The 71,535-nt window shown below is 43.9% G+C and overlaps 3 protein-coding genes across 8 annotated transcripts in view; 2 read left to right on the top strand and 1 right to left on the bottom strand.

The window, feature by feature from the left end:
- LOC139546274 (glucose-6-phosphate exchanger SLC37A1-like) overlaps positions 1-16,980 on the bottom strand; it is a 30,801-nt gene extending 13,821 nt beyond the window's left edge. Inside the window, exons 1-12 of the mRNA XM_071354441.1 lie at positions 16,843-16,980; positions 14,865-15,083; positions 8,084-8,165; positions 6,231-6,336; positions 5,892-5,970; positions 5,478-5,613; positions 5,254-5,330; positions 3,278-3,444; positions 3,074-3,129; positions 2,404-2,478; positions 2,210-2,311; positions 1,125-1,215 (exon numbers count right to left, since the gene is read on the bottom strand). Coding sequence (XP_071210542.1) covers positions 1,125-1,215; positions 2,210-2,311; positions 2,404-2,478; positions 3,074-3,129; positions 3,278-3,444; positions 5,254-5,330; positions 5,478-5,613; positions 5,892-5,970; positions 6,231-6,336; positions 8,084-8,165; positions 14,865-14,920 — 1,027 coding nt within the window. The 5' untranslated portion in view covers positions 14,921-15,083; positions 16,843-16,980. The remainder of the gene's footprint in view (positions 1-1,124; positions 1,216-2,209; positions 2,312-2,403; positions 2,479-3,073; positions 3,130-3,277; positions 3,445-5,253; positions 5,331-5,477; positions 5,614-5,891; positions 5,971-6,230; positions 6,337-8,083; positions 8,166-14,864; positions 15,084-16,842) is intronic.
- Positions 16,981-18,467: 1,487 nt separating this feature from the next.
- Positions 18,468-34,449, top strand: rsph1 (radial spoke head component 1). Of its 4 annotated transcripts, none has more exons than XM_071354443.1 (9): positions 18,468-18,622; positions 18,776-18,889; positions 18,980-19,085; positions 19,183-19,273; positions 32,867-33,002; positions 33,191-33,262; positions 33,437-33,544; positions 34,075-34,186; positions 34,316-34,449. In XM_071354443.1, the coding sequence occupies exons 1-9, from the start codon at positions 18,572-18,574 to the stop codon at positions 34,378-34,380; spliced, it is 855 nt and encodes a 284-aa protein (XP_071210544.1). In that variant the 5' UTR covers positions 18,468-18,571; the 3' UTR covers positions 34,381-34,449. The 4 variants fall into 4 exon arrangements, with proteins under 4 accessions (XP_071210544.1, XP_071210543.1, XP_071210546.1 ...); XM_071354442.1 differs by having other exon boundaries at positions 33,176-33,262; XM_071354445.1 differs by lacking the exon at positions 33,437-33,544.
- Positions 34,450-34,647: 198 nt separating this feature from the next.
- On the top strand, positions 34,648-41,592 carry LOC139546273 (ribosomal RNA processing protein 1 homolog B-like). 3 transcript variants are annotated; one of them, XM_071354439.1, is made up of 16 exons: positions 34,648-34,861; positions 35,196-35,278; positions 35,479-35,536; positions 35,679-35,764; positions 35,905-35,966; positions 36,133-36,262; positions 36,527-36,591; positions 36,703-36,929; positions 37,097-37,322; positions 37,440-37,459; positions 37,567-37,710; positions 37,816-39,074; positions 39,336-39,512; positions 39,634-39,704; positions 39,894-40,110; positions 41,455-41,592. In XM_071354439.1, exons 1-15 carry the CDS (start codon positions 34,732-34,734, stop codon positions 40,090-40,092), a joined length of 2,937 nt encoding a protein of 978 aa, XP_071210540.1. In that variant the 5' UTR covers positions 34,648-34,731; the 3' UTR covers positions 40,093-40,110; positions 41,455-41,592. The 3 variants fall into 3 exon arrangements, with proteins under 3 accessions (XP_071210540.1, XP_071210541.1, XP_071210539.1); XM_071354440.1 differs by lacking the exon at positions 41,455-41,592 and having other exon boundaries at positions 39,634-39,703; positions 39,902-40,298; XM_071354438.1 differs by lacking the exon at positions 41,455-41,592 and having other exon boundaries at positions 39,894-40,298.
- The last annotated feature ends 29,943 nt before the right edge of the window (positions 41,593-71,535 follow it).

The raw sequence follows: 71,535 nt of genomic DNA, 5'->3' as shown, positions 1-71,535 counted from the left end.
GAACACTACCTGTCAGAGCATAGGAATACTACCTGGCAGAGCATAGGAACACTACCTGGCAGAGCATAGGAATACTACCTGTCAGAGCATAGGAACACTACCTGGCAGAGCATAGAATACTACCTGGCAGAGCATAGGAACACTACCTGTCAGAGCATAGGAATACTACCTGTCAGAGCATAGGAACACTACCTGGCAGAGCATAGGAATACTACCTGTCAGAGCATAGGAACACTACCTGTCAGAGCATAGGAATACTACCTGTCAGAGCATAGGAATACTACCTGTCAGAGCATAGGAATACTACCTGGCAGAGCATAGGAACACTACCTGGCAGAGCATAGGAATACTACCTGTCAGAGCTGACCACAGAACATCAAGATCTAATGTCAAATAGTCTTCAGACAAAGATTGAATGCCCTGACACATCTAGTATATCTTGCATCTCTTACCACAATGCCAAAACAGAGTTTCTATAAAGATGTATAGAGTGTAGTGTAATGTACATACCAGTGATGTGAAGTACTTAAGTAGTACTTTTAAAGTATTTTTACTTAAGTCGTTTTTTGGGGTATCTGTACTTTACTATTTATATATTTTTGACAACTTTTACTTTTACTCCACTACATTCCTAAAGACAGTAATGTACTTTTTACTCCATACATTTTCCCTGATACACCTAAAAGTACTCCACATTTAGAATGCTCAACCAGGACAGAATTATGGCACCGATCAATATAACACTTTGTCATCCCTACTGCCTCTGATCTGGCGGACTCACGAAACACAAATAGTGTGTTTGTAAATGACGTCTGACTGTTGGAGTGTAGCCCCTGGCTGTCCGTAATTAAAAATAATAAGAAAACCGTGCCGTCTGGTTTCCTTAATATCAGGAATTTGATGTATAGCATTTACTTTTACTTTGTACTTTTACTCAAGTATGACAATTGAGTAATTTTTCTACCACTGACCTTAAGTACATTTGAAACCAGATAGCTTTAGAGACTTTTACTCAAATAGTATTTTACTGGGTAACTTTCACTTTTACTTGAGTCATTTTTTTGTTAAGGTAGCTTTACTTTTACTCAAGTATGACAATTGATTTTTCCATCACTGGCACATACCTGCTTTGGTGATGTAGAGCGGCAACCAGAAGAGGAAGGTGTAGCTGACCAGCTTGGCAAACAGCAAACACAGAGAGAACTCGATCACTCCCTGGATGGCGAAAGAAAGAGAAGCATACTGTCAACAAATAAAAGCTATATAGTTGTCTAGAATAGAAAGGAACTTGGTTTATGTTTAAGCCAGCGTTTTCCCCGGTTGCTTATACAGTACCTATGCAATTATTTTTGATCAAAATCCAGTTCTGTAGGGAAGAGTGTCGGCAGGGTTCCGCTGCCCATTGTACTCGATTTGATCAATTAAGGTCATTGATTAGTTAGGAACTCCCCTCACCTGGTTGTGTAGGTCTTAAATTGGACTTGAATTGAAAGAAAATAACAAAAACCAGCCGATACAAGCCCTCCAGGAAATTAGTTTGACACCCTGGCTTTGGGGAACAGTGGCCTGGGCGTTGGTGTGTGTGTGTGTCACAGGAGGTTGGTGGCACCTTAAATGGGGAGGGCTCGTGGTAATGGCTGGAGTGGAATCAGTGGAATGGTATCAAATACATCAAACACATGGTTTGATGCCACTCCATTGGCTCCGTTCCAGACATTATTATGAGCCGTCCTCCCCTCAGCAGCCTTTTTGTTTAACTATCCTTGTGGGTACCAGAAGTCTTCATAAGGATAGTAAAACAAGGACAATTCTGACATGTTGGGACATTTTGCCGGTCCCTACAAGTAAAAATACTATTTTAGGCTTTAATGTTACAGTTAGGCTTAGGTTTAGTGTAGGGGTTAGGAGTGAGGTGTTAGGGGTAGGTTAGTGTAGGGGTTAGGAGTGAGGGGTTAGGAGTAAGGAGTGAGGGGTAGGTTTAGTGTTAGGAGTTAGGGTTAGTGCTAGGGTTAGGTGTAGTTTTAGGGTTAGGGGTTTAGGGTTAAGGTTAGGTTTAGGATTAGGTGTAGTTTTAGGGTTAGGGGTTTAGGGTTAAGTTTAGGGTGAAGGAAAATAGGATTTTGGATGGGAATCAATTATTTGGTCCCCACAAGGATATCAATACATAACTGTGTGTGATATGGGTGGTGTGAGGGCTCAGGTGACTGACCGGTATGCGTAGCGCTCCCATGAAGCTGATGGCCGAGGGCTCCGATTCGCTCTTCACCACCACCACCTGCTGTACAGGGAGCAGCAGCTCTGTGTCCCAGTTCTGAGAGGGAGACCAAGGGTTAATAACACAGATCTAAGATACAGACACTAACATAAAACACGGACAAACTCAGATAAAAAACAGACACACACCTGAGATTTTCCTCCTTGTTTGTACGAATGATAGAGCTGGTTATGTCCATTCACCCCTTTCCAGCTATTGGTCAGCTTTTACATGAGAAAACAAAACCAAGTACAACACCATTCACCATCATGTTACAGAGTCCATAGGAAGCTACATTCAGTTTTTTCACCATCATGTTACAGAGTCCATATGAAGCTACATTCAGTTTTTTCACCATCAAGATATAGTGTTCCAGCAGCCACCAATGTAAACATCTGTAACGCAGTTCAAAGTAGTGTGGGAGAATGAAAACATCACCTGTCAATCAAGAATAACCCTAAATAAAGCTTTTACAATGAATCCACCCACATTGTAAACAATTATTTTTGTTGTGTGACACTCAGGTATTCTACTGCTACCAGTGGGATAAAGTGGGAGACAGTTGTTATGGAAACGATGCTATTCAGGCAAATTCTGAAGACGTGGGCTACGCACAATAAAATCACTCATGGCTCACAAAACAAACAAACAAACATGTCCACAACACATTTCCAAAATGGCACTTACACTCGGCATAGGACAAAAACAAGGGGGCTTTTGTCTGTCTGAGATTCATACCTCTCAAATGTCGTCCCCATATTATGTCTATACTAAGAAGAGATGCTTTGGGAGACCCAGAGAGACATGATAAGTACTCACAGTGTTGCTGGAAGCAGGGTTCTGTACATCATGGACGCTTTTCAAATCATTTGGATCTGCAGACAAAACCAGGTCAGATTGGATGTGAATGTCAGAATGCAAAAGTTTTACCATTACAAAAATCATGCATGGAAACTTCTCTGAGGTCAACGGGAAGAAAGTCCCTTCCAATCTTCCTACAACCAGTCACAGAGCAGTACTCACGTTCGATGAGGAAGAGGAAGCAGACGACGCCCATGGCAGCGATGACGAGGCCGGGGACGATGAAGGACAGGCCCCAGTTGGAGGAGACCCAGTAACCTGCGATCAAAGAGCCCAGGATGTTGCCCACTGAGGTATGGGAGTTCCATATGCCCATGATCAGACCCCTCCTGTAGGGAACACCAGTTAAAACAGGGTTAGGATAGTATTCTGATCAGACCCCTCCTGTAGGGAACACCAGTTAAAACAGGGTTAGGATAGTATTCTGATCAGACCACTCCTGTAGGGAACACCAGTTAAAACAGGGTTAGGATAGTATTCTGATCAGATCCCTCCTGTAGGGAACACCAGTTAAAACAGGGTTAGGATAGTATTCTGATCAGACCCCTCCTGTAGGGAACACCAGTTAAAACAGGGTTAGGATAGTGTTCTGATCAGATCCCTCCTGTAGGGAACACCAGTTAAAACAGGGTTAGGATAGTGTTCTGATCAGATCCCTCCTATAGGGAACACCAGTTAAAACAGGGTTAGGATAGTATTCTGATCAGATCCCTCCTGTAGGGAACACCAGTTAAAACAGGGTTAGGATAGTATTCTGATCAGATCCCTCCTGTAGGGAACACCAGTTAAAACAGGGTTAGGATAGTATTCTGATCAGACCCCTCCTGTAGGGAACACCAGTTAAAACAGGGTTAGGATAGTGTTCTGATCAGAACCCTCCTGTAGGGAACACCAGTTAAAACAGGGTTAGGATAGTGTTCTGATCAGATCCCTCCTATAGGGAACACCAGTTAAAACAGGGTTAGGATAGTATTCTGATCAGATCCCTCCTGTAGGGAACACCAGTTAAAACAGGGTTAGGATAGTATTCTGATCAGATCCCTCCTGTAGGGAACACCAGTTAAAACAGGGTTAGGATAGTATTCTGATCAGATCCCTCCTGTAGGGAACACCAGTTAAAACAGGGTTAAGATAGTGTTCTGATCAGATCCCTCCTGTAGGGAACACCAGTTAAAACAGGGTTAGGATAGTGTTCTGATCAGACCCCTCCTGTAGGGAACACCAGTTAAAACAGGGTTAGGATAGTATTCTGATCAGATCCCTCCTGTAGGGAACACCAGTTAAAACAGGGTTAGGATAGTATTCTGATCAGATCCCTCCTGTAGGGAACACCAGTTAAAACAGGGTTAGGATAGTATTCTGATCAGATCCCTCCTGTAGGGAACACCAGTTAAAACAGGGTTAGGATAGTGTTCTGATCAGACCCCTCCTGTAGGGAACACCAGTTAAAACAGGGTTAGGATAGTGTTCTGATCAGACCCCTCCTGTAGGGAACACCAGTTAAAACAGGGTTAGGATAGTATTCTGATCAGATCCCTCCTGTAGGGAACACCAGTTAAAACAGGGTTAGGATAGTATTCTGATCAGATCCCTCCTGTAGGGAACACCAGTTAAAACAGGGTTAGGATAGTATTCTGATCAGATCCCTCCTGTAGGGAACACCAGTTAAAACAGGGTTAGGATAGTATTCTGATCAGATCCCTCCTGTAGGGAACACCAGTTAAAACAGGGTTAGGATAGTGTTCTGATCAGATCCCTCCTGTAGGGAACACCAGTTAAAACAGGGTTAGGATAGTGTTCTGATCAGACCCCTCCTGTAGGGAACACCAGTTAAAACAGGGTTAGGATAGTATTCTGATCAGATCCCTCCTGTAGGGAACACCAGTTAAAACAGGGTTAGGATAGTATTCTGATCAGATCCCTCCAGTAGGGAACACCAGTTAAAACAGGGTTAGGATAGTATTCTGATCAGATCCCTCCTGTAGGGAACACCAGTTAAAACAGGGTTAGGATAGTATTCTGATCAGAACCCTCCTGTAGGGAACACCAGTTAACATAGTTAAAATCCTATTGCAACTTCAATGTATCTGAATTATAGAGGAATCATCAGAATAACAACAACACATCTTGTGGCTTACCTTCCCTTCCCAAACCAGTTCCCGATGCACGCGACCACACTGGGCCAGCCAGTAGTCTGAACCAAGCCATTGGCCACCTGAGGATGCGGAGAAACACACAGAGGAGTATGTTATGTTAGACTTGGGAGCAACGAGAGCAGCTAGAAAAACATACAGAACAGTTGTCCTCTGATCTCTCCAACTTTTTGTGTGTGTGTGGCATTCTATATATGCGTTTGATTCACCTGGACAAATATATAGAAGCTGAGGTTGTGGATGTTGTAGATGCGGCCCAGACCAAACAGACAGGTGAAGAGGCCACTCATCAGCATGCCGAACGTCAGGTACAGACGAATAGGCAGGCGCTCGCCGATGATGCCACTGCAGGACGCACAATGATGACACAATCATAAGAATAGACACAATCTCCTCTCAGGTTCATGACTTAACATCACTAGGCCTCTTATAGAATACAAACGGTCACCAACTCAGATCTTCAGCGTTGACACTCTTGCTCAAGTTAAAATAGCAGCAAGATATTGGTGGGTTTTCCTAATCACCCGACCTGTCCAGGATCAACTCCAAGACCATTCTAGCTAATAACACAGCCAGAGATTTTCCCTGGTCAGGTTAAATGGACAGCCTAGTTGAAGCCTTACCTGAGGTACATTCCCACAGCGTAGGCACAGAGGAAGGAGTAGTCCATGGCTCCCAGAAGCTGCTTATAGTTGCTTTTATCTACAAATGGTGAAAAGTTTTTGCATAAGAATAACATCAATTCAACCAAGGGCCACTTATCTGAATACAGACCCCTTGGATTTGGCTATGGGGGATCAACAAAAATGTGTGAATAGTAACAAGTGTAGGGAAGGTAGGTAGGTGGAATAGGTGGGAGGGAATGAGAATTGGTGTTAAAGGGATTGAGAAGAAGAGGGTCGTCAGAGAAAGTGTGTCAGGCAGAGAAAGAGGGGGAGAACAAGGGTTGAGTGGGTTCTCACCAAAGGGTTTCCAGCTGCAGTCGGTCTCTGTGTGGAGGCTCGGCAGCTGCCTACTACCTGCCGTGGAGAGTTCATGGAGCGCTGAGCAGTTCTTATGCAGCTCACTCTGTGGAGCAAGTATGATCTCCATGAGAAAACATATTCATTACTCTCATAATGAAAAACAAACCCCCACCTGCTACAGCATACATGTAGCTTGTCATACATTCATCCCAATGTCAAGCAGCTTGCAGCCATGCTATGGTTCCAAAGTAAACACCGGTAGATGCGTTCTCTGGAAAATAATGAACGATGTGGAAGGTGTGGTTCACAACGCGCTAGCAGAGATGCATTATTTTCCAGAGAACGCATAGAGCCCCGAGTTGATTATCCCTTTTTATACCAAGGCTATAATTTAACACATTTACCACTAGAACTGTGTTCCTTTGCTGGTAGACGAAGTGTGTTCAACATCCACTGAGGTAGCTAGCAAGTTTACTTGATAGTGACAGTAGTTGCCTTGGTAACCTAACAAACTTGCTAGTTTAGCGAACCAAACATCAGTGCTAGCTTGCTATTATGAAAATTGAATTCAACAATGCCAATCATGTTTCACTAAAGCAGCTCAAACAGAACAGCTAAGAATGAACTATAGCTATTGAATTCTACCATGTAAATATACCGTGCCTTATTAGGGAAAGAATGCACACTCTCGAATGCCCTTCAAGTCAATCAGAAAGGAGTATTCAACAATGCCATGGTATAATTAAGCAATACAGCACCTCAGGGGTTTGTGGTATATGGCTAACATACCACGGCTACGGGCTGCTGTAACGCACAATGCATCGCGGAGTGCCTGAAAACAGCCGTGATAAATTTGCCATTTACCACAAAGCCCTGCGGTGCCTTATTACTAGTATAACCTGGTTACTAGCGTATTTTTTCCTATTCATACCAGGTGGTATACGGTCTGATATACCACAGCTTTCATCCAATTAGCATTCAAATCAAATTGTATTTGTCATATGCGCCAAATACAACAGGTGTAGGTAGACCTTAACCTTAAATGCTTACTTACAAGCCCTTAACCAACAATGTAGTTAAGAAAAAGAGTTAAGAAAATATTTACTAAAGAAATGAAGTAATAAATCAAATAAAAAGTAACGCAAGAATAAAATAACGATATAGGGGGTACCTGTACCGAGTCAATGTGCGGGGCTACAGGTTAGTCGAGGTCATTTGTACAGGCTCAAACCACCCAAAAAGGGTTAATGCCCTGCCTCTGCATTGCTTGTCATTCTGGAGCAGCTATAGTAGCAGGCTGAACCACATAGAGGTCATACTGACCAGGTTATAGTAGCAGGCTGAACCACATAGAGGTCATACTGACCAGGTTATAGTAGCAGGCTGACCAGGTTATAGTAGCAGGCTGAACCACAGAGGTCATTCTGACCAGGTTATAGTAGCAGGCTGAACCACAGAGGTCATTCTGACCAGGTTATAGTAGCAGGCTGACCAGGTTATAGTAGCAGGCTGAACCACATAGAGGTCATACTGACCAGGTTATAGTAGCAGGCTGAACCACATAGAGGTCATACTGACCAGGTTATAGTAGCAGGCTGAACCACATAGAGGTCATACTGACCAGGTTATAGTAGCAGGCTGAACCACATAGAGGTCATACTGACCAGGTTATAGTAGCAGGCTGAACCACATAGAGGTCATGCTGACCAGGTTACAATACCACCTGTGCTGATAACATGTATATATAGTGTGTGGAGACGAGTGTATAGTGAGTAAGTCTCTGTTTATGCAACATGCCAGTGCAGTACAGTGAATTCCCTATAGGATACATCAGTGTCTGTGTGTGTTACCTTGACAATGCTGATGGGTTTTCTGGACAGGTGGAAACTGGTGTACAGCAGGAAGGTGAGGCCAAAGGTGAAGGCTCTGTACCTACAGGGAGACAACACAACACAGGGGGCATCAGTAAGGGACTGGAGGCTCTGTACCTACAGGGAGACAACACAACACAGGGGGCATCAGTAAGGGACTGGAGGCTCTGTACCTACAGGGAGACAACACAACACAGGGGGCAACAGTAAGGGACTGGAGGCTCTGTACCTACAGGGGGACAACACAACACAGGGGGCAACAGTAAGGGACTGGAGGCTCTGTACCTACAGGGGGACAACACAACACAGGGGGCATCAGTAAGGGACTGGAGGCTCTGTACCTACAGGGAGACAACACAACACAGGGGGCAACAGTAAGGGACTGGAGGCTCTGTACCTACAGGGAGACAACACAACACAGGGGGCAACAGTAAGGGACTGGAGGCTCTGTACCTACAGGGAGACAACACAACACAGGGGGCATCAGTAAGGGACTGGAGGGGAGGAGGAGGAGGTAGTCAGTGGGTGGTATTCATCCACTGGTACAGGGTCAGATATACAGTGCATTTGGAAAGTATTCAGACCCCTTCCCTTTTTCAACATTTTGTTACGTTAGCCTTTTTATAAAATTCGATCAAACATCTCTGGAGAGACCTGAAAATATATGTGCAGCAACACTCCCAATCCAACCTGACAGAGCTTGAGAGGATCAGAGAAGGATGGGAGAAACTCCCCAAATACAGGTTTGCCAAGGTTGTAGCGTCATACCCAAGAAGACTCAAGGCTGCATTAGCTGCCAAAGGTGTTTCAACAAGTACAGAGTAAAGGGTCTGAATACTTAAGCAAATGTGATATTTAAGTTTATTTTTATTTATTTGCAAAAAAATATTTAAAAAAGTTATTGCTTTGTCATTATGGGGTAATGTGTGTAGGTTGATGAGGGGAAAAAAACGATTGAAATAATTTTTGAATAAGGCTGTAACGTAACAAAATGTGGAAAAAGTCAAGGGGTCTAAATACTTTCCGAATGCACTGTATACCCATTGCCCGTCAGCGTCATGAAAAGTTGTGCACGCAGGTCTTCATCAGAAAGCTCTTTGTTGACCCATCAGTGAATCGCATGCAACTTCAAATGCAGCTCATGCAGGTTAACAAACACAAAGTCAGAGGGTTATCGTCTACAACATCGCAGATGTCATCAGAGGATTGATTACCTAGATGCTAGCAAGCCAGCGAGGTAAGGTCAAATATCTCAAATAGAGCTAGATAAAACCAGAAGAATAATATACATGTTGAACACACAGTAGCTACAGTTGAAGTCAGATGTTTACATACACCTTAGCCAAATACATTTAAACTCAGTTTTTCACAATTCCTGACATTTAATCCTAGTAAAAATTCCCTGTCTTAGGATCACTTTATTTTAAGAATGTGAAATGTCAATAACAGTAGAGAGAATGATTTATTTCAGCTTTTCTTTCATCACATTCCCAGTGGGTGAGAAGTTTACATACTGTACACTCAATTAGTATTTGGTAGCATTACCTTTAAATTGTTTAACTTGGGTCAAACGTTTCGGGTAGCCTTCCACAAGCTTCCGACAATAAGTTGGGCGAATTTTGGCCCATTCCTCCTGACAAAGCTGGTGTATCGGAGTCAGGTTTGTAGGCCTCCTTCCTTTCACACGCTTTTTCAGTTCTGCCAACAAACTTTCTATAGGATTGAGGTCAGGGCTTTGTGATGGCCACTCCAATACCTTGACTTTGCTGTCCTTAAGCCATTTTGGCACAACTTTGGAAGTATGCTTGGGGTCATTGTCCATTTGGAAGACCCCCCAAGCTTTAACTTCCTGACTGATGTCTTGAAATGTTGCTGAAATATATCCACATAATTTTCTTACCTCATGATGCCATCTATTTTGTGAGGTGCACCAGTCCCTCCTGCAGCAAAGCACCCCCACAACATGATGCTGCCACCTCTGTGCTTGATGGTTGGGATGGTGTTCTTCAGCTTGCAAGCCTCCCCCTTTCCCTCCAAACACGATGATGGTCATTATGGCCAAACAGTTCTATTTTTGTTTCATCAGACCAGAGGACATTTATCCAAAAAGTACGATCTTTGTCCCCATGTGCAGTTGCAAACTGTAGTCTGGCTTTTTTATGGCGGTTTTGGAGCAGTGGCTTCTTCCTTGCTGAGTGGCCTTTCAGGTTATGTCGATATAGGACTCGTTTTACTGTGGATATAGATACTTTTGTACCCGTTTCCTCCAGCATCTTCACAAGGTCCTTTGCTGTTGTTCTGGGATTGATTTGCACTTTTCGCACCAAAGTACGTTAATCTCTAGGAGACAGAACGCGTCTCCTTACTGAGCGGTATGATGGCTGCGTGGTCCCATGGTGTTTGTACTTGCGTACTATTGTTTGTACAGATGAACGTGGTACCTTCAGGCGTTGAACCAGACTTATGGAGGTCTACAAAAAAAAATCTGATGTCTTTGCTGATTTCTTCTTTTGATTTTCCCATGATGTCAAGCAAAGAGGCACTGAGTTTGAAGGTAGGCCTTGAAATACATCCACAGGTACACCTCCAATTGACTCAAATTATGTCAATTAGATAATCAGAAGCTTCTAAAGCCATGACATCATTTTCTGGAATTTTCCAAGCTGTTTAAATGCACAGTCAACTTAGTGTATGTAAACTTCTGACCCACTGGAATTGTGATACATTGAATTATAAGTGAAATAATCTGTCTGTAAACAATTGTTGGAAAAAATACTTATGTCATGCACAAAGAAGATGTCCTAACCGACTTGCCAAAACTATAGTTGTTAACAAGAAATTTCTGGAGTGGTTGAAAAACAAGTTTTAATGACTCCAACCTAAGTGTATGTAAACGTCCGACTTCAACTGTATAACCAGTCTGGAATGCTTTCATGGTCATCACTCACTCACTGCTAAGTTTGTCAAGATCCCGACATCAACACGCATCACTGGTGAGTATAATAAACTCAGCGAGAGCCGGTGAGTATGATAAACCCAGTGAGAGCCATTGAGTATAATAAACCCAGTTAGAGCCAGTGAGCATAATTAACCCAGCGAGAGCCGGTGAGTATAATAAAAACCATGAAGTCCTGTTCTTGTACATGTCCCACTCATCATCAGTTATTTCCTGGTGGACTTGTGCAAAGGGCAAACAAGTAGAGTTCGACAGACCCTGACGTGGGTTCACCCCTGACCTAGCCAAACACAGCCACCCCGACGTGGGTCTTCCCCTGACCTAGCCAAACACAGCCACCCCGACGTGGGTCTTTCCCTGACCTAGCCAAACACAGCCACCCCGGCGTGGGTCTTCCCCTGTCCTAGCCAAACACAGCCACCCCGACGTGGGCCTTCCCCTGACCTAGCCAAACACAGCCACCCCGGCGTGGGTCTTCCCCTGTCCTAGCCAAACACAGCCACCCCGGCGTGGGTCTTCCCCTGACCTAGCCAAACACAGCCACCCAGACGTGGGTCTACCCCTGATCAAGCTAAACACAGCCACCCAGACGTGGGTCTCCCCCTGACCTAGCCAAACACAGTCACCCCGACGTGGGTCTTCCCCTGACCTAGCCAAACACAGCCACCCGACGTGGGTCTCCCCCTGACCTAGCCAAACACAGACACTTATGGAAATCTGGACTAGAGGTCGACCGATTATGATTTTTCAACGCCGATACCAATATTGGATGACAAAAAAAGAAGCATTTCAATGTCCTGGAGTGGCCTAGCCAGTCTCCAGATCTCAACCCCATAGAAAATCTTTGCAGTTGAAAGTCTGTGTTGCCCAGCAACAGCCCCAAAACATCACTGCTCTAGAGGAGATCTGCATGGAGGAATGGGCCAAAATACCAGCAACAGTGTGTGAAAACCTTGTGAAGACTTACAGAAAACGTTTGACCTCTGTCATTGCCAACAAAGGGTATATAACAAAGTATTGAGATAAACTTTTGTTATTGACCAAATACTTATTTTCCACCATAATTTGCAAATAAATTCATAAAAAATCCTACAATGTGATTTTCTGGATTTTTTTTTCTCATTTTGTCTGTCATAGTTGAAGTGTACCTATGATGAAAATTACAGGCCTCTCTCATCTTTTTAAGTGGGAGAACTTGCACAATTGGTGGCTGACTAAATACTTTTTTGCCCCACTGTACCCTGACTCTGCGTGCAATGAACGCAAGAGAAATGACACAATTTCACCTGGTTAATATTGCCTGCTAACCTGGATTTTTTTTAGCTAAATATGCAGGTTTAAAAATATATACTTGTGTATTGATTTTAAGAAAGGCATTGATGTTTATGGTTAAGTACACATTGGAGCAATGACAGTCATTGATTGATTGTTTTTTATAAGATAAGTTTAATGCTAGCTAGCAACTTACCTTAGCTCACTGCATTCGCGTAACAGGCAGGCTCCTCGTGGAGTGCAATGTAATCAGGTGTTAGAGCATTGGACTAGTTAACTGTAAGGTTGCAAGATTGGATCCCCCGAGCTGACAAGGTTAAAGATCTAGGCAGAACGTTCCTAGGCCGTCATTGAAAATAAGAATGTGTTCTTAACTGACTTGCCTAGTTAAATAAAGGTGTAAAAAAGAAAATTGTTATGAAAACTTGAAATCGGCCCTAATTAATCGGCCATTCCGATTAATCGGTCGACCTCTAGTCTGGACATCATAAAGTCACACCACCATAAACCAGCCCTAGAGACCAGTTGCTAAGGGGAGGAAAGCAGTCAGAGGGAAGAATCCCTGATTGCCTATGTACACTCACAATAGCTAGGCAGCATGTGTGTGTTTGTATCTCTGTGTGTGTGTGTGTGTGTGTGTGTGTGTGTGTGTGTGTGTGTGTGTGTGTGTGTGTGTGTGTGTGTCTAGTGGAAAGGGGGTTGTGTTCTCTCCCAAGGCAGGACAGAAATTAGACATTTAGGACACTGGCAGAGTCTTCCCTGTCAGCAGTAATTTAGTGTAAAACATGTCAGTGGCTCTGTGACAACACAGAACACCACCACTGTCCCAGCTCCACCGCTCTGAGAACACCACACAGAGACTGGCTACAGCCACACAGACTTCAGCATGCCACTCACACGGAATAACGATCAGTCGGAATGCAACGAAATGTGGTAGAGTTCAAATAAATACTTCAAAGTGTAGTACCCCTATGAAGATTCAGGTTAACAACTTGGTTTTCCACTCTTTTTCAGTTTGACCTTTGACTATAGTTCTACTGATAATAGAAGGCCTGGGGTGGGGGGGGTGTTCCTAACCACGTGACTTGACAAGGAACAATTCCTGGCCCTAATAATGAATGGGATAAGCAAATAAAATCAAATGTTATTTGTGACATGCTTCGTAAACAACAGGTGTAGACTAACAGTGAAATGCTTACTTACAGGTCCTTCCCAACAATGCAGAGAGAAAGAAAATAGAGCAATAATAGAAAAGTAATAAGACGTAATAATAAATACACAATGAGAAACGATATATACACGGGGTACCAGTACTGAGACAATGTGCATATAACTAGGATGAAAGTGACTAGGCAACAGGATAGATAATAAACAGTAGCAGCAGCGTGTGATGAGTCAAGAAAGTTAGTGTAAAAAGGGTCAATACAGATAGTCCGGGTAGCTATTTGGTTAACTATTTAACAGTTTTACGGCTTGGGGGTAGAAGCTGTTCAGTAATCATTAACCTGCCTGCAAGTATCCTGGGCCAATGTCACATAGATGGTGCGTAACTACCATTTACAGCTGTAAGCCCTACACTACATGATCTATGGGACGTCTGTTAGCACAGTGCTCTCTCTCTCTGTGGCACGGCCAATTCCCTGTCTCGCACACATCATTATATTGGACTAAATATAAAATTGATACGGGCAGCACAAACAGGCGCAAGACAAGGCACATACAGTACACCGACACTAGCACAGCCACATGTACACACAGGGTCACACACACACACACACACACACACACAAACAAACACACACACTTGAGCCCTGATATAATAAGTCATCAACCATTTACAACTAAGTCCAAGTGTGAGCAAGATCCCGCAGAGACAAATCCCCATAAACAGAGTAGCACAAACCAATAGAATGATGGGCTAGGTATTCTTCACTCACTTCTCACCCTAAAGAATGTCAAGACAAGCACACAACCCAAGTGGATAGACAGGACTTTGTGGAATTAGAAAACAAACACGCGAAGACAGAAACACGAACATCTGGTTTGATTAGAAGAGTGACATGAATAGTCGGCTTACTTGTCAGAGGAGGACAGCCTGCTTCTTGAACCAAATGCCACCAACCAAAAGCAAGTTGTCAGCCCTGATCCACTCATATTGTTCTGACGACACTGCCATCTATATTAATGAATTAATTAGCTACTTATGACAGAGTGCATTTTGATCTGAAAGACAGAGACAAAAAGACAGACAGGCAGATAGACAAGACAGACACAGGCCGGAAGGTGGACAGACGGGCAGAAGGACAGACACAGGCCAGAAGGTGGACAGACGGGGGCGGGCAGAAGGACAGACACAGGCCGGAAGGTGTACAGACGGGCAGAAGGACAGACACAGGCCAGAAGGTGGACAGACGGGCGGGCAGAAGGACAGACACAGGCCGGAAGGTGTACAGACGGACAGAAGGACAGACACAGGCCAGAAGGTGGACAGACGGGCGGGCAGAAGGACAGACACAGACAAACAAAGCTCACCACTGGTCTCTGTTGAAGGACGCCAGGAAGCGGATGCCAGGTGGCACGGGGGCCATGATTTGGCGATAACAGGCACTGGGCAGTCAACAGACGGGCAGGTCTCACAGCGATGATGATGACCAACATGCAGACCTACAGCTCCATTCTGTGAGCTTAATGCAAGGCCCAGGAGACATGGCCAAGAGGCTGCAGGAATATGCCCTCAGAAGCTGTATTCTCCTTATGGGGCAAAAGAATTAAAGAGATTTAAACACAGCAGGACATCTGAAGATGGCATCTCTCTCCGATCCATTTCTATAGTGTATGTTCTCGAACGTATACTTTGTGCATGTATCTGTCCAGGGTCCTTCCACCTCAAAAATCACAAGAAAGAGGATTGACACCAACCATCTCAGATTGTTTTTGTAGTAAGTAAACAATACAATTATCTTTTGTGAAACATTATTTTGTTGAAATATAATTTGATCTCTGAGAAACAAATTCTGTTTGACAAGTCATATGAACCTGCGGCTTGGAGTATTGCTTCTCCATATTATGTAATCTATTCCCCGTGAATCTGGTGAGGTACATTTTTTCCCTGTTCAGAGAAATTTGTCATTGAAGTCACTTGCATTATTTACCATTAAATAGTGTTAAAGTACCAGGTTTTGACCTGTTGTGTGGTCATCCTCACAATTCAAGCTAGTCCTCTACGAAAGCAATTCAGTTTCTTCTTTATTATTATTTTGTTGAAATTTAAAAAAAAAATTAAATCAGGGAATGTCAATATTACCTGTTTCTAACTACAGAAACAATTTCTGAATGATCTGAGATGGTGGGTGTGATTGGCTTGTTGAAATGACATGGAACAACTCTCCAGAAAGGCATAGTAGAATACAGTAAACTTTCCATAGCCTCTCATCTCATTGGGGTATCAGAGATATTGCTCACATTCATACAACTTCTGCTTAATGCTCTGGGGATCACATGTAGCATGAATACCAGTACCCTTCTATGCCAGAATCTTGGTCTGGGAACATGACGTTGCCAAGCACTGAACCACCAACTGTGTATATCGACAGCTTGGCTTGCTAAACTACGCATACTATTTAACTCTGTCATGAGCCTCTGTCACGACATTAGTCATTTACACTACACATATGGTCACTGTCATCATTTTGTAAGTTGAATTGATTAATTCTACATACTAAAACTTTCAATACTTTCCCATTCCCAAGTAGTAAAATGTATTAACTCACTAAGGTAAGTTGCTCTGTATAAGAGTGTCTGCTAAATGACTAAAATTTAAACATTTCAAAAAAATATTTGGCTTATACAGTACAGCGGCCTAGAGTTGGCTACAGCTGACAGCAAAACCTCATACGTGGAATCTTGGATGGCACATCAACTGGACCAGGTTTTTCATTCAGATTGTGACAGAGCCTCAAACCCAGTTACTGAAGTTGATTACTGAAGTTCATTCGACAATAGGTATCCATCGTTCTTTCTTTCATCTATTTTTCCCCATATTTGAACGTATTACCATCTAACATCCTGTAGATTAAATTGAGATTGTTATACAGAGCCCAATACTGTTATCTTACCATTTTCTTGGCTGTGTGGTAAAAACTATGAAAACACATTTGACTTCCCAGTGTGGCAGACATCAAAGAGAGAGAAAGAAGCGTGCTGTAGGACATTTGCCAGTTTGCTTGAAAGCCACATACATCAATGTTTCCAATCATTATGATCATCAGCAACATTGTAACCAAATCGATACTCCAGTCGAAAGATACAATGTATTTACATGAAGAATCTCCCTTACAATGTATCCGACAGTTCTTTGTTTAAACCATTGTGTTCAAATAACCATGGCTTGCTCGCTTCACTTTCTGCTCATCCTCGTGCCCTCGATGCTAGACAAAAACAGCGGTCTATCAGTGGAAAATCGCCAACCCTATCAATTCACAGACATGGAGGGATAAATTATCAAACTTACAGTGGCTGAAATCGCGGAAAAATTCAAAAGAACCGTCTTGTTTCTCGTCCAACTCGGGCGGTATAGCTATCACTTCCTTGTTCTTTCACCGAGCTTCGTGGAACTGTCATTCACAGTCACACTGGTCGCCCAACCTCCACTTTGGTCTACAAATGACGTCAGAACAGTACATAGAAACTGGGAGCGTTTGATGGCCATACCTAGTTATCAAAAAATGCCTTTGGTGTGGCAACAAAGTAAATCAACAAGGAAATTAAATACAATAGTTATGTGCTACCATCCAACCTTTTTTTATGCGAGTAAAGTACATATCGGATTATAGAAAACATGTAATAACACAAGGAAATCAGATACAATATGTATCTGTTACTAACCAGGTTTCCACCCAACCTTTTTATGCGAGTAAAGTAACGTTACATGTAAATGTAATGACAGGCCTGATGGAAACAGCAACATTTTCCGTAAACTTTCCAAATGTCGACAAAACAAAATATGCTAGACAAGGTGGAATATTTTTGTGTCGGTAAAGGTAATGTCGGTGGAAAGGCTTTTATGCGAAAATATTGATATAATAACCATTATATCGAATAAACTTGGAATCACGCGTTGACATGTTATGTGGTCCTCCAACTAGGACTTGTCGGAAAAGCATGCCGTTTTTAGGCTACAGATGTAAGTTCTGATAGATTTCACAGGGTGGTGAAAATGCACGATGATGAGCTTGATGCTCCTTTCCAATAAATATCGAGGGTTTTATTCTGGTGACATGATAATCGATGCTTGGCTGCCGTTTGACAAATAAAAACAATCTCGCGCTTTTGTCCATAATTTCTTTTTGCTTTCTGTCCATAACAGTTCTGCTTTCAAGACAACTGGGAATTCGGAGAAATACGATGTCAAATCATGACGTCAGTGATCTTCAGGTCGGAAAGTCGGAGCTCTAGAAAATAATCCGAGTTCCCGAGTTGAATTCTGAGTTGGATGACCGTTTAAAACGATATTTCCCAGTCGGGGCTAGTTTTTTAAAAAGAGTTTCCAGTTGTTTTAAACGCACTGAGGTCCGAAGTCGGAGATTTCCGAGTTGCCAGTTTCGAGTTCCTAGTTGCTTTGAACGCGGCATAACTAACAGCGCGCACATAGAGCATTTGGCTAGAGTACACGTGCCAGTTATAGAGTGGGCACACTCGCTATAATATAACGCAGACATTGTTGTGGGAGTTGAAAATGCGATGGAAACCCATTTTATTAACTTATATTGTTTATTCAGTACACGGGAATTTAACAGTAAAAGTTATTTGTATGGGTACTGCGTCATCAAGCAAAGTCAATTTGATAAAAACACATCTTCTGGAAAAATGCGCATATAATCTTTATCCAATTTCGATGGAAACCTAGGTACTGGATGACTAAAAATCGTGTACTTGCTCTATTTGAACAGGAATTTCTGAGATATCCTTATCACCAAATGATAAGGCTGAACAGCTTTTACATGGCACAGAATAAATTAGGATATAAATGTTAATAAATGTACACCTAACAGTTTTCATTGATGCTTGTTTATAACATTTTCCTAGGTTTATTTACGTTTTTCCATTGGTCACGTGTCTGCACTCCAGTCGGTCATTGTCATGTCAACGGTAAACAGAGGAGGAGGTGAGTTGAAGAGGCAGAAGCAGTCCGTTGGTTTACTTTGTAGTTTACAGGAGCCAAGAGAAACGACTAGCTAAACATGTCGGATGTTGGATCAGAGGATTTTGATGAGGATCAGAGTTACCTTGGGGTGAGTAAAAGTTTGCTGTAACTTGGTAGAAAACTCATAAGCCGATTTTGAGCTAGCAATGCCAATTTAACGTTAGCTAGCTAACTTTAATTAACTGCTAACGTTACTTGCGCCTACGCAACATTGACAGAAAGATGTAATTGACTGACACAGGAATATGAAGGGGACCGAAATGAAGCTGGAGAGAGACATGGGGTCGGGAGAGCTGTCCTACCCAATGGAGACACTTACCAAGGAATGTATGAAAACGGGAAAAGGTCTGGCCAGGTAACTGTCACCATAAATAATATTATTTGTTGATTCCTAATATTTGTTGTTTCCTTTGACGATTTCCTTGACTATTTCCGTGTGTGCCAGGGGACATACCGATTTAAGAATGGGGCCAGGTACATTGGAGAATATTACCAGAACTTGAAGCACGGACAGGGTATCTTCTACTACCCAGATGGATCCAAATATGAAGGTCTGTCTGTCTGTCTGTCCGTCCGTCCGTCCGCCCGTCCGTCCGTGTTTGTCATATATGCCCCTACCCTCTCTCTCTCTCTCTCTCTTTCTCTCAGGCAGCTGGGTTAATGACCAGCGCCAGGGCCATGGTCTCTACACATACCCCAACCAAGACACATATGAAGGAGAGTGGTTACACCATCAAAGGTAGTTACTAGAGTTGGGCGCTATCCAGATTCTCATACCTTCATACCGTTTCTTTATTTAGGCAACAGGGTAGAGCTCTGCTACCCAATCGGGTAGGACTTGTTTTTCATCAATAACTAGGGTAGGACCTGTTCTTTCATCAATAACTAGGATATGACCTGTTTTTCATCAATAACTAGGGTAGGGACTGTTTTTCCATCAATAACTAGGGTAGGACCTGTTTTTCATCAATAACTAGGGTAGGACCTGTTTTTCATCAATAACTAGGATAAGACCTGTTTTTCCATCAATAACTAGGGTAGGACCTGTTTTCCATCAATAACTAGGATAGGACCTGTTTTCCATAAATAACTAGGATAAGACCTGTTTTCCATAAATAACTAGGATAAGACCTGTTTTTCATCAATAACTAGGGTAGGGACTGTTTTTCCATCAATAACTAGGATAGGACCTGTTTTTCATCAATAACTAGAGTACGGGCAGGGCTTGGGTATCACTAAATTGATCATTAACATTTTGAAACTGAGTCACTTGTTTTTGCTCTGCTGCACAGTACAGTCATATTGAACTAAGATCATGACAAGGTGTCAGAAGTGCTTCAACCTCGTCAAATAGTCAGGAGAGATTATTTCACAGAAAATAATAATGTTCATTGAGTTTTGTTGGATTTTAGAGTGACGAAAAGTAGCTAACAGCTAACTGCTCTCACGTCTCTTCATTGAGCAGAGCAGCCCAAGCGGAGCTGTTGCTATGGATACTTACAGACTCAGAGCCGTCATGAGCAGAGCGCATGCTGTGCGCAGGGAGCGAGTGACAGACAGAGAGGAGCAGCTAATGGATTTACTAATGGAGGAAGTTATTTCTGGTTTCGGGCAGGGCCGATCCTTAAATTTGGCAGAAGCAATCGGGCCTGGGTAGAGTAATCAAATGCATAGCTGGAGCCCTAAGCTGGATATAATTTATTTGACACATCTTAGATGTACACACTGAACAAAATTATAAACGCAACATGCAACAATTTCAACGAATTTACTGAGTTACAGGAATAAGGAAATCAGTCATTTTAAATAAATTCATCAGGCCCTAATCTATGGATTTCACATGACTGGGAATACAGATATGCATCTGTTGGTCACAGATACCTTAAAAAAAAAAGGTAGGGGTGTGGATCAGAAAACCAGTCAGTATCTGGTGTGACCACCATTTGCTCCATGCAGTGTAACACCTGTTGATTGTGGCCTGTGGAATTTTGTCTCACTCTTCAATGACTGTGCGAAGTTGTTGGATATTGGTGGGAACTGGAACATGCTGTTGTACAGATTGATCCAGAGCATCCCAAACATGCTCAATGGGTGATATGTCTGGTGAGTATGCAGGCCATGGAAGAACTGGGACATTTTCAGCTTCCAGGAATTGCGTACAGATTCTGGGGCCGTGCATTGTCATGCTGAAACATGAGGTGATGCCGGTGGATGAATGGCACGACAATGGGCCTCAGGATCATAACCCCACTGTTTGATCAGCTTCTTGATATGCCACACATGTCAGGGGGATGGATTATCTTGACAAAGGAGAAATGCTCACTAACAGGGATGTAAACAAATTTGTGCAATTTTTTAAAATCGAAATAAGCTTTTTGTGTGTATGGAACATTTCTGGGATCTTTTATTTCAGCTCATGAAACATGAGACCAACACTTTGCATGTTGCGTTGATATTTTTGTTCAGTATAGTCATAATTAATATATAAGTTATAAACAATGGCGTAGCATGCATCCCGGCAGCCCCTGCAAGGCGCGGATGCCCCAATCCCCCCCAAATATATATATATATATATATATATGTTTTTTGTATGCTATTTTAATATATGATAATTAACCAATGATATCAGGCCACTATTGGCCATGATTACAGACACCTGTGTGTGTCTTTTGACACTATATAAATGAGTCATCTCGCAGTGTTTGTCATTATACCCTGATGAAGACAGCTTGTCTTGGACATAAATATTTTTGCATCTGAGCTCCTAGAGTGTGCGACTCTCCTTTATTTTTTAAAGTGTTCTACTCCGCTAGCCAGCACCTCGCCTAAATAGTTGTGCGTTTCTTTCGCCTCTAGATTATTCTGTTACCCAGTAAACGGCACCCTACCGACAAAAAGCTCTAAAACGATGACGAATTATAATTATTTTCCTGACACTGGTCAAAGACCCAAACAAGATTACTTTGAATATAGCCAAAGGGAACGTGATAAGATAATTGTATCGGAGCCCCGTTTTGACATGCCGGGGGGTAATTCTGACCTCTCGAAAGAACTGTTAAACTTATCTAAGCGCCAGACGAGAATGCATCTACATATAGTCACTCTTAGTGATTATGTGCGTCAAGGCATTATTCCACGGGGACTCAGGTGGCAAAAATAACCATTATTGGGACAACGCACAGATGATTTCTGTGAGCGCTGGTGTGCCATCTTGAACAAATTATCTATTGATTTAATGACATTATTGTTGGCCCGTTGAAAAATGATTTTATTGAAATGGATAACACAATTAAAGAGAAATGCACAGCTCCGCAAGGAGCTGTTAATGATGATGGCATATTTAATGAACTGATGAAAACTAACCAAGCGCTCCAGGACAAGTTGTCCACAGAAATATAGGAACTTAAAATCAAGAAATTAAACCAAGACAAAAAAGACAAGGCCGAGGACAAAGTCTACTTCTGGAGAAACCCTGACAAACGAGGTCCTGCTCCTCCTCTACTTGACAGACGCAGGAGGGATGCCGCTTACTTCTATCTACCCCCGTCTGACCAACGCTCTACAACCATCTGCTTCCAGTGCCAGTTTTTTATCCAACGAGAGACTGGGCCGACGGAAGGGCGGAGGTGGCCGCAGGCACGCGCACCGACGAGATGCCGCACCCGACGGGGTAAGAAGAAACGACTACCAGAGGCAGAGGAGACCGTTCACATGGTCCCAGAACCCACGGGATTGAGTGCCTTTAATTTATCAAGCAAGATATTGAGCCCTGCCCATATCTCCTTGCTTATAATAAAGGGTTATCTTTAGTGCCTACAACTCAGTGCAACGATTTTGATGTTAAGGTAGACATGTTAAAAAAAATTTTTTTTTTTGAAACATCCGTTTAAGGGAATATTTTAGCTCCCCTAATCGTGATGTTTCTACTGAACATGTAAGTTGCTCACATGCACATACTCCAACTCCTTTTAGAAGTAAGAGTTATTTTTACCTCCAGCCAATCGCAATCACTCTATCGAGACATATTGCAGACTTGTTGAAAAATATGTTAATCTCCTTAAGAACAAACAGGAGTACATATCTTTCCATATTTTACCTCAGAATGAAAAACAAGCTTTGCTTGATGTACAATCCAATACATCAGTCCTTACCCGCCCTGCTGATAAGGGTGGGTCGGTTGTACAATCCGATACGTCAGTCCTTACAGGGCGGGTCGGTTGTACTCATGGATAGGACAGTTCATGTAAATGAGTGTCATAGACAACTGTTTGACAACACCTTTTACCAGAAACTCAGAAGTGACCCCACTGCTCAATCTCATAACATGATCTTTACTGTCCTAGATGGGTGTTTAAGTTCTGGTCAGATAACCAAAAAAGAACCCGACTTTTTGGCTATTCAACACCCTAAAATTGTCACTTTTTATACTTTGCCGAATTTACACAAGAATGTTACAAAACCTCCAGGGCGCCCTATTGTAGCGGGCATTGATGCAGTAACGGCCCCTCTATCGACCTTTGTTGACTTTTTTATTAGACCACTCGCAGAACAGCTCCCCTCCTTTGTAAAGGACACCAGCAGTATGATCTCAGAACAGCTCCCCTCCTTTGTAAAGGACACCAGCAGTATGATCTCAGAACAGCTCCCCTCCTTTGTAAAGGACACCAGCAGTATGGTCTCAGAACAGCTCCCCTCCTAAAGGACACCAGCAGTATGATCTCAGAACAGCTCCCCTCCTTTGTAAAGGACACCAGCAGTATGGTCTCAGAACAGCTCCCCTCCTAAAGGACACCAGCAGTATGATCTCAGAACAGCGCCCCTCCTTTGTAAAGGACACCAGCAGTATGGTCTCAGAACAGCTCCCCTCCTAAAGGACACCAGCAGTATGGTCTCAGAACAGCTCCCCTCCTAAAGGACACCAGCAGTATGGTCTCAGAACAGCTCCCCTCCTAAAGGACACCAGCAGTATGGTCTCAGAACAGCTCCCCTCCTTTGTAAAGGACACCAGCAGTATGGTCTCAGAACAGCTCCCCTCCTAAAGGACACCAGCAGTATGGTCTCAGAACAGCTCCCCTCCTAAAGGACACCAGCAGTATGGTCTCAGAACAGCTCCCCTCCTAAAGGACACCAGCTGTATGATCTCAGAACAGCTCCCCTCCTAAAGGACACCAGCAGTATGATCTCAGAACAGCTCCCCTCCTAAAGGACACCAGCAGTATGATCTCAGAACAGCTCCCCTCCTAAAGGACACCAGCAGTATGATCTCAGAACAGCTCCCCTCCTAAAGGACACCAGCAGTATGATCTCAGAACAGCTCCCCTCCTAAAGGACACCAGCAGTATGATCTCAGAACAGCTCCCCTCCTTTGTAAAGGACACCAGCAGTATGGTCTCAGAACAGCTCCCCTCCTAAAGGACACCAGCAGTATGATCTCAGAACAGCTCCCCTCCTAAAGGACACCAGCAGTATGATCTCAGAACAGCTCCCCTCCTAAAGGACACCAGCAGTATGGTCTCAGAACAGCTCCCCTCCTTTGTAAAGGACACCAGCAGTATGGTCTCAGAACAGCTCTCCTCCTTTGTAAAGGACACCAGCAGTATGGTCTCAGAACAGCTCCCCTCCTTTGTAAAGGACACCAGCAGTATGGTCTCAGAACAGCTCTCCTCCTTTGTAAAGGACACCAGCAGTATGGTCTCAGAACAGCTCCCCTCCTTTGTAAAGGACACCAGCAGTATGGTCTCAGAACAGCTCCCCTCCTTTGTAAAGGACACCAGCAGTATGGTCTCAGAACAGTTCCCCTCCTTTGTAAAGGACACCAGCAGTATGGTCTCAGAACAGTTCCCCTCCTTTGTAAAGGACACCAGCAGTATGGTCTCAGAACAGTTCCCCTCCTTTGTAAAGGACACCAGCAGTATGGTCTCAGAACAGCTCCCCTCCTAAAGGACACCAGCAGTATGGTCTCAGAACAGCTCCCCTCCTTTGTAAAGGACACCAGCAGTATGGTCTCAGAACAGCTCCCCTCCTAAAGGACACCAGCAGTATGGTCTCAGAACAGCTCCCCTCCTAAAGGACACCAGCAGTATGGTCTCAGAACAGCTCCCCTCCTTTGTAAAGGACACCAGCAGTATGGTCTCAGAACAGTTCCCCTCCTAAAGGACACCAGCAGTATGATCTCAGAACAGCTCCCCTCCTAAAGGACACCAGCAGTATGGTCTCAGAACAGCTCCCCTCCTAAAGGACACCAGCAGTATGGTCTCAGAACAGCTCCCCTCCTAAAGGACACCAGCAGTATGATCTCAGAACAGCTCCCCTCCTTTGTAAAGGACACCAGCAGTATGGTCTCAGAACAGCTCCCCTCCTAAAGGACACCAGCAGTATGGTCTCAGAACAGCTCCCCTCCTTTGTAAAGGACACCAGCAGTATGGTCTCAGAACAGCTCCCCTCCTTTGTAAAGGACACCAGCAGTATGGTCTCAGAACAGCTCCCCTCCTTTGTAAAGGACACCAGCAGTATGATCTCAGAACAGCTCCCCTCCTTTGTAAAGGACACCAGCAGTATGATCTCAGAACAGCTCCCCTCCTAAAGGACACCAGCAGTATGATCTCAGAACAGCTCCCCTCCTAAAGGACACCAGCAGTATGGTCTCAGAACAGCTCCCCTCCTTTGTAAAGGACACCAGCAGTATGATCTCAGAACAGCTCCCCTCCTTTGTAAAGGACACCAGCAGTATGGTCTCAGAACAGCTCCCCTCCTAAAGGACACCAGCAGTATGATCTCAGAACAGCGCCCCTCCTTTGTAAAGGACACCAGCAGTATGGTCTCAGAACAGCTCCCCTCCTAAAGGACACCAGCAGTATGATCTCAGAACAGCTCCCCTCCTTTGTAAAGGACACCAGCAGTATGGTCTCAGAACAGCTCCCCTCCTAAAGGACACCAGCAGTATGATCTCAGAACAGCGCCCCTCCTTTGTAAAGGACACCAGCAGTATGGTCTCAGAACAGCTCCCCTCCTTTGTAAAGGACACCAGCAGTATGGTCTCAGAACAGCTCCCCTCCTAAAGGACACCAGCAGTATGATCTCAGAACAGCGCCCCTCCTTTGTAAAGGACACCAGCAGTATGGTCTCAGAACAGCGCCCCTCCTTTGTAAAGGACACCAGCAGTATGATCTCAGAACAGCTCCCCTCCTTTGTAAAGGACACCAGCAGTATGGTCTCAGAACAGCTCCCCTCCTAAAGGACACCAGCAGTATGGTCTCAGAACAGCTCCCCTCCTAAAGGACACCAGCAGTATGGTCTCAGAACAGCTCCCCTCCTAAAGGACACCAGCAGTATGATCTCAGAACAGCTCCCCTCCTTTGTAAAGGACACCAGCAGTATGGTCTCAGAACAGCTCCCCTCCTAAAGGACACCAGCAGTATGGTCTCAGAACAGCTCCCCTCCTTTGTAAAGGACACCAGCAGTATGGTCTCAGAACAGCTCTCCTCCTTTGTAAAGGACACCAGCAGTATGGTCTCAGAACAGCTCTCCTCCTAAAGGACACCAGCAGTATGGTCTCAGAACAGCTCTCCTCCTAAAGGACACCAGCAGTATGGTCTCAGAACAGCTCTCCTCCTAAAGGACACCAGCAGTATGGTCTCAGAACAGCTCTCCTCCTAAAGGACACCAGCAGTATGGTCTCAGAACAGCTCCCCTCCTAAAGGACACCAGCAGTATGGTCTCAGAACAGCTCCCCTCCTAAAGGACACCAGCAGTATGGTCTCAGAACAGCTCCCCTCCTTAGTAAAGGACACTAGCAGTATGGTCTCAGAACAGTTCCCCTCCTTAGTAAAGGACACTAGCAGTATGATCTCTATTATTGAATCCCTTCATCCTCTCCCTGAGAATACTTTGTTAGTTACTTTTGATGTTGAGTCGTTATACACAAATATTCCACACGAGGGCGGTATTGAAGCTATGGAACATTTTCTTCTGCAACGTGACCCTAATGAACTAACTTCTAGTGCATGCATATTAACCATTGGCTGAAATAGTACTCACACACAACTACTTCATGTTTCTAAATGATTTCTTTATTCAGACGAAGGGTACTGCTATGGGATCCCCTATGGCTCCTAACTATGCTAATGTGTGTGTGGGTTACATGGAGAAACAGTCTATTTTCAATCCTCTCAAAAAGGTTTTCTTGCCTAACATCATTGTTTGGAAACGGTATATTGATGATATTTTTGTTGAATGGAGGGGTGATGCAAAACAGCTCCAGGCGTTCCATGCTTTTCTTAACTCCTGTTGTGAGCATCTGAGATTTACTATGCAATCTGATACACGTCAAATCAGTTTTCTTGATCTTCTGATCTTGTGTGAAGATAATGTTCTATACACTGATCTATACAGGAAACCTACTGATCCTAACAGTTTGTTGAGGGCTGATAGTTGTCACCCGCTTCCCTTGAAAAACAGTTTGCCCAACAGCCAATTCTGTCGAATCAAAATAATTGGTAAAAAACAATCCGATTTCGACACAAATATGGCTGAAACTCAAAGAATATTTAAGGAGAGGGGGTGTAGCAATATTGATGTTACACAGGAAACGGAAACCAGTTGTTACTTACGTTATTAATGTGCTGGTTGACAACATGCCTAGTAAAGTTTGCTTAACTATATATCTTTGTCTGTCGTGACTACAACACAAGGCATATTGAAACAGAGGGTACAAAAATTGTCAGATTAATACTGCCATTGAGAAAATTCAAAACAAAACGAGCCATGACCTTTTTCAAGGTCAGTCTCGCAAAAATAAGCATTCTTGCGTTCTAACTACCCGCTATTCAAAGTGCTCTGAACAAATTAAGGGAATCGTTCACAAATATTGGCACATTCTAAGATCCGATGATAGTATCGGTAATGTGTTATCGGACCGTCCCTTGGTCGTATTCTCGCGGGGCAGAAACCTCAGAGATCAATTGGTACACTCTGATTTACCACCCCAAGATATCCCTGCACAACGTCTATTTGCGCCCCTACTGGATGGAAACTACAAGTGTAACGGCTTATAAATATAGATCCTTCAAACACCCCCAAACAGGGAAACAATCAAAGGTGTTATCACGTGCTCCACTAAGGCAGTTATTTATCTTATAACTTGTCCTTGTGGTAAAAATTATGTGGGTAAAACAAAGCGCAAATTAAAAGTACGTTGCTCGGAGCATCGTAAAAACTCGACTTACTCAGTTGCGGCCCACAATTTATTATTAAAACGAGAGGCTGCCTGGGTCTTAAATTTAAAGATCCCCCTAAATCAGGGAGGGTTTAGGAAAAATACACTGCTCCAAAAAAATAAAGAGAACACTAAAATAACACATCCTAGATCTGAATGAATGAAATATTCTTATTAAATACTTTTTTCTTTACATAGTTGAATGTGCTGACAACAAAATCACACACAAATTATCAATGGAAATCAAATTTATCAACCCATGGAGGTCTGGATTTGGAGTCACACTAAAAATTTAAGTGGAAAACCACACTACAGGCTGATCCAACTTTGATGTAGTGTCCTTAAAACAAGTCAAAATGAGGCTCAGTAGTGTGTGTGGCCTCCACGTGCCTGTATGACCTCCCTACAACGCCTGGGCATGCTCCTGATGAGGTGGCGGATGGTCTCCTGAGGGATCTCCTCCCAGACCTGGACTAAAGCATCCGCCAACTCCTGGACAGTCTGTGGTGCAATGTGGCGTTGGTGGATGGAGCGAGACATGATGTCCCAGATGTGCTCAATTGGATTCAGGTCTGGGGAACGGGCGGGCCAGTCCATAGCATCAATGCCTTCCTCTTGCAGGAACTGCTGACACACTCCAGCCACATGAGGTCTAGCATTGTCTTGCATTAGGAGGAACCCAGGGCCAACCGCACCAGCATATGGTCTCACAAGGGGTCTGAGGATCTCATCTCGGTACCTAATGGCAGTCAGGCTACCTCTGGCGAGCACATGGAGGGCTGTGTGGCCCCCCAAAGAAATGCCACCCCACACCATGACTGACCCACCGCCAAACCGGTCATGCTGGAGGATGTTGCAGGCAGCAGAACATTCTCCACGGCGTCTCCAGACTCTGTCACGTCTGTCACATGTGCTCAGTGTGAACCTGCTTTCATCTGTGAAGAGCACAGGGCGCCAGTGGCGAATTTGCCAATCTTGTTGTTCTCTGGCAAATGCCAAACATCCTGCACGGTGTTGGGCTGTAAGCACAACCCCCACCTGTGGACGTCGGGCCCTCATACCACCCTCATGGAGTCTGTTTCTGACCGTTTGAGCAGACACATGCACATTTGTGGCCTACTGGAGGTCATTTTGCAGGGTTCTGGCAGTGCTCCTCCTGCTACTCCTTGCACAAAGGCGGAGGTAGCGGTCCTGCTGCTGGGTTGTTGCCCTCCTACGGCCTCCTTCACGTCTCCTGGTGTACTGGCCTGTCTCCTAGTAGCGCCTCCATGCTCTGGACACTACGCTGACAGACACAGCAAACCTTCTTGCCACAGCTCGCATTGATGTGCCATCCTGGATGAGCTGCACTACCTGAGCCACTTGTGTGGGTTGTAGACTCCGTCTCATGCTACCACTAGAGTGAAAGCACCGCCAGCATTCAAAAGTGACCAAAACATCAGCCAGGAAGCATAGGAACTGAGAAGTGGTCTGTGGTCACCACCTGCAGAACCAGTCCTTTATTGGGGGTGTCTTGCTAATTGCCTATAATTTCCACCTGTTGTCTATTCCATTTGCACAACAGCATGTGAAATTTATTGTCAATCAGTGTTGCTTCCTAAGTGGACAGTTTGATTTCACAGAAGTGTGATTGACTTGGAATTACATTGTGTTGTTTAAGTGTTCCCTTTATTTTTTTGAGCAGTGTATATTTTTCTGAAGGGAGGGACATCCATTTTCATTTCAGAGAGCTTCGATTTTCTCCATGTAACCCATTATTATGAATATAGTTCACTCCCTTACATCATCAAAGGTAGTTACTGCCGTGACAATAAAGTTAATTGTGTAAGAAATAGGCCAACTGTACATGACAGAGTCAAACCTTTTTCTGTGTTCCTGTAATAGGAATTTACAGGTGAACTAAAAGTAGAGCAGTCGTTGATAATGTCAATCTAAATCATCCCGGTTTAATTATAAGTTGCAACAGGGAGACACCATCCAGCACAGAAGCAGAGGAAATGTCTAACTGGCCTCTTGGTGACAGGCCTGTCACAGTATATACTAATCAAATATACTGTTATTTGTCAAATGCTTCATAAACAACAGTGACATGCTTACTTACAGGTCATTTTACAACAAGTTAAATAAATTGAAATAGTTACAAGAGGAATAAATACACAGTGAATTACAAGTAAAAATAACATGGCTTTATTTTATTAGGCAAGTCAGTTAAGAACAAATTCTTATTTTCAATGACGGTCTAGGAACAATGGGTTAACTGCCTGTTCAGAGGCAGAATGACAGATTTGTACCTTGTCAGCAGGGGGATTTGAACTTGCAACCTTTCGGTTACTAGTCCAACGCTCTAACCACTAGGCTACCCTGCCACCCCATATAGAGGGAGTACCAGTATGGAGTTGATGTGCAGGGGTAATTTAGGTAGCTATATACATATAGGTAGGGGTAAAGTGACTAGGCAACAGGATAGATAATAGACAGTAGCAGTAACATGAGCGTGTGTGTGAGTGGCGTCAGTATGCATGTGTGTGTGTGTAGAGTCCAGTGTGTGCGCATAGAGTCAGTGCAAAAGGGTCAATGCAGGTAGTACGCGTAGCCATTTGATTAACTAAGTTGCAGTCTTAACACCCCTGAGGGGCCCCCGTGTTGATGGTCAGCGTGGTGGATGGGTTGTCACCTTGGCATTCTTGGGCATGGGGTCTATGGTAGTCTGGTGTCAATCACTATCAACCGATATGAGTTTAATCCAAAACTTATCGTCTAGTGTAGTGGCTATCAGCCAGTGTTTACAAACAACACTGAAAATCATGTGTATTACATAAAGGGAAAATATATAAATATGCAAAACATTGTGTTAATCATTCTTAAATTAATATTGAAGCGTTTATTTCCAAAACGCATTTGTGTTTTTTCATCAGAAATGAATGCTTATGTGTATCTTTATGTGTGTGTAAGATTTTGTATTCGTAGATTTTAGATGTGTATTAAAATGGGTTTATATATCCATTGTTCAGCTGGAATGGAATGTTTGTATCCTGTATCTTTTACATACAAATGGAAACCATCATAAATCTAGCCTCATGCTATAGTGTTTGGTTAGAGTTAGGCCTCTGGATTACTTTTGAACAGAGTCCAGATCTCATATTATTGTATTGATAAAATAAAATGTATATAGATCTTATTTTTTTAAATGTTGATGTCACAAATGTACCATTTGTACAGTTTTTTACTAAAAACAATGTGTCACGTTTGACTGTCTAAAGTAGTGGCCCCTTTTTATGCCAGTGAAGTACATGTTGGATAAAAAATATCACGACAGGCCTGATGGAAAACAGAAAATGTGTCGGTAAACTTTCCAAATGTCAATAAAAACAAACTACGCTAGAGAAAGTGGGATGTTTTTGTGTCTGTAAAATGAATTATGCGAGAAATGTCGGTGGAAACGCTTTTATGCCAAAATATTGATATAATGACCATTATATCGAAGTAAACTTGGGAGTCACACGATGACATGTTGTATGGTCCTCCCGGTATGACTCATCGGGAAAGCATGCAGTTTATTAGGCTACAGACCTTCACAGGGTGGTGAACATGCACGGTGATGACCTTCACAGGGTGGTGAACGTGCACGGTGATGACCTTCACAGGGTGGTGAACGTGCACGGTGATGACCTTCACAGGGTGGTGAACGTGCACGGTGATGACCTTCACAGGGTGGTGAACGTGCACGGTGATGACCTTCACAGGGTGGTGAACGTGCACGGTGATGACCTTCACAGGGTGGTGAACGTGCACGGTGATGACCTTCACAGGGTGGTGAACGTGCACGGTGATGACCTTCACAGGGTGGTGAACGTGCACGATGATGACCTTCACAGGGTGGTGAACGTGCACGGTGATGACCTTCACAGGGTGGTGAACGTGCACGGTGATGACCTTCACAGGGTGGTGAACGTGCACGATGATGACCTTCACAGGGTGGTGAACGTGCACGGTGATGACCTTCACAGGGTGGTGAACGTGCACGGTGATGACCTTCACAGGGTGGTGAACGTGCACGGTGATGACCTTCACAGGGTGGTGAACGTGCACGGTGATGACCTTCACAGGGTGGTGAACGTGCACGGTGATGACCTTCACAGGGTGGTGAACGTGCACGGTGATGACCTTCACAGGGTGGTGAACGTGCACGGTGATGACCTTCACAGGGTGGTGAACGTGCACGGTGATGACCTTCACAGGGTGGTGAACGTGCACGGTGATGACCTTCACAGGGTGGTGAACGTGCACGGTGATGACCTTCACAGGGTGGTGAACGTGCACGGTGATGACCTTCACAGGGTGGTGAACGTGCACGGTGATGACCTTCACAGGGTGGTGAAAGTGCACGGTGATGAGCTTGATGCTCCTTTACAATAAATATTGAGGGTCTTATTCTGGTGACATGATGATCGATGCTTGACTGCTGTTTGACAAATAAAAATATTCTCGCTCTTATCCATAATAATCTCATCATGTAGACTAGCCTACCTGCACAGTATCTACGAGCTGTAGTTCGCACGTGTCGATACTAGAGTGGGCACATTCGCTATTTAACGCAATATGCTTAGTGACAAAACCATCAGTAGAAGTGAAAATGGGATGGAAGCACACTTAACTTGTATTTTAACTGCAAAATACATTTTTCACGCACAATCTTTTATCTGCAACAAGTCAATTTAATGGAAACACATCTCTGGTGGAAAGATTTTCACATTGTTTTTATGCGGATTTTTGAATTTTCGCATTAAAATACATCACCAATTGGATGGAAACCTAGCTACTGAGGCAAATATATATCATTTTGCAACAACATGTGATTGTTTGTCTCTGAAATGATACCATCAAGTGATAGACATGTATTTGTTTGACATCTATCATTGAACAACCCCATTCCATGATTAGGTGGTGAAAAAAACACATCTCTTTCACAAGTTCTTTAAACAAAAAAGCTAATTTACCAACATTTCTGATAATGGTTATACATACAGTATAGCGTTTTGGAATGAAACGTATTCATATTAAATATTCCTATTACAGTCCTCCACCTGATCTTACCACTCTTTGTCTTTATAATACCAGAAATGGACAAGGTATATACCACTACAACGACACAGGTTCCAGGTACATGGGCACGTGGGTGATGGGCAAGATAGAGTCAGCAGGAGAATTCATCCACCTGAACCACAGATACCAGGGCAACTTCCTCAACAACAATGTAAGTCAGCCCAGAAGGAATCTGACATTATTAAAGTAAAAACACTGCCTTAATAATGAAAACAATAACCACAAACACAGCATGATCAAATCAAATATGACATGTTTAGTTACAAGTTTATCAGCATACAACAAGATCATTGTGTACTAGCATATATAAACTGTTACTATCAGCCATTTGTGTTTCAGCCCTCAGGCCCAGGGAAGTATGTGTTTGAGATTGGCTGTGAGCAGCATGGAGAATACCTACAGGTGGATCAGGTATGACCACTACCACATATTTGCATATGCAGAAATTGCAATGATATGATAAAACAACCTGTACAAGAGCAGAAAGTCTCTCGAGCAAATGTTTGTTGTTTGAAGTATCTGGAAGAGATCATGACAAAAGACACTTAACAGAGAGCCGCTTCTCTCTCTTGACTAAAACTCCAGCCTGCATCAGATGAGGAGAATGGTAAACATGGGAAAGCCCAGAAGTCCAGGTCTCCCTACCCTGGCCATGGGGAGGGCTATTTCTCCATAGGGGCTTCAGGAGAGGAGGTACCACAGCAACTACAGAGTGCTGCTGTGCTGTGCCTTTGTTGTAGAATAGTAGTTCCACTTCATGTGTCCATTTGTTGCATGACACCCCTTAGTGGTTGATTGATACAAAGATAACCTTTTTCCCCCCAAAATGCTATTGGGCTTAGTCTCTTAATAAAGTGTATACACCTAGATCCTTGCATGATTATCATCCTTCATTACATTGTAATAGTAGTCATGGATCCACTGTTCGTCTTCTAGTCTCTCTGTGTGTTTTTGGCTGAGTTGTGCACTGGAGTTTTAGATGTTTTGGGGCTTGCCGTGCTTTAGAAGAAGCTGTTTCTGAACAATTTAACCATCTAATAGGAAGCACTACACAGATCTAACACAATGACAGCAAAACACTTACAGCACGGCATTGCACTTAAAACATCCCAACTGTATACATAGAAGAGAAAATAAAAATAGATGCATAAAGGTGCTTTAGGCAGAAATGGCCAAAGGGAATCTTTTCTTGACCTCTGTTACTGCTTCTCCATGGACAACAGGACAGAGGGGATGCCGAGGAGGATGAGATAGTATCCACCATGGCCCTGAAGTGGAAGCCCAAGGCTGTCACGGGCCTGTCCCTCTGGACCCCAGCCAAAGATCCATCCTCGGGTGAGCAGGACCCTTACGTAGCCTGTAGTAGTGTGTATCACGTGTGACTGTGAAGAGAGTACCTTGTCTGAGGAATATATATATATTTTTTTTTACATGTATCAATTAAAATAGTTTTTCTATCAACAGACGGAGAAGGACTGGCCTCCGCAGACGAGAAAGGGGGATCCAAACCTCCCACTCCAGAGACCTGAGACCTTGCCAGATTCACAGCTTACGCACAGCAAACACACATTTCAATAATAAAGACGTCTCTCTCATAATTACTGGTCTGATTAATAAGAGTCGCTGAGGAATTATTTGAGTATGAAAAGGTTTGATGTGATTATAAAAAATCCCCAATTGACTGTGTGGTTTAGCCAGGGTAGAAAAGATGGGTCAAAGTTGAATTAATATTGCCGCCCTGTGGGGAAATCCAGAGTAACGAATACTTAGTTTAGGTGTTACGTCATCATCATGCGACGAGGGGAAACGCATGCGGAAAGCGCAGAGAGAAATGTGTCACTGCTAGGCAAAAAGTGTTTCTACGTTAATTTGTTGGAAACATGGCGCCGGTACAACAAGAACCAGCGATCCAGTTCGCTCAAAGATTGGCTTCTAATGAGAAGCCCATGCGAACAAAAGCCATCAAGAAGCTACGAAAATATATTAGTGTTAGGTCACAAAAAATCCAAGGTAAGGCTAACGAGGTTACAAGAAAAACGTACCACGCGCTTGGCTTCCACACACGCAGCTTGTCTGCCTCATCTCTTCGTGATCCTAGCTTAGCTAACCTTCGATTCGTTTGTGCACGTTAAACCAATTTGATTTATATAGTTTTAACAATACAACAGTAGACTCGTTAGAGCACGAAAAATGATATAAACGAGTTTAGAATGTAATGCATCAAAGAAAATGATCACATTTGGTCGGGAATGCAAATTGTGACGATGCGAGCAACAATGTTGCCAACTCCTTTCATAGTTGTGATTTTTGTATCTAGTTTGACCGGCACTTGCCTTCTCTCCAGGTGGGTTTGAATGCGACGAGTTACTCAAACTATGGAAAGGACTCTTTTATTGCCTGTGGATGCAGGACAAGCCACTTCTTCAGGTAAGGCTAGCCACTGACCCAACTTATTTGCATTCATGTTTTAAAAAAAGGTTAATCTAGAAGAACTGATACACACAATACTCGGACTACACACACAATACTCGGACTACACACACGATACTCGGACTACACACACGATACTCGGACTACACACACGATACTCGGACTATAAGTTGCTTGATCATGATTTTTGCCAACAGGAGGAGCTGTCGAATCAGATCTCTGGCCTGATGCACAACTTCCAGACCACCCAGAGCCGTAAGGCCTCATTTTTACGCACTACTATGTATTCAATATTGTCTTTAAAAAAAATGTTCTGAGAGTGTTGACAGACCCTATACAGAACGTGTACTCCAATTTTAAGATCTGTTCCTGGTTTTCATCGATTTTTTTTTTGTAGAGTTTATGTTTCTGGAGACCTTCCTGCAGACCATCAAAAGAGAATGGACTGGCATTGACAGGCTTCGCATGGATAAGTTCTTCCAGGTCAGCATATTCAACCATCAAAATGTTATCAGTATTTCCTTACGCAATAAATCATCATGTATAGTTTAGAGGATAAACTGAAAATATTTTGTACATGAAGAAATGACAAATCCTTTTTTGTCATTCTCTCTGACGGACAGCTGGTTCGTTTCGTGTTCAGGAACACTTTTGAGATGATGAAGAGGAAAGAATGGGAGACCAGGTGGGTGACGCTTTGACCCTTGACCAAACCCCCCCCTCCCTCCCTCCCTCTTTCTTTACTTGAAAACATCTGACAAACTTACATTTTTGGGGTGTACTGTCCCTTTAGGTCTTTGTGCATGCATGCTTCCTGTGATGTTAGAATGTGGTGTTTTGTCTTTCTACAGTGTGGTGACCAGGTTTCTGGAGCTCCTGACTGCCCAGGTCCTCCACAGCGCCAGCGGAGCTCCCTGTGGATTACAGTTCCACATACTGGACATCTATATGACCGAGCTGGCTGCAGTCGGCTCCGCTGAGGTATCAACGGGTTATTTTAATGCCCCAAGAGATGTACTAGGTTCACTTTGTTGTTTACAATTAGAGTTGTAATTGAGAGGTAATAAATCAATCAATAAATCCACCTTTTAAGGGTAGGGAAGTAATGAGACTTAAGTTTGATAAAGATCTGTCAGTTTGATTGGGTGTTAGGTGGTCCTATTGGGTGAGTGAGCTGGTTGTGTGCTGATTGGTTCCATTTCCACCACAGTTGAATGACTGGTTGTGGTTTGCTTGTGATTACAGCTCACAGCGGCTCAGAACATGACATTCATTGACCCTTTCTGCAAAACAGCATCTAAAACGAAAGAGTAAGTTTTACAGGGACCTTTTGGGGGGAGGGTTCAAGATAATCACCTCTACCTTTTATATTGAGTTTCAATCCTTCCTGCACATTCCCCCTCTCTCGTTCCCTCTCTCAGTCGGGTCCTGCTCAAGGCTATCTGCAGCAGCATTTTCAGCGCCATCGTGGACCAGGCTCCCTTCGCCATCGAAGACCTGTTGAAGGAAGTGAAGGCTACAGGTGGAGGGGCTGAGGAGTCTGACTCAGGACAGGCTTCTGAAGAGGAGGTGGTAGAGAAGGAGCCCCCCAAGGGCAAAAAAACTGCAAAGGGACCCCTCAAGAAAACCACTGGAGGGCAGACCAACGGTAGGCATTGAAAACTAAGAGCCATAATTTATATATCAGCTTTAGCTTGAATACCACAAGTATGTTGCATTATATGGAATTATCTTATTAATGACACAAAGCCTAATGTTTGTAAATGTCCAGATATAATCCATAAGTCTTGTTCTCACCTTCCTTTGTGGTTTTAGGTACTGTATCAACTGAGGAGGAAGATGATGATGGTCTGGAGGATGAAGACGATGACGAAATGCTTCATTTGGAGAGTGACTCTGAGTCTGAGATGCCAGATGACGCGGGGATCGGACCTGTTCTCCAGTTTGACTACCTTAGCCTGGCGGACAGGCTGTTTGGGCTAGCCAGACGCAGCAACACCCCTAGCCACAACAGACAGAGACTGTACAAAGTCGTCAAGACGTAAGTAAACACACACACTCGTAAATTAGAAATCCTTGATATGGACACTGATGAAGAGGAGTTGGTTCAGTTTGTGTATTGACTGACACCTCTTCCTCTCCCTCTGTTCTGCTGCAGTCTCCGGGATCTCAGTGAAGGTAGGAATCCTGATGGTCATAACTTTCATCAGCGTATCCCCATGATAGATGTGCAAGGAAAGCTGACGTCTCTCTCTCTCCCTTTGTCTCCTCTCGTTCTCTCTCAGGAGTCTTTCCACAGGATGAGTACCCAGAGGAGGTGTCGACAGATGAGGATGATGATGAAATGTTTGGCAGCAGAAAGAGGATGAAACGGGGACGAGGCTTCGGGGAGGAGGAGGAAGAGAGCTCACCAGCCAAGAAATGGAAAGGTACCTAAAACCCCTCTATTTAAATGATCGACTTTGATCTTCAGCTTATTCTTTTACTTCATCATTTATTTGTTGTTCTTACATCATTGATATCTTGTACTTAAGGCAAGAAAAAAGACTCCAAAGCAAGAACTTCTGACCAGACTGCCGCAACAGATGCCAGTAAACCAGCAGAGACTCCTGGAGACTCCAATAACAAGAAAAAGAAGAAGAAGAAGAAGAAGAAGAAGACTGGCGAGGTGAAGACTGAAGAGCAGAACGGGGTGACGGTGAAGTCAGAGGTGAAGGCTGAGAAGGACACAACTCCTGCTTCTGCACCGCAGACGACAGACTCTAAAGAAGCAGCGACTGAGCCCTCTATCCCAGCCAGGGGCACCGATACAGGAGCAGCTCTCCTGAAGGAGAAGGCAAAGGTGACAGCCATGGAGACAGGGGTCCAATCAGGAACTCCACAGGATGTAGTGGTAGGTAACCTATCATCTGTCTCAGTCATGGAGGAAGACCAGAAGAAACAATCAGAGACTCCGGTACCAGACGCCACATCTTCCAAGAAGAAAAATATCAAGAAGTCCAAAACGCCTGCACCGAAGGAGGAGAAGGAAGAGGTAGCAGAACCAGAAAGGTCTGCCCCTGAGACTGCTACTACCACCCTGAGCAGGAGGAAAAGCACCAAGCAGGAGCCTGCGGAGCAGACAACCGTAGAGGAAGTTGAAATGACGTTAGAAACAGTAGACGAGGCCACCCCACCGAAGAAGAGGACGAGGAGGAGAAAGAGGGTTAAACGGACCGCTGAGACAGACACAACACAGGTGGACCTTGAACCAGACTCTACACCAGCCGAGCAGCCTCCAGCTGACCTCCGCATCGCCGCCACGCCCCTGAAAAAGAAGAAACTAAAGGTGGCCAAAGCTGTAGAGGAGAGCGCTGAGGGTGAAATGCAGCCAGAAACTGAAGCAGGCGTCCTTCCTGTAGACGCCAAGGTGGAGCCAGCAAATGTCGCTGCATCAACCCCGCTCAAGAAGAAGAAGAAACATGCCAAGACTGAAGAACAGAGCGTGGAGGCCGAGGGTGAAACCCCGCCGAAAGCAGACGCGAACCTCACACTGATCCACGCTGAGGTACAGACGCTGGAGGCCGCCACACCTACCCCGCTCAAGAAGAAGAAGAAGAGCTCTGGACGGGTAGCGCAGGAGCCAGAGACCACGACGGTGGAGGAGAGCGTTTCAGCGGAGCAGCCTACAGATGCTGACCTGGACACGCCCCTGAAGAAAGGGAAGAAGAAGAAGAGGAAGGTCCCGGTAGTGATAGAGGTCGAGGCTGAGGTCAACGGGATGGCTGGAGGCAAGAAAGCCAAACTGAGCAACGTGAGTTTTAAGTTAACATTAACTTCACTTCCTAGGCCTAGGTTGAGTCAGCCTGACACATTTGATAGCTGTCCCCATCTGTAAAATATGCAAATAGTTAGAAAGTTAGTAGCTACAGTAAATGGGTACCATTTTAGTTAGCGTAAGTCAAGCAGATGAGCGCTAGTTAGCTGTGTTCGCTAGCAGCCATTGAACAGGTTTCCAGTTAATGAGCTTGTTTTAACTTTTGGTAAATTCCTTTTTGTTTCCTCATCTCTTCAGGACAGCAAAGAGCTGTCCACGCCGGTGAGCGCCAAGAAAACACAAAAAATGACGCCCAAGAAGGCAGGGGCGGAGTCTGACTTCATCACGTTCCAGAACCATGCCACCATCCCTACTCCCCTTTTCTTCAAGACCACCAAGGGAAGCCCCAGCACACCGCTATCCAGCAAGAAGAAGGTAGTGAACTGGTTCAATATCTACAGTCTATTATTTCATCAAGTTACTCCCTCAACATCTGTCCTTAACTTCCGTTCACAAATGTGAAATCCTCATGATATTTTATCGTTTTCTTTCACAGAAGATGTGTCGGACTCCTAAGTCCGAATCCAAGAAGGTTACCTTCGGACTCAATAAAAACAAAACTGCAGGTATTAGAGGGCAGGATAGCACCTTATTTAGACTCGTACGAGAGACAAGCCCTTTTATAATTACCTTCTAATGACCTATATATCTTCTGTTATCAGTGATAATCTAGTTTCCAGGTCCTCATTTCTTAACGGTTCAATGTCGTTCCATAGTTTTGATGAGACTTTCCTATTTGTTTTTTGCCAATTCATGATCCCCAGAGTTCAGGAAGACTGACCGCAGCCTGCTGGTGAGTCCAGAGGGGTCGTCCCGAGTGCCCTTTGACCCCCAGCAGAAGCCCCTGTTTGGAGTCCTGAAGTCCACAGAGGCCTCTCTTACCAAAAGCAGTAAGAAGACCAAGAGCACCCTGAAACCCACCCCCAAACGCCCCACTGCGGCTGACTTCTTCTAGTCTTCTGTGAGGAGACTGGTAAGACAGATGACCGTCCCACCCCCACTGTTTGTCCACCAGGAAAATACAATTATAAACTGAATATTCACAGATTCCCCTGTTGGGAAGAGAATGATCTTGATATACAAATGTTTTTTTCAAATTTTCCATGTTTTGCTGTTCTGTGGGTGAGCAAGTGTTCAAATAAAAACTCCCTCATTTTAGTGCACCTGTCTAACTGTGGGTTTTTCTTCTTCAGTCAGTCTTTTAGTGTTGAGCCAGACTGCATTTTTGTGTTAAACAGCACTATGTTCTTGCTTTGCCGAAGAATATAGGATTTGGGTGTTGGTGTGAGGGATTATAGGATTTTTATATTTTAGAAGGAAAGACCACGAGTCATACATATCCCCAATCAACATTTGTATTTCATTTTTTTCTCCCAAGGGAAAGGTTTGAAAACAAATTAAAAAGCACACACACAGCAACAGCATGGTCAAACACTTTGACTTATTCTACATTTTTGTTACAGCCTGAATGAAAATTGATTTAATGATTAAAAAATTTAAAAAAACATTTACACACAATACTGCATAAGGACAAAGTGAAAAACATGTTTGAAATGATTTAAATATGTATTCACACCCATTTGCTATTGAACTCCACATTGAGCTTGGGTGCATCCAAATTCCTTTGATCATCCGTGATGTCACTACACCTGTGGCCAGATCAATTGTTTGGACATGATTTTAGAAAGAAACACCTGGTCTAAATAAGGTCCCACAGTTGACAGTGCATGTCCAGAGAGAAGCAGAATAATCCAGAAGATGTTAAACATGGCGTTCCTTGATGGGGCAAGAACGAGATGTATGTTAAGTACACTATCATCATTAGGAGACAAGCAGTTGAAAGTCGGAAGTTTACATACTCCTTAGCCAAATACATTTAAACTCAGTTTATCACAATTCCTGACATTTAATCCTAGTAGAAATTCCCTGTTTTAGGTCAGTTAGGATCACCACTTTATTTTAAGAATGTGAAATGTCTGAATAATAGTTATTTATTTCAGTGTTTATTTCTTTCATCACAATCCCAGTGGGTCAGAAGTTTACATGCACTCAATTAGTATTTGGTAGCGTTGCCTTTAAATTGTTTAACTTGGGTCAAACGTTTCTGGTAGCCTTCCACAAGCTTCCCACAATAAGTTGGGTGAATTTTGACCCATTCCTCCTGACAGCTGGTGTAACTGAATCAAGTTTGTTGGCCTCCTTGCTCACACGCACTTTTTCAGTTCTGCCAACAAATTTTCCATGGGATTGAGGTCAGGGCTTTGTGATGTCCACTCCAATACCTTGACTGTTGTCCATTTTCTCTGTCTCTGTCCAGAGCCCAAGCTGGAGGAAGTGGCCCCCAAGTAAACATCAACAGTTTTTATTTTTTTATTATACAGCTTTTTCCTGTCCATCTGTTCTATGAATATTGGAAGTCTAAAGATAACTGTATGAAGTTGATACTAAAATCCTTTTAATTTTCTATGTGGGGGGGATAGAGCTGATTCCGTATAAATAAAAGTTCTCTGACTTAAAGTCTGTATTAGATGCACATGTTTGGAGGTCAAGCGTAGGCTGAGCTTTGAGCTGTGAAATAGATATGCATTTACATAGGATGATCCAGGAATGTTGGATGGGGGGAATAAACTCTGATCCATATTCTACTTTTGTTGCGGTCTTTCTTTCCAAGTTGATCAATGTCATCATTGTAAGTCACATGCAATGCTAAAGTAAGACTACCCATGTTTGTATTGTATAACTGCACATGATTTACTGAATGCAGATTTGCCTTTTTACCGCAGTTACAGAAAAGTTGTGTTCACATACAGTTGAAGTCAGAAGTTTACATACACCTTAGCCAAATAACACTTCATTTTAAGAATGTGAAATCTCAGAATAATAGACTTATTTCGGCTTTTATTTCTTTCATCACATTCCCAGTGGGTCAGAAGTTCACATACACTCAATTAGTATTTGGTAGCATTGCCTTTAAATTGTTTAACTTGTGTCAAACGTGTGGCTCAGTTGGTAGAGCATGGCGCTTGCAACGCCAGGGTTGTGGGTTCATTCCCCAAGGGGGGACCAGGATGAATATGTATGAGCTTTCCAATTTGTAAGTCGCTCTGGATAAGAGCGTCTGCTAAATGACTTAAATGTAAATGTTAAGCCATTTTGCCACAACTTTGGAAGTATGCTTGGGTTCATTGTCCATTTGGAAGACCCATTTGCGACCAAGCTTTACCTTCCTGACTGATGTCTTGAGATGTTGCTTCAATATATCTACATAATTTTCCTACCTCATGATGCCATCTATTTTGTGAGGTGTACCAGTCCCTCCTGCAGCAAAGCACCCCCACAACATGATGCTGCCACCACCGTGCTTCATGGTTGGGATGGTGTTCTTCTGCTTGCAAGCCTCCCTCTTTGTCCTCCAAACATATCGATGGTCATTATGGCCAAACAGTTCTATTTTTGTTTCATCAGACCAGAGGACATTTCTCCAAAAAGTACGATCTTTGTCCCCATGTGCAGTTGCAAACCGTATTTTGACTTTTTTTATGGCAGTTTTGGAGCAGTGGCTTCTTCCTTGCTGAGCGGCCTTTCAGGTTATGTCGATATAGGACTCGTTCTACTGTGGATATAGATACTTTTGTACCCGTTTCCTCCAGCATCTTCACAAGGTCCTTTGCTGTTGTTCTGGGATTGATTTGCACTTTTCGCACCAAAGTACGTTCATCTCTAGGAGACGGAACGCGTCTCCTTACTGAGTGGTATGACGGCTGCGTGGTCCCATGGTGTTTATACTTATGTACTATTGTTTGTACAGATGAACGTGGTACCTTCAGGCGTTTGGAAATTTCTCTCAAGGATGAACCAGACGTGTGGAGGTCTACAATTTTTTTTCTGGGGTCTTGGCTGATATCTTTTGATTTTTCCATGATGTCAAGCAGAGGTACTGTGTTTGAAGGTAGGCCTTCAAATACATCCACAGGGACACCTCCAATTGATTCAAATTATGTCAATTAGCCTATCAGAAGCTTCTAAAGTCATGACATCATTTTATGTAAACTTCTGACCCACTGGAATTGTGATACAGTGAATGATAAGTGAAATAATCTGTAAACAATTGTTGGCAAAATGACTTGTGTCATGCACAAAGGAGATGTGCTAACCGACTTGCCAAAACTACAGTTTGTTAACAAGAAATTTGTGGAGTGGTTGAAAAAATAAGTTTCAATGACTCCAACCTAAGTGTATGTAAACATCTGACTTCAACTGTATACTTGGAATACAGAGGAGGAATGGAGGGAAAAAATGGTGGTAGAGGAGGTCAACGAGGAAGTGGTTGAGCTTGAGTCGGGTAAAAATGGTGGAAAAAAGGAGATGGTTATTCGAAGAAAGTGTAAGCAGAGTGAGATGTACGCCTGATCGAGGTCTGGAGGAGAAACGGAAGTGAATTAGGGCAAATCTTTTGGAGGTGGCAGGTGTGGTGAAGTCCTCAGAGCCCAAGGCTTACACAGAGGGTCAGGATAAAGATGAGTCTGACATGTTTGGAGAAAGTGGATCTCTGCCGTTTGGCTGCTTTCGGGGAGGGTGAAAACAGAGTTTGGTGCTGTGGAATCGTTGAGGGTAACCAGAACTGGTATTGTGATAACTGTTTGTGTTTCTGCTGGTCAGAGGGAGCTTGCTCTTCACGCCAAACGAATTGGGTCAAGAGATGTGAATTGTTTTGCTCTCTAGAAATGGCGCCATTGAAAGGAGTGATTACTGGGGTAGCGGTAAATGTGAAAGTGGACCAACTGAAGAGAAAGATTCCCGGTGTTTGTGATGCTCGTCATTTGGTGCGATGCAGACAGGTTGGTGTGAGTGGTGAGACAAGTTCTTTTGAGTTGTGGTGTTGATTCTTTGCACGACAAAGTGATGTTAGAATATTTCACTTATCTCTTATGAGCTTTTGTGCCAGTTACATTACGTTGTTACAGGCGTCAAGTTTATGGGCATGTTGGTAGCAGTGTGTAGGAGGGAGATTCCTAGGTGTGAGAAGTGTGCAGAAGGGCATGAGACAAAGGAATGTGTAGTATTGGGGAAAGAAGCGGTATGTGTTAATAATAGTGGTGCCCATGGGGCTGGGGATTTGAAGTGTCCGGGGCGAGAGAGGCAGTTTGAGGTTTCCAGAGTCTTGAGTAGTGCAGAAGGTTTCGTATGTTGAGGCAGAGAAGAAAGTAGAGGAGGATGGATCAAATGGGGAAGGATCCTGAGAGGATCCCAGTGAGTAGTAGATCTGTATCAGTACAGAGGGAGGGGACAACAAGTGATACATGCTTCAGTAAGATTGTCTTCTTAGCGTTGATATCAATGGTTATCAACTGTACTGCAGGGATGGAACGTAAATTGCAGAAAATAGAGGTTGTGGTGGCAGCTGCAGAGAAGTATTTGGGTATACGAGATTTGACTTCAGAAGAGTTACAAGGTGTGTTGAGTGATGGTGTTCCGTCCTCCCAGGTTGTTGGCCTGAGGTAGATAGGTTTATATAATGAGGTGTGGTGGTAGAGTTAATGGTAGGTAGGACTAGATAGGTTTATATAGTGTTGGGAGTAGAGTTAATGGTAGGTAGGACTAGATAGGTATATATATCATAAGATATATCATAAGGTGAATGCACCAATTTGTAAGTCGCTCTGGATAAGAGCGTCTGCTAAATGACTTAAATGTAAATGTAAATATAGTGGTGGGGTAGAGTTCATGGTAGGTAGGACTAGATAGGTTTATATAGTGTTGGGAGTAGAGTTAATGGTAGGTAGGACTAGATGGGTTTATATATTGGTGGGGGTAGAGTTAATGGTAGGTAGGACTAGATAGGTTTATATAGTGGTGGGGGTAGAGTTAATGGTAGGTAGGACTAGATAGGTTTATATAGTGGTGGGGGTAGAGTTAATGGTAGGTAGGACTAGATAGGTATATATAGTGGTGGGGTAGAGTTAATGGTAGGTTGGACTAGATAGGTTTATATAGTGGTGGGGGTAGAGTTAATGGTAGGATATTTGTTGATTTATTTCCCTTTTTTTCAAAGGAAGTATAAGGGATTTATACTCCAGTCTAGTAGGTGCAACATTTATTGTATGCTAACCGCCGTTAAACCTCATCGGAGAAGAAGTGCATGTCAGAGCAGAAACTATACCATCAAGTCCAAGGATCTGTCCGTAGGTCTCCCGAGATTTGTGACGAGGCATATACAGTGGGGAGAACAAGTATTTGATACACTGCCGATTTTGCAGGTTTTCCTACTTACAAAGCATGTAGAGGTCTGTAATTTTTATCATAGGTACACTTCAACTGTGAGAGACGGAATCTAAAACAAAAATCCAGAAAATCACATTGTATGATTTTTAAGTAATTCATTTGCATTTTATTGCATGACATAAGTATTTGATCACCTACCAACCAGTAAGAATTCCGGCTCTCACAGACCTGTTAGTTTTTCTTTAAGAAGCCCTCCTGTTCTCCACTCATTACCTGTATTAACTGCACCTGTTTGAACTTGTTACCTGTATAAAAGACACCTGTCCACACACTCAATCAAACAGACTCCAACCTCTCCACAATGGCCAAGACCAGAGAGCTGTGTAAGGACATCAGGGATAAAATTGTAGACCTGCACAAGGCTGGGATGGGCTACAGGACAATAGGCAAGCAGCTTTGTGAGAAGGCAACAACTGTTGGCGCAATTATTAGAAAATAGAAGAAAATAGAAGAAGTTCAAGATGATGGTCAATCACCCTCGGTCTGGGGCTCCATGCAAGATCTCACCTCGTGGGGCATCAATGATCATGAGGAAGGTGAGGGATCAGCCCAGAACTACACGGCAGGACCTGGTCAATGACCTGAAGAGAGCTGGGACCACAGTCTCAAAGAAAACCATTAGTAACACACTACGCCGTCATGGATTAAAATCCTGCAACGCACACAAGGTCCCCCTGCTCAAGCAGGCGCATGTCCAGGCCCGTCTGAAGTTTGCCAATGACCATCTGGATGATCCAGAGGAGGAATGGGAGAAGGTCATGTGGTCTGATGATTCAAAAATATAGCTTTTTGGTCTAAACTCCACTCGCCGTGTTTGGAGGAAGAAGAAGGATGAGTACAACCCCAAGAACACCATCCCAACCGTGAAGCATGGAGGTGGAAACATCATTCTTTGGGGATGCTTTTCTGCAAAGGGGACAGGACGACTGCACCGTATTGAGGGGAGGATGGATGGGGCCATGTATTGCGAGATCTTAGCCAACAACCTCCTTCCCTCAGTAAGAGCATTGATGATGGGTCGTGGCTGGGTCTTCCAGCATGACAACGACCCGAAACACACAGCCAGGGCAACTAAGGAGTGGCTCCGTAAGAAGTATCTCAAGGTCCTGGAGTGGCCTAGCCAGTCTCCAGACCTGAACCCAATAGAAAATCTTTGGAGGGAGCTGAAAGTCCGTATTGCCCAGCGACAGCCCCGAAACCTGAAGGATCTGGAGAAGGTCTGTATGGAGGAGTGGGCCAAAATCCCTGCTGCAGTGTGTGCAAACCTGGTCAAGAACTACAGGAAACGTATGATCTCTGTAATTGCAAACAAAGGATTCTGTACCAAATATTAAGTTCTGCTTTTCTGATGTATCAAATACTTATGTCATGCAATAAAATGCTAATTAATTACTTAAAAATCATACAATGTGATTTTCGGGATTTTTGTTTTAGATTCCGTCTCTCACAGTTGAAGTGTACCTATGATAAAAATTACAGACCACTACATGCTTTGTAAGTAGGAAAATCTGCAAAATCGGCAGTGTATCAAATACTTGTTCTCCCCACTGTATCTGGGGAAGGGTATAAAACTATTTCTAGAGTGTTGAAAATTTCCAAGAGCACAGCGGTCACCATCATTAGCGCCATCGTGCGCTATCGTGCATACATTTATTTTGCCCTCCCACACCAAACGCGATCATGACACGCAGGTTAAAATATCAAAACAAACTCTGAACCAATGACATTAATTTGGGGACAGGTCGAAAAGCATTAAACATGTATGGTAATTTAGCTAGTTAGCTTGCCCTTGCTAGCTAACGTTAATTTGTCCTATTTAGCTAGCTTGCTGTTGCTAGCTAATTTGTCCTGGGATATAAACATTGAGTTGTTATTTTACCTGAAATGCACAAGGATCTCTACTCCGACAATTAATCCACACATAAAACGGCCAACAGAATCGTTTCTAGTCATCTCTCCTCCTTCCAGGCTTTTTCATTGTTTAACTTATATGGTGATCGCATCTAAACTTTCATTGTATTACCACGACTACCGGCAAAACAGTTCGTCTTTCTATCACCCACGTGGGTATAAACCAATGAGGAGATGGCACGTGGGTACCTGCTTCTATAAACCAATGAGGAGATGGGAGAGGCAGGACTTGCAGCGCGATCTGCGTCAGAAATAGGAATGAGTTCTATTTTAGCCCTTGGCGTCGCAGACGCTCGTTGGAGCGCGCGAGCAGTGTGGGTACAATAATTGAATAACATGGATTTCTAAATTTATTTTGCGACGCTCGCGCACGCGACGTGTTCGGTCTGGTCAGCATGTTATTAGATTACGAGCGTATTCAAGTGCAACGTTAGCAATGGTTTTGGGAAATAGCTTGGAGATTTAACAATCCTCCTACAGAGGTTCTAACAATGAACTTAGCCCTGGGCTTATGGGAGAGTGGCCAGATGGAAGAAGCCACGCCTGAGAAAAAGGCCTTTTTCACGAGAAAGACTGAGAGCATAAGGCAAAATATTCTGTGGTTTTATGAGTCAAAAAATTTACTATTTGGCCTGAATGCAAAGAGATATGTCTGGAGAAAACCAGGCACAGCTCATTACCTGTCTAACACCATCCCTACCGTGAAGCATGGTGGTAGCAGCATCATTCTATGGGGATACTTTTCAGCGGCAGGGACTGGGAGACTGGTAAGGATAGAGGGAACAATGAATAGAGTCAAATACAGACAAATCCTTGATGAGAACCTGCGTCAGAGTGCAAACAACCTTAGACTGGGTGGGGCGAAGATTTACGTTCCAACAGGACAATGACCCCAAGCACACAGCCAAAGAAATGCTGAAATGGCTTTGGAACAAAAATGTGAAGTCCTTCAGTGACCCAGCCAAAGCCCAAAATCTGTAATGAAGAATGGTAGAAAAGCTGATACACACATACCCGAGACGACTCAAAGCTGTAATCGCCTCCAAACGTGCTTCTACAAAGTATCGACTCTTATGTGAATACTTATGTAAATTAGATATTTCTGTATTTCATTTTCAATACATTTGCAAAAAAAAATCTAAAAATGTTTTCACTTTGTCAATATGGGATATTGTGTGTAGATGGGTGAGATAAAAAAAAAAAAATGTATTTTCAATTCAGGCTGTAACACAACAGCTCTGGCAGTCATCCCCAATACACAAGACATGAAGGGAAAGTACTTGTCTTTAGGAGGAAAGGACAACATAGGAGAGGCATGTTGTGCTTGAACGCCGTGCCAATGGAACAGAGGAGTTGACATCTAAAAATAACACACTTACGTTCCCAACACGCCAATGCCCTTTGCCATGAAAGACCTGAAACATTGAGCGCCATTTACACAAAATGACTATATTTTTCATATTTTTCATAATTTTCCTCATTTGATTTGATTTGAAGTATTTACCTAATATTTCTGTCCAATCCTCCTTCTTTCCTGTTGTGTGTCACACTGCCTCTCTCCCACCTCCTACCTCCTACCTCCTACCTCCTACCTCCCACCTCCTACCTCCTACCTCCCACCTCCTACCTCCCACCTCCTACCTCATTCCTCCCACCTCCTACCTCCCACCTCCCACCTCCTACCTCCTAGTACCCACCTCCCACCTCCTACCTCCTACCTCCTACCTCCCACCTCCCACCTCCCACCTCCTACCTCCCACCTCCTACCTCCCACCTCCCACCTCCTACCTCCTACCTCCTACCTCCCACCTCCCACCTCCTACCTCCTACCTCCCACCTCCTACCTCCCACCCCCTACCTCCCACCTCCCACCTCCTACCTCCTACCTCCTACCTCCTACCTCCTACCTCCTACCTCCCACCTCCTACCTCCTACCTCCCACCTCCTACCTCCTACCTCCTACCTCCCACCTCATACCTCCCACCTCCTACCTCCCACCTCCCACCTCCTACCTCCTACCTCCTAATCCCCACCTCCTACCTCCCACCTCCCACCTCCTACCTCCCACCTCCCACCTCCTACCTCCCACCTCCCACCTCCTACCTCCCACCTCCTACCTCCCACCTCCCACCTCCTACCTCCTACCTCCCACCTCCCACCTCCTACCTCCTACCTCCCACTGTTTGTCTGTCTCTCTCTCTCTCTCTCTCTCTCTCTCTCTCTCTCTCTCTCTCTCTCAATTAAGTTATATTTAAGGCCTTTATTGGCATGGGAAACATATGTTTACATTGCCAAAGCAAGTGAAATAGATAATAAACAAACAAAAAGTACAGTAAACATTACACTCACATAAGTTCCTAAAGAATGAAGTCATGAGTGAACAGGGAGTACAGGAGGGGACTGAGCATGCACCCCTGAGGGGCCCACATGTTGAGGATCAGCGTTGCAGATGTGTTGTTACCTACCCTTACCACCTGGGGGCGGCCCGTCAGGAAGTCCAGGATCCAGTTGCAGAGGGAGGTGTTTAGTCCCAGGGTCCTTAGCTTAGTGATGAGCTTTGAGGGTACTATGGTGTTGAATGCTGAGCTGTAGTCAATGAATAACATTCTCACTTAGGTGTTCCTTTTGTCCAGGTGGGAAAGGGCAGTGTGGAGTGAAATAGAGATTGCATCATCTGTGGACTTAAGAAGATACTTTATACAAGAGGAGAGCACACAAGGTGTTCTTCCTCCCCTGTGGATGATCTCCTGTCTGTCTGCCTGACGTTCCCTCTCAGCAGTTGCAGCGGGAGGTGTAATTCTCTTTTTCTTTTCTCATGATTTGGTTGGATCTAATTGTGTTGCTGTCCTGGGGCTCTGTGGAGTCTGTGTTTGTGAACAGAGCCCCAGGAGCAGCTTGCTTAGGGACTCTTCTCCAGGTTCATCTCTCTGTAGGGGATGGCTTTGTTATGGAAAGTTTGGGAATTGCTTCCTTTTAGGTGGTTGTAGAATTTAACGTCTCTTTTCTGGATTTTGATAATTAGCGGGTATCGGCCTAATTCTGTACTGCATGCATTATTTGGTGTTTTCTGTTTGTACACAGAGGTTATTTTAGTAGAATTCTACATGCAGAGTCTAATTTGGTGTTTGTCCCATTTTGTGAATTCTTGGTTGGTGAGTGGACCCCAGACCTCACAACCATAAAGTGCAATGGGTTCTATAACTGATTCAAGTATTTTTAGACAGATCCTAATCAGCCCTTCATGGTAGAGTGGCCAGATGGAAGCCACTCCTCAGTAAAAGGCACATGACAGCCCACTTGGAGTTTGCCAAAAGGTACCTAATGGAACTCTCATACCATGAGAAACAAGATTCTCTGGTCTGATGAAACCATGATTGAACTCTTTGGCCTTAATGCCAAGCATCACATCTGGATGAAACCTGGCACCATCCCTACGGTGAAGCATGGGGGTGGCAGCATCATGTTGTAAGGATGTTTTTCAGCTGCAGGTCCTGGGAGACTAGTCAGGATCGAGGGAAAGATGAACGGAGCAAAGTACAGAGAGATCCTTGATGAAATCCTGCTCCAGAGCGCTTAGGACCTCAGACTAGGGTGAAGGGGCACCTTCCATCAGGACATCGACCCAAAGCACACAGCCAAGAAAACGCAGGAGTGTCTTTGAGTGGCCCAGCCTGAGCCTGTACTTGAACCTGTCTCTGGAGAGACCTGAAAATAGCTGTGCGGCAACATTCCCCATCCAACCTGACAGAGCTTGAAAGGAACTGCAGAGAAGAATTGGAGAAATTCCCCAAATATAGGTGTGCCAAGCTTGTAGCTTCATACCCAAGAAGACTCGAGGCTGTAATCGCTGTCAAAGGTGCTTCAACAAAGTACTGAGTAAAGGGTCTGAATACTTATGTAAATGTCATATTCACGTTTTTTTTTAATTATATAATTTGCAACAATTTCATTACGGGGTATTTTGTGTAGATTAATGAGGAAAAAATGCAATTTAATAAATTTTTAGAATATGGCTGTAACGTAACAAAATGTGGAAAAAGTCAAGGGGTCTGAATACTTTCCAAAGGCTCTGTATGTATTGAAGAGGTTGGGACTTAAGCTGTATCTCTGTCTCACCCAATGGCCCTGTGGAAAGAAATGTGTGTTTTTTGCCAATTTTAACTGCACACTTGTTGTTTGTGTACAGTACATAGATTTCATAATGTCGTATGTTTTTCCCCCAACCCCATTTTCCATAAATTTGTATAGCAGAGTCAAAAGCTTTTTTGAAATCAACAAAGCATGAGAAGACTGTGCCTTTGTTTTGGTTTGTTTCTTTTGTCAATTAGGGTGTGCTGGGTGAATACGTGTTCTGTCATACGGTAATTTGGTAAAAAGCCAAATTGACATTTGCTCAGTACATTGTTTTCACTGAGGAAATGTACGAGTCTGCCGTTAATGATAATGCAGAGGATTCTCCCAAGGTTGCTGTTGACGCATATCCCACGGTAGTTATTGGGGTCAAATTTGTTTCACTTTTGTGGATTGAGGTGATCAGTCCTTGATTCCTAATATTGGGGAAGATGCCAGAGCCGAGGATGATGTTACAGAGTTTAAGTATAGCCAATTAGAATTTGTGGTCTGTATATTTTAGCATTTCATTGAGGATACCATCAACTCCACAGGCCTTTTTGGGGGTTGGAGGGTTTGTATTTTGTCCTGCAGTTCATTCAATGTAATTGGAGATTCCAGTGGGTTCTGGTAGTCTTTAATAGTTGATTCTAAGATTTGTATTGGATCTCTATCACTCTGTCTGTCTGTCTGTCCGTCCGTCCGTCCGTCCGTTTCGCTGTCTCACTCTCTCTCTCTCTCTGTCTATCTGTCTCTCTCTCTCTCTGTCTGTCCGTCCATCTGTCTCGCTCGCTGTCTGTCTGTCTGTCTGTCTGTCTGTCTGTCTGTCTGTCTGTCTGTCTGTCTGTCTGTCTGTCTGTCTGTCTGTCTCTCGCTCTCTCTCTCTGTCTATCTGTCTCTCTCGCTCTTTTCTCTCTCTCGCTCTGTCTGTCTGTCTGTCTGTCTGTCTGTCTGTCTGTCTGTCTGTCTGTCTGTCTGTCTGTCTGTCTGTCTGTCTGTCTGTCTGTCTGTCTGTCTGTCTGTCTGTCTGTCTGTCTGTCTGTCTGTCTGTCTGTCTGTCTGTCTGTCTGTCTGTCTCTCTCTCTCTCTCTCTGTCTCTGTCTCTGTCTCTGTCTCTGTCTCTGTCTCTGTCTCTGTCTCTCTCTCTGTCTGTCAATTCAATTCAATTCAATTCAATTCAAGGGGCTTTATTGGCATGGGAAACATGTGTTAACATTGCCAAAGCAAGTGAGGTAGGTAATATACAAAAGTCAAATAAACAATAAAAATGAACAGTAAACATTACACATACAGAAGTTTCAAAACAATAAAGACATTACAAATGTCATATTATATATATGCAGTGTTGTAACAATGTACAAATGGTTAAAGCACACAAGTTAAAATAAATAAACATAAATATGGGTTGTATTTACAGTGGTGTTTGTTCTTCACTGGTTGCCCTTTTCTTGTGGCAACAGGTCACAAATCTTGCTGCTGTGATGGCACACTGTGGAATTTCACCCAGTAGATATGGGAGTTTATCAAAATTGGATTTGTTTTCGAATTCTTTGTGGATCTGTGTAATCTGAGGGAAATATGTCTCTCTAATATGGTCATACATTGGGCAGGAGGTTAGGAAGTGCAGCTCAGTTTCCACCTCATTTTGTGGGCAGTGTGCACATAGCCTGTCTTCTCTTGAGAGCCATGTCTGCCTACGGCGGCCTTTCTCAATAGCAAGGCTATGCTCACTGAGTCTGTACATAGTCAAAGCTTTCCTTAAGTTTGGGTCAGTCACAGTGGTCAGGTATTCTGCCACTGTGTACTCTCTGTTTAGGGCCAAATAGCATTCTAGTTTGCTCTGTTTTTTTGTTAATTCTTTCCAATGTGTCAAGTAATTATCTCTCTCTCTGTCTGTCTCTCTCACTCTCTGTCTGTCTCTCTCTCTCTCTCTCCTTTCTTCTATATTTGACCACCAACATCTCACTGATGTTTCATTCATTCTTCCATCTCTTTGTCATTTTTACTCCGTTTTGCTGCGTGTTCATTCAGTTTGTTTTGTTATGCACACAGAAGAAAATAGTAAATGGTATGGCTACATGATTTTCATTTTGATGTAGTATTTTCTTTTCTGTTTATTCCCACCACTTGGCGTTATTGCTTTCAGTAGTCTAGACGCTGCAGTATTTCAGTCGCCAACAGCAGAGGCAAAGATGCCCACTTTGAGGATAAGTCCACTAAACTCATCAGTTAAATTTGTGCAGGCACACTGCGCTCAGCGAAGGAGGATGTGACTTATTTCTCGCATTGAGTTAATCCACCTCGACATTTGGAGATGCTTTATCCAACGACTGCTTTTCCTGTTCTGAAAGGATGACAGAAAACACAAGTTTGCTATTTGTTCTCCCTCACTTCAAAGAAATGTGGGATCCACCTGCGGTTGTGCAGTGTTTCGTATCGGATGAGTACAAGGTGTGTCACCTGTGAAAAAAATAAAAACTGAGGTAAGTTATTTTGTATATATTTTAACAGTTCTCAGCGCATGTATACGCTATATGTCTTGTTGTCTTGTGTTGCTATTTATTTATACATTTTAGGTTATGTAGACTAGACACCGCTGAATGACAATATTGGCAGTGTTATTGTTTTCAACCTGGACTCAGAGGTAGACATAACATAGTAAATGTAAATCTGTATCCCTTCATTTAGTGTGAGATGTTACATTTCATATGGTATGTATTCATTTGTGGATGCCCATCATCCATTTCATATGATATGTTACGAATTGCAATTCGTACAATATGTAATATGTTATGAATTCCAATTTATTGTGGCTAACAATAGCTAGGTGGCTAATGCTAATGTTAGATAAGTGGCTAACTATGTCTAGGCTAGTGGTTAGGGTTAAGGTTAGAGTTAGGAGTTAGGAGTTAGGTTAAAGGGTTGTAGACTAGAGGAACGGTTAGCTAACTTATGTAACCATGCCAAACGTAACATATCATACTAATTTGAGTGTCCTGGATTTACATTTACTATGCTACGTCTAGTGTATGAGACCAGGCTGTTGTTTTTGCTTGTATGCTATAGTCATGTCCGTCACAGAGACTTAGCTATATCCTTAATCCTCATTTATTATTAAGGTTCTTCATGCAACTACTGATTTGTTTCATTAAATCTACTACACAGGATTTCCTTTATGAAGATGCCCACAGAACGTTTATGTGTGTCCATTGGAACGTTGCTGTTTGCCTTTTTGTCTTTCTCCACTGTTCGAGGTAAGAGATGATACGCTGCGATGGTTTGCTGATAAAGAGTTAAATTGATGGCTGTTTATTAAACCAAAGGACACTCTCTAAATCTCTCAGGGGCCGGTTAGTGGATAACTGCTGTATCCATACTGCATATTGAATGTTGAAGAAGTACACCATTGTTTTTGTTATTCGTAGCTGCTATGCCCCAGGGCACTGTACATCAAATCAAAATGTATTGATCACATACACATATTTAGCAGATGTTATTGTGGGTGTAGTGAAATGCTTGTGTTCCTAGCTCCAACAGTGCAGGAGTATCTAACAATTCACAACAATACACACAAATCTCAAAGTAAAAGAATGGAATTAAGAAATGTATAAATATGAGGATGAGCAATGTCAGAGTGGCATTGACTATAATATAGTAGAATACAGTATATGCAAATGAAATAAGTAACTGTAACTGATTGAAGAATCTGGAGAGAAAATACCCAAACCACTCTCAGGGATTTGAATTACTAGCCTGTGTTATTATTCAGGATTTTTCAATCAAATGAACCTATTTCGTCTGGTCTATTACAAAGCTGAGTAGGTGTTGTGCCCCACTTTAAAATCCAATCAGTCTACCTTTGTGTCTTAAAATACCATTACAGCTTTGGCGAGGAGAAAAGTGTTCATAAGGTGTGCCCGTTGACCCGTGTCACAGTGTGTGACAGAGTGTTTGTGTGTCAAATTGTTTGAGAGACCGAGGGTGACAAAGAGAGAGAGAGAGAGAATATGTGTGTGTGTATGTGTGTGTGTGTGCAGAGAGAGAGAGCAGAAAGAAAACTGCAAAAATGGTGTTCGAGAGGTGTTGTTCCAGTGAGTGAAGGGTGTAATAACATGTTATTATTATCCCAGAACAGACCTGGTAGGGATCCAGGAGAGAGTCAGAACAGACCTGGTAGGGATCCAGGAGAGAGTCAGAACAGACCTGGTAGGGATCCAGGAGAGAGTCAGAGCAGAACAGATAGGGATCTAGGACAGTGGGTGAATGGAGAGAGTCAGGGGCAGAACAGATTTCAGAATACACAGAATACTTGTGTCCTTCATGGAGCTTATTGTTTATTGATCGACTCCAGATGAACTGTGTTCCATCATCCATTCTGTCTCTTTCAAGGATGTGTATGCTGTATTTTATTTTGCAGGCAGCCCTCCCTCCCCCTGGCATTGAACCAAACATGGCGGAGGTACTTTATGTTCCCAAGAGACCACATGGTCGCCTGCTCCCCCTCAGATTGTAATACAGGGATACCCACTGGGCTCTCAGCTACAGACTCTATTCAGCAGGAAAATAAGGAAAGATGAAAAGAGTGATCCTGGAGGAGGAGAGAACAGGAACACAGAGACCACAGAAAAAGCAAGAAAAGAAGCTCAGATTTTTTTATCCGTTGGGTCTCGTTGGTGCAAAATGTGTCCCTCTATGACCATCTAATACTTTTATCCAGAAACACTGGCTGCTACTTAAGGAGTTCAAAGGTGAATGGATAATTGAGGTTGAAACTTTGACTCGCTCAGACTTAATGCCACACGTCTAATGTACAATCATTGTACAGTATAGGCATCACCCAAAACATGTCTTCATGTCTAGTAGGCAACACCATGTAGTTGATGAATGTAAATGCTTAGAATTGGCTCATTATAGTACGTTACATCACTTTACCCATGGGTAATCCTGACTGCTTTTATGTGATGAGTTCAGTTTGTGTGTATGCGTTTCCTGTTTACTTTGATGACTTAGATACAGTTCGATGAGTGAAGTCAGTGCTGAGAATAATTATGTTGTGATGGTAATAACATTCCTTCTGTGTGGCATCAGGGTCTATTGGAATCCTGAGGCTTTCCCAGACTCAATTACCAGCCCCCTTTACCAGTCTCAATTACCAGCCTCCTTTACCAGCCTCAATTACCAGCCTCCTTTACCAGCCTCCTTTCCCAGACTCAATTACCAGCCTCCTTTACCAGTCTCCTTTACCAGCCTCCTTTACTAGCCTCAATTACCAGCCTCCTTTACCAGCCTCCTTTATTAACCTCAATTACCAGCCTCCTTTACTAGCCTCCTTTACCAGCCTCAATTACCAGCCTCCTTTACCAGCCTCAATTACCAGCCTCCTTTACTAGCCTCCTTTACCAGCCTCAATTACCAGCCTCCTTTACCCAGCCTCCATTACCAGCCTCCTTTAGCAGGCTCAATTACCAGCCTCCTTTACCAGTGTCAATTACCAGCCTCCTTTACCAGTCTCCATTACCAGCCTCTTTTACCAGCCTCCATTACCCGTCTCCTTTACCAGTCTCAATTACCAGCCTCCTTTACCAGTCTCCATTACCAGCCTCTTTTACCAGCCTCCATTAAAAGTCTCCTTTACCAGTCTCCATTACCAGTTTCCATTACCAGTCTCCTTTACCAGTCTCCATTACCAGTCTCCTTTACCAGTCTCATTTACCAGTTTCCATTACCAGTCTCCATTACCAGTCTCAATTACCAGCCTCCTTTACCAGTCTCCATTACCAGTCTCAATTACCAGTTTTCATTACCAGTCTCCATTACCAGTCTCAATTACCAGCCTCCTTTACCAGTCTCCATTACCAGTCTCAATTACCAGCCTCCTTTACCAGTCTCAATTACCAGCCTCCTTTACCAGTCTCCATTACCAGCCTCTTTTACCAGCCTCTTTTACCAGCCTCCATTACCAGTCTCCATTACCAGTCTCCATTACCAGTCTCCTTTACCAGCCTCCATTACCAGTCTCCTTTACCAGTCTCCATTACCAGCCTCCTTTACCAGTCTCATTTACCAGTCTCAATTACCAGCCTCCTTTACCAGCCTCCTTTACCAGTCTCCATTACCAGCCTCTTTTACCAGCCTCCAATACCAGTCTCCATTACCAGTCTCCATTACCAGCCTCTTTTACCAGCCTCCATTACCAGCCTCCATTACCAGCCTCCATTACCAGTCTCCTTTACCAGCCTTCTTTACCAGTCTCAATTACCAGTCTCCTTTACCAGTCTCAATTACCAGCCTCCTTTACCAGTCTCAATTACCAGCCTCCTTTACCAGTCTCAATTACCAGCCTCCTTTACCAGTCTCCTTTACCAGTCTCCTTTACCAGTCTCCTTTACCAGTCTCCATTACCAGTCTCCTTTACCAGTCTCCATTACCAGTCTCCATTACCAGTCTCCATTACCAGTCTCCATTACCAGTCTCCATTACCAGTCTCCATTACCAGTCTCCTTTACCAGCCTCCTTTACCAGCCTCCTTTACCAGTCTCCATTACCAGCCTCCTTTACCAGTCTCCATTACCAGTCTCCATTACCAGTCTCAATTACCCGCCTCCTTTACCAGTCTCCATTATCAGTCTCCATTACCAGTCTCAATTACCAGCCTCCTTTACCAGTCTCCTTTACCAGTCTCCTTTACCAGTCTCCATTACCAGTCTCCTTTACCAGTTTCCATTACCAGTCTCCATTACCAGTCTCCATTACCAGTCTCCATTACCTGTCTCCATTACCAGTCTCCATTACCAGTCTCCATTACCAGTCTCCTTTACCAGCCTCCTTTACCAGCCTCCTTTACCAGTCTCCATTACCAGCCTCCTTTACCAGTCTCCATTACCAGTCTCCATTACCAGTCTAAATTACCCGCCTCCTTTACCAGTCTCCATTACCAGTCTCCATTACCAGTCTCAATTACCAGCCTCCTTTACCAGTCTCAATTACCAGCCTCCTTTACCAGTCTCCTTTACCAGTCTCCTTTACCAGTCTCCATTACCAGTCTCCTTTACCAGTTTCCATTACCAGTCTCCATTACCAGTCTCAATTACCAGTCTCAATTACCAGTCTCCTTTACCAGTCTCAATTACCAGCCTCCATTACCCGTCTCCTTTACCAGTCTCAATTACCAGCCTCCTTTACCAGTCTCCATTACCAGCCTCTTTTACCAGCCTCCATTACCAGTCTCCTTTACCAGTCTCCATTACCAGTTTCCATTACCAGTCTCCTTTACCAGTCTCCATTACCAGTCTCCTTTACCAGTCTCATTTACCAGTTTCCATTACCAGTCTCCATTACCAGTCTCAATTACCAGCCTCCTTTACCAGTCTCCATTACCAGTCTCAATTACCAGTTTTCATTACCAGTCTCCATTACCAGTCTCAATTACCAGCCTCCTTTACCAGTCTCCATTACCAGTCTCAATTACCAGCCTCCTTTACCAGTCTCAATTACCAGCCTCCTTTACCAGTCTCCATTACCAGCCTCTTTTACCAGCCTCTTTTACCAGCCTCCATTACCAGTCTCCATTACCAGTCTCCATTACCAGTCTCCTTTACCAGCCTCCATTACCAGTCTCCTTTACCAGTCTCCATTACCAGCCTCTTTACCAGCCTCCATTACCAGTCTCCTTTACCAGTCTCCATTACCAGTCTCAATTACCAGCCTCCTTTACCAGTCTCCTTTACCAGTCTCAATTACCAGCCTCCTTTACCAGCCTCCTTTACCAGTCTCCATTACCAGCCTCTTTTACCAGCCTCCATTACCAGTCTCCATTACCAGTCTCCATTACCAGCCTCTTTTACCAGCCTCCATTACCAGCCTCCATTACCAGCCTCCATTACCAGTCTCCTTTACCAGCCTTCTTTACCAGTCTCAATTACCAGTCTCCTTTACCAGTCTCAATTACCAGCCTCCTTTACCAGTCTCAATTACCAGCCTCCTTTACCAGTCTCAATTACCAGCCTCCTTTACCAGTCTCCTTTACCAGTCTCCTTTACCAGTCTCCATTACCAGTCTCCTTTACCAGTTTCCATTACCAGTCTCCATTACCAGTCTCCATTACCAGTCTCCATTACCAGTCTCCTTTACCAGTCTCCATTACCAGTCTCCATTACCAGTCTCCTTTACCAGCCTCCTTTACCAGCCTCCTTTACCAGCCTCCTTTACCAGTCTCCATTACCAGTCTCCATTACCAGTCTCAATTACCCGCCTCCTTTACCAGTCTCCATTATCAGTCTCCATTACCAGTCTCAATTACCAGCCTCCTTTACCAGTCTCCTTTACCAGTCTCCATTACCAGTCTCCATTACCAGTCTCAATTACCAGTCTCCTTTACCAGTCTCTATTACCAGTCTCCATTACCAGTCTCCATTACCAGCCTCCTTTACCAGCCTCCTTTACCAGCCTCCATTACCAGTCTCCATTACCAGTCTCAATTACCAGTCTCAATTACCAGCCTCCTTTACCAGTCTCCATTACCAGCCTCCTTTACCAGCCTCCTTTACCAGTCTCCATTACCAGTCTCCATTACCAGTCTCCCTTACCAGTCTCCTTTACCAGTCTCCTTTACCAGCCTCCTGTACCAGTCTCCATTACCAGTCTCATTTACCAATCTCAATTACCAGCCTCCTTTACCAGTCTCCTTTACCAGTCTCCATTACCAGGTCCATAGTCTCTCACACATAGTTGGTAAGTAATGTCCATGTTGTACAGCCATATCCAGTCAGTAGTATGCACTTACGTGTAGTATGCACTTACGTGTAGTATGCACTTACGTGTAGCCGCGGCCCTTGCAGAGCAAGGGGAAACACTACTTCTAGGTTTCAGAGCAAGTGACGTAACTGATTGAAACGCTATTAGCGCGTACCCGCTAACTAGCTTGCCATTTCACATCCGTTACATATGCACTTACGTGTAGTATGCACTTACGTGCCTCCTTAAATTGAACTACAGTAGACTCCAAACATAGCACGGATGTGTCATTATTTAAAGAGTCACCCAGCTGAGTGTTATTATCAGAAACACCAGAGGCGTCCAGACAGGGCAATGGGAGCATAATGTGATTGGGAAGGTTGCATCCTTCAGCCTGGCCTTCAAGCTCCTCCTGTGATGATTGTAGGGCTGTCAGAGGGGCTGTCAGAGGGGCTCTCTTACCTCTCTAGGATCAGCAAGTGATCGAATCACACACTTCCTCAGTCAGCACATTACACGGGATATGCTTACACTGGACATTTTAGTGCTTGGTTTGAACTCTAGCAAACTAAATACTTTGGGATTGTTGACAACATTTACCTAGATTTCGGCACTTTTCGCAGCAGTTCATGAGAAGTTTTCTGTAACATTTCAAGAAAGGTCCACTGGTTAGATGACCGTTATGTCATCCATATCGTAATTAAATCGATCTGCTCTCAGGACAGAGTTCGCTTTCGTTGTCGACAACATCTCTATCACTATCACATTTCTCTCTGCCTGAAAAATAACTATTCTCACTGCATTGACAGTACATTTGTGACCAAATGAATTGGATGATATCTGCTCTGTACTGCACAACAATCTGTGTCCTCACATATTACGAGGGGGCACAGATGTTTCCCTGTCGTTGGCACTCTCACCCTACCATCTGTGGGCTTGATTGACAGGCCAAAGACAATGCAGAGAAGACCGCTGATATCTTCTGCTTTGTATGAGAGAGAGAGAGAGAACTGTCTCCCGCAGAAAGACATCACGTCTATTCAATACCAATCGAATGCTGCACTCAGAGTAGAGTCAGTGGTTACCGATCTTTTTCGGTTTCTCTACCACCAACTGAATTTTGCTATTCCCGGAGTACCCTTGAAGTACCCCCTCATGTGCATTTCACCAGTACCCCCTATGGATAGACCAGGTACCCCCTATGGACAGGTCCTAGTACCCCTGGTTGGGAACCACTGCTCTACTCCACCCCAGCACAACATGGGACAGGACTGTAGCCTATACATTCACTTGGGTGACAATTAGTGTTGTTACTGTCACTGTAATGGAGATGAAGTGAGTCCTGGAGTACCTCGACACTGTAGACTGGGGAACATGTGCTCCGTGTTCACCTGGCTGCAACAGGGAATTCCCACTGTCTCAGTGTCAAGAGCTAGCAAGCAGCAATGGATAATGGAAACGATCAGCCAGCCAAGTTTATTTTTTAATTTAACCTTTATTTAACCAGGTAGGCCAGTTGAGAACAAGTTGTCATTTACAACTGCGACCTGGCCAAGATAAAGCAAAGCAGTGCAACAAAAAACAACAACACAGAGTTACACATGGGATAAACAAAACTACAGTCAATAACAATAGAAAAATATATATACAGTGTGTGCAAATGGAGTAAGGCGGTAAGTTAATAAATAGACCATAGTAGCGAAGTAATTACAATTTAGCAAATTAACACTGGAGTGATAGATGTACAGATGATGATGTGCATGTAGAAATACTGGTGTGCAAAAGAGCAAAAAAAAGTGAATAAAAACAATATGGGGATGAGGTAGGTAGTTGGATGGGCTAATTACAGATGGGCTATGTACAGCTGCAGCGATCGGTTAGCTGCTCAGAAGCTGATGCTTAAAGTTAGTGAGGGAGACATAAGTACCCAATTTCAGCGATTTTTGCAAATCGTTCCAGTCATTGGCAGCAGAGAATTGGAAGGAGAGGCAGCCAATGTAGGTGTTGGGGGCTTTGTGGATGACCAGTGAGATATACCTGCTGGAGCGCATGCTATGGGTGGGTGTTGTTCTGGTGACCAGTGAGCTGAGATAAGGCGGAGCTTTACCTACCAAAGACTTATAGACCAGTGGGTCTGGCGATGAATATGTAGCGAGGGCCAGCCGACGAGAGCATACAGGTCGCAGTGGTGTGTGGTATATGGGTGTTGGTGACAAAATGGATGGCACTGTGATAGACTGCATCCAGTTTGTTGAGTAGAGTGTTGGAGGCTATTTTGTAAATGACATCCCCGAAGTCGAGTATCGGTAGGATAGTCAGTTTTACGAGGGTATGTTTGGCAGCGTGAGTGAAGGAGGCTTTGTTGCCAAGTAGGAAGCTGATTCTAGATTTAATTTTGGATTGGAGATGCTTGATATGAGTCTGGAAGGAGAGTTTACAGTCTAGCCAGACACCTAGGTATTTGTAGTTGTCCACATATTCTAAGTCAGAACCATCCAGAGTAGTAATGCTAGTTGGGCGGGCGGGTGTGGGCAGCGATTGGTAGAAGAGCATGCATTGAGTTTTACTAGCGTTTAAGAGCAGTTGGAGGCCACAGAAGGAGTGTTGTGAAGCTCGTTTGGAGGTTTGTTAATTAACACAGTGTCCAAAGAAGGGCCAGATGTATACAGACTGGTGTCGTCTGCGTAGAGGTGGATCAAGGAATCACCCGCAGCAAGAGCGACATCATTGATATATACAGAGAAAAGGGTCGGTGCGAGAATTGAACCCTGTGGTATCCGCATAGAGACTGCCAGAGGTCTGGACAACAGGCCCTCCGATTTGACACACTCAACTCTGTCTGAGAAGTAGTTGGTGAACCAGGCGAGACAGTTATTTGAGAAACCAAGGCTGTTGAGTCTGCCGATAAGATTACGGTGATTGACAATGTCGAAAGCCTTGGCCAGGTCGATGAAGACGGCTGCACAGTACTGTCTTTTATCGATGGCGGTTATGATATCGTTTTGTACCTTGAGCGTGGCTGAGGTTCCCCCATGACCAGCTCGGAAACTGGATTGCACAGCGCAGAAGGAAGGGTGGGATTCGAAATGGTCAGTGATCTGTTTGTTAACTTTGCTTTCAAAGACTTTGGAAAGCCAGGGCAGGATGGATATAGGTCTGTAACATTTTGGGTCTAGAATGTCACCCCCTTTGAAGAGGGGGATGACATCGGCAGCTTTCCAATCTTTAGGAATCTCGGACAATACGAAAGAGAGGTTGAACAGACTAGTAATAGGGGTTGCAACAATGGCGGCGGATAATTTTAGAAAGAGAGGGTCCAGATTGTCTAGCCCAGCTGATTTGTTTGGGTCCAGGTTTTACAGCTCTTTCAGAACATCTGCTATCTGGATTTGGGTGAAGGAGAAGCTGGGGAGGCTTGGGCAAGTAGCTGCGGGGGGTGCGGAGCTGTTGGCCGGGGTTGGGGTAGCCAGGAGGAAAGCATGGCCAGCCGAAGAGAAATGCTTATTGAAGTTCTCGATTATCAGGGATTTATCGGTGGTGACAGTGTTTCCTAGCCTCAGTGCAGTGGGCAGCTGGGAGGAGGTGCTCTTGTTCTCCATGGACTTTACAGTATCCCAGAACATTTTGGAGTTAGAGCTGCAGGATGCAAATTTCTGTTTGAAAAAGCTAGCCTTTGCTTTCCTAACTGACTGTGTGTATTGGTTCCTGACTTCCCTGAAAAGTTGCATATCGCAGGGACTGTTCAATGCTAGTGCAGTACGCCACAGGATGTTTTTGTGCTGGTCGAGGGCAGTCAGGTCTGGAGTGAACCAAGGGCTATATCTGTTCTTAGTTCTACATTTTTTGAAAGGGGCATGCTTATTTAAGGTGGTGAAGAAATTACTTTTAAAGAACAACCAGGCATCCTCTACTGACGGGATAAGGTCAATATCCTTCCAGGATACCCCGGCCAGGTCGATTAGAAAGGCCTGTTTGCAGAAGTGTTTTAGGGAGCGTTTGACAGTTATGAGGGGTGGTCGTTTGACCGTGGATCAATAACCGATGCAGGCAATGGGGCAGTGATCGCTGAGATCCTGATTGAAAACAGCAGAGGTGTATTTGGAGGGAAAGTTGGTCAGGATAATATCTATGAGGTTGCCCATGTTTACGGATTTAGGGTTGTAACTGATGTGTTCCTTGATAATTTGTGTGAGATTGAGGGCATCTAGCTTAGATTGTAGGACGGCCGTGGAGTGAAGCATATCCCAATTTAGGTCACCTAGCAGAATGAACTCTGGGGATAGATGGGGGGGCAATCAATTCACCATATGGTGTCCAGGGCACAGCTGGGAGCTGAGAGGGGTCTATAACAGGTGGCAATAGTGAGAGACTTATTTCTGGAGAGAATATTTTTTAAAATAGAAGCTCGAACTGTTTGTGCATAGACCTGTAAAGTATGACATGACTTTGCAGGCTATCTCTGCAGTAGATTGCAACTCCTCCCCCTTTGGCAGTTCTCTCTTGATGGAAAATGTTATAGTTGGGGATGGAAATCTCAGAATTTTTGGTGGCCTTCCTAAGCCAGAATTCAGAGACGGCAAGGACATCAGGGTTGGCGGAGTGTGCTAAAGCAGTGAGTAAATCATGTTAACATTCATGAAACAAGACTTTTACAGTTACAGAAGTCAAATAATGAGAGCGCCTGGGGACACAGGGCCTAGGTTAACCTCCACGTCACCCGAGGAACAGAGGAGGAGTAGGATGAGGGTACGGCTAAAGGCTATCAAAACTGGTCGTCTAGTGCGTTGGGGACAGAGAATAAATGTCTGTCTGTCTGTCTGTCTATCTGTCTGTCTGTCTGTCTGTCTGTCTGTCTGTCTGTCTGTCTGTCTGTCTCTGTCTGTCTGTCTGTCTGTCTGTCTGTCTGTCTGTCTGTCTGTCTGTCTGTCTGTCTGTCTGTCTGTGTATGAGACTCCATCTGTAGTGTATTTGTATGTGTACAAGGATCCCAATTTAGTTGCTGAACAGAGCCCAATGTGTCCCAAATGGCACCCTCTTCCCTATATAGTGCACTACTTCTGATCAGAGCCCTATATAGTGCACTAATTCTGATCAGAGCCCTATGGGGTCCGAACAAGATTAAGTCAGTTACATCACAAATTAAACAGTACATCAACACATTATTACACCACTACTCTACCACTACATATCTACAATACAACACATTATTACACCACTACTCTACCACTATATATCTACAATACAACTCATTATTACACCACTATATATCTACAATACAACACATTATTACACCACTATATATCTACAATACAACACAGTATTACACCACTACTCTACCACTATATATCTACAAGACAACACATTATTACATGTGGAATAGATGTGGAATAGATAATAGATAATTATATAGAATAGATAATATATATAAAATAGCAATAGAATAGTATTTTCAGACAGATAAAAGGATAATGCTTCCATCCAAAGCTTAATTGAAAACTATATTTTCTTTTTTACAGCAGACCGATTGAGCTGTTATAAGACACTGTTTTTAAATGATCAGTGCCTGTGTGACCCCATTCCTCATTATCTTCTCAACTGGAATGGAAATGCTGGTGGCTTTATTTTTATTTTTCCTTTTAACATAGTTTCTGTCTATAATCTCCCCAGAACATCAAAAGCCTAATTTCTTCTCTTCTTCCTTCCCTTCCTCCCTTCTTCACAGACAGCGTGCAATGCAGCACGGTGTGGGAATACATTAGCAGTATGTCATTAGCAGCATGAAAGCCCCGCTGTAAAACAACACTAGCATTTTAGCTAATTAGCTACTTTGCAGCTACTTACTCCTTTTTTTTTAGCTACTTTGCTACTAGTTAATATGTTAGCTAACCCTTCCCCTATAATCCTAACCTTAACTCTTTAACCTAACTCCTAACCTTAACCCCTGACCTTATGCCTTTAACCTAAATCCTAACTGTAACCTTAACCCCTAATCTTAACCCTTTAACCTAACTCCTAACCTTAACCCCTGACCTTATGCCTTTAACCTAAATCCTAACCGTAACCTTAACCCCTGACCTTAACCCTTTAACCTAACTCCCAACCTTAACCCCTGACCTTATGCCTTTAACCTAAATCCTAACCGTAACCTTAACCCCTGACCTTAACCCTTTAACCTAACTCCTAACCTTAACCCCTGACCTTATGCCTTTAACCTAAATCCTAACCTTAACCCCTGACCTTATGCCTTTAACCTAACTCCTAACCTTAACCCCTGACCTTAACCCTTTAACCTAACTCCTAACCTTAACCCCTGACCTTATGCCTTTAACCTAAATCCTAACCTTAACCCCTGACCTTAACCCTTTAACCTAACTCCTAACCTTAACCCCTGACCTTAACCCTTTAACCTAACTCCTAACCTTAACCCCTGACCTTAACCCTTTAACCGAACTCCCAACCTTAACCCCTGACCTTATGCCTTTAACCTAAATCCTAACCGTAACCTTAACCCCTGACCTTAACCCTTTAACCTAACTCCTAACCTTAACCCCTGACCTTATGCCTTTAACCTAAATCCTAACCTTAACCCCTGACCTTAACCCTTTAACCTAACTCCTAACCTTAACCCCTGACCTTAACCCTTTAACCTAACTCCTAACCTTAACCCCTGACCTTATGCCTTTAACCTAAATCCTAACCGTAACCTTAACCCCTGACCTTAACCCTTTAACCTAACTCCTAACCTTAACCTTAACCCCTAACCTTAACCCTATCCCCTAGCCTAGATAACGTTAGCCAGACATTTCTGTTTTATGTTTGATAGGCTTACAATACATTTTAATTTAGCCAACCATTGTTACTCTGGTCTGAGTGGGTGCGATGTGTACAGTGCATATGAACGTTCGCAGGGCTCATGAGGTATGAAGTTCTGTTGTTGTGTGTAATGGGAGCGCGCGCTTCAGTGCGCATACAAATAGGCTACGTTTCCTGTTCGCTTTGGAGTCAGAACGTTGAATAAGAGACATTTATTGTTCCATGTATGTACGGTGTTGAAATATCATGAATAATCATTAAGTCTGATGAAGAGGAATGTACTGTACCAATGTAACAATGGGTGTGGAAATTGTTTTTTACAATATAGAACCAGTTTATTGGTTGTAATTGCCAATATGGTAATTATATGGTACTGGTAGCCAAGTGCTTATATTATACAGGCTCACCTGTTTGAGCTCCCAGTAGACAGGTTCCATTTGGTTTCTCAAGGGGAGGCTGTATACAGTCTTGTCCCTTTACCTGTGTCCGTTCAGATAGGACAGGTAAAGCCTGATACAGAGGCTATTTCCAGTGGGCTACTGCCCGTGTATATTTGGTAAATCTACTCGTATATTTTGTATAATATGGTTCTTTCACCGTTGCGTCCCCAAGAGCGTCCCCAAGAGCTGTAAATAAATGTACACTCTGAGCACGTCAAACTCCCTTGTCTTCTGCTGATGTCATGGCCTTAGCACTGCTACAAAGGGACATATTTTACAGTCACATAGGCTAATCAAAATGTGTTGTAGACAAAATAATGAAAACGACTGTGTTGGTAGCCTCAATAAACAGACAAGGAATAGTGGTTGAACAAGTGCTTGCTTGCATGTATAGATTTTTATTTTATTTTTTACTTGACTTGAGATTTGGCTTGAAAAGTTGTGACTCGACTTGACTTGCTGTTAGAATGCACACCTTGGACTTGACTCGAGTCTTGAACCATTCTACTTGGAACTCGACTTGAGACTCGGACCTTGTGACTTGAGACTTGCTTGTGACTCAAATAATAGTGACTTGGACCCACTTCTGTTCATTATAGGTGCCTACAGTCATCACTGAGTTGGTGCATGAGGAACCCATGAGAGATTCAGTCATAGTTTCACACTGTTCTCAAAGGCTTGTCCCTCCCTCCCTCCCTCCTGCCCACCCTCTTGCAAATCAAAGGATAGCTCAAAGGACAACAACAAATGATGGACAGATCTAGCACTGCTGCAGAGAAAACGACAGAGGCAACATATGAGATTGCTTGGATACTCGCAAGAAACAACAAGGCCTTCACAGATGCAGAGATTGTTAAATAATGTTTTTATGGCCTCAGCCAAAATATTATATGCTGATTTCACAAACAAGGAAGCTATTTTAAAGCAAATTAAGGGACTGCAACTCTCAGACTCGACCATAACAAGACGCATAGAAGACATCGGCGGGGACATCATTAGCAACTGATTACTGACATATCCGTGGCGCCATGTTTTAGTATTGCGCTTGACGAAAGCACTGATGTAACTGACATTGCCCAATTATGTGTTTGGGTCCGATTCCCTCAAAACGAGTCGTTCAGAGAGGAACTTCTATGTTTAATACCCCTTCAGGGACAAACACGAGGAGAGGATATTCTGAAAGACCTTGTTACATTGTTTTGCTGATAATAACATTGACTGGTCAAATCTGGAATCTGTGTGCCCTGACGGCGCCACAAACATGCGAGGGAAGGAGAAAGGACTCATAGGTGGCAGGGTAGCCTAGTGGTTAGAGCGTTGGACTAATAACCGAAAGGTTGCAAGATCAAATCCCTGAGCTGACAAGGTAAAATATCTGTTGTTCTGCCCCTGAACAAGGCATGGTTCCTAGGCCATCATTGAAGATAAGAATTTGTTCTTAACTGACTTGCCTAGTTAAATAAAGATAAATAAAAAAATTAAATAGGCCTGATGAGAGAGGATATTCCTGAATTTGTTATGTTTAATTGTGTCATTCATCAGGAAGCACTTGTGGCTAAACTCAAAGCCTTTGACTTACAGAACGTGATGCAGCAAGTCTTGCGAGTGGCGAACATTATTATTGCGAGGGCACTGAATCACAGACAATTCTGCGAGTTTCTGTAAGAATACCAGACAGAATACGGCGACTTGATATTTTTCAATGAGGTGAGATATCTGTCTCGTGGCTTTGAGTTTTGGAAAAATGTATCTCTCTCTTCCCTCAAATCCGTGAATTTGTTGCAAGCCAGGGGAGAGAGGAGCCAGAGCTAGATGATCCACAGTGGATATTAAAGCTGGCTTTTTTTTACCGACATCACCTGCCCCCTGAACACGGTGAATCTCCAGCTCCAAGGGAAAGCTAAATCTCCGGGCAAAATGCTGCATGTGGTCACAGCATTTCAAAAATAAAATCCCCACACTGTTCATACCTGACAGATAGTTTGTTCCTTTCCCAAAACTCAGCACAGTCACCACATCCAACCCAGACATACTGCAACATTTTAGCTATGATGCATTTGTGTGTTGGAAGAGTTGAAGTTGGGAGTTTGAGTCAAAATTCAAGGATGTCATGGAGTACAAGGAGTTATTCAACTTCATTGAGAACCCCTTTCATGTGCCAGTGTCATCTCTGACCCCAGTCATCACAGCCATCTGTCCTGACCGTGCTGGAATAGAGAGTGAGATGGTGGCGCTGCAGGCAAATGACACATTGCAAGGTGAACTAAGATCAGGTGTTACCCATTTCTGGAGCCTTGTGTCAGATACAGAGTATGTCACACCCTGATCTGTTTCACCTGTCTTTGTGATTGTCTCCACCCCCCTCCAGTTGTCACCCATCTTCCCCATCATCCCTTTTTTATTTATACCTGTTTTCTGTGTTTGTCTGTTGCCAGTTTGTCTTGTTTGTTCAAGTCAACCAGTGTTTTGTGTCTCAGCTCCTGCTTTTCCCAGTCTCTCTTTTCTCGCTCTCCTGGTTTTGACCCTTGCCTGTCCTGACTCTGAGCCCGCCTGCCTGACCACTCTACCTGACCCTGACCCTGACCCTGACCCTGAGCCCTCCTCTGGTTTACTGACCCTGACCCTGACCCTGACCCTGACCCTGAGCCCTCCTCTGGTTTACTGACCCTGACCCTGACCCTGACCCCTCCTCTGGTTTACTGACCCTGACCCTGACCCTGAGCCCTCCTCTGGTTTACTGACCCTGACCCTGAGCCCTCCTCTGGTTTACTGACCCTGACCCTGACCCTGACCCTGAGCCCTCCTCTGGTTTGACCCTGACCCTGACCCTGACCCTGACCCTGAGCCCTCCTCTGGTTTACTGACCCTGACCCTGACCCTGACCCCTCCTCTGGTTTACTGACCCTGACCCTGACCCTGAGCCCTCCTCTGGTTTACTGACCCTGACCCTGAGCCCTCCTCTGGTTTACTGACCCTGACCCTGACCCTGACCCTGACCCTGACCCTGCCCTCCTCTGGTTTACTGACCCTGACCCTGACCCTGACCCTGACCCTGAGCCCTCCTCTGGTTTACTGACCCTGACCCTGACCCTGACCCTGAGCCTGACCCTGACCCTGACCCTGACCCCTCCTCTGGTTTACTGACCCCTGCTTGCATTGACCTGTCTATTGCCTGCCCCTGTTGTATTATTAAACTATTGTTTATTCGACGTGGTCTGCAACTGGGTCTTACCTTCATACCTGATAGAATATCCACTTCTGAAGCAGCGTGTGCAAAAGGTGACATCATTTTTTTGTCAGCACTTATACATGTGAAGCAAAAACAGAGAAACAGACTGACCAATGCACACCTGGATCGCCTCACAGGGATAGCAAGAACAGACTATAAATTCAGAATGAATTCAGTCAAGCAGAAGGGACATTTTCTCGACTGAGATATAACCCTGAGATAACCCTTAATATGGGTCTTATACGTGCAATGTAGCCTATCTGATGTGTGTATGTATATACTTGTCATGTGCTGTACATCAAATCAATTACATGTGCTCTATTGCTCTCAATTTGCTCTCAATTAATGATTGATAATATTGAAAGAAAAAGTGAACCAATTTTAAGATATGTGAGGTCCTTTGAATGATCGTCTCAACCCAAAGTGGCCCCTTTGCCATACCAAGTCATAATAACTAGCAGTAGATAACCCTTTGGAAGAGAATATTGAAATGACAGATTGCTTAGGAAGTTGTGTTGGTTCTTAGACAGTAAACACACAAAGGAACACGACATGCTTCTATTCTAGTACAGTACACTTATTCCAGCCTACAGGACACGACCTGGCGCCAACCTCAGCCTTGTTGATTGGGGGGGGGGGACATCTCCTTCCATTACAGTTGGTGTTACTGCCCAGAGAAGACATCACTGATCCCCAACCCTCTTGTTCTTCCAGGTCACACCACCAGCCGACCGAGTATGACCCCAGCGGAGGGCAGTGGGGCTGGGGTCAACGTGGGGGGTCTAAAGTCTGTCCTGGAGGACACCGTGTCCCCAGCCTTCGGCGCCACCATCATCATCATCATCACTGTCATTGTGTCCGGGAGCGCCTACCTCTGTTT

Source organism: Salvelinus alpinus, chromosome 20 (assembly GCF_045679555.1).
Source record: "Salvelinus alpinus chromosome 20, SLU_Salpinus.1, whole genome shotgun sequence".
NCBI lineage: Eukaryota > Metazoa > Chordata > Actinopteri > Salmoniformes > Salmonidae > Salvelinus > Salvelinus alpinus.
Note: the sequence above shows the minus strand (reverse complement) of the source record. Positions and strands in the feature narration are given on the sequence as shown.

Excerpts from the sequence above, each read along its gene's own strand:
- rsph1 (XM_071354442.1), top strand. The coding sequence starts at position 18,572 with ATGTCGGATGTTGGATCAGAGGATTTTGATGAGGATCAGAGTTACCTT. Across the intron at positions 33,263-33,436 it reads AATACCTACAGGTGGATCAG|CCTGCATCAGATGAGGAGAA; the intron begins GTATGACCACTA and ends CTAAAACTCCAG. Across the intron at positions 33,545-34,074 it reads TAGGGGCTTCAGGAGAGGAG|GACAGAGGGGATGCCGAGGA; the intron begins GTACCACAGCAA and ends CATGGACAACAG.
- LOC139546273 (XM_071354439.1), top strand. The coding sequence starts at position 34,732 with ATGGCGCCGGTACAACAAGAACCAGCGATCCAGTTCGCTCAAAGATTG. Across the intron at positions 36,263-36,526 it reads CTGCAGTCGGCTCCGCTGAG|CTCACAGCGGCTCAGAACAT; the intron begins GTATCAACGGGT and ends TTGTGATTACAG. Across the intron at positions 39,075-39,335 it reads AGAAAGCCAAACTGAGCAAC|GACAGCAAAGAGCTGTCCAC; the intron begins GTGAGTTTTAAG and ends TCATCTCTTCAG.